We start from the raw sequence: 72,089 nt of genomic DNA, 5'->3' as shown, positions 1-72,089 counted from the left end.
TGTTTCTGAGGTTACGCTGAACAGATAATTATTGAAATGTCGAGTTAAAATTGAGGGACGTATAATCAAGCATTACTAAGTGGAACTTAAATCTAAAAATTGTGTATTTTCGTTCCTTTTTTTGACCAGCCATGTAACTTAAACATTTGAAATCTTGTTCCAGATTTTTCGGTATGACTTGATATGTGCACGAGCATCATTCTCTCAACAGATAAAATTTCACAGTCACGAAAAACGAAATTGACGTTTAACGTAAAATTTTGTCAGAATTAGTAGGAATTTATTCACATGTACCATCCCATTTGTTTTTATGTACATTAAGATTGAGAGTAACATTTAAAATTGTAGCGATCATTGTTCATAATCATAGTGGTCAGGATGACGTTACATTTGTAATAAATCATCTACCGTTGATTTGTATTTGAAGATTCGTTATTTGCCGATATCTGCCCATTTCCTTTGATCCACACCATCTTTTTGGAACATGTCAATTCCTTACTGATCACCCCTAAGGGTGTCTTGTGTTTCTGATGTAGTTAGTCGCGGCATAAACGGGCAGAATACATACATACAAACAGACAGAAAAAACGGAAAAGGAAAAGTGCATTTGGTACCGTAGACACGACCGATACAGATATACCATTCTTTTTAAATTCTGAGCAATGTACAGACAAAACTCTTATTTCATGTATATGGATGAGCTCTGTGTTTAATAGAAAAATTGTTAATGTAAATTGTATAGTACTGTATTTTAGGAAAAATGTCTTCTTTTCTTTTTCATTTTAAGTTTAGTTGTTGAAAACAATGTATTTTATGTATAATTTGCCACCGAAGTAGACACCTCATTTGCAAATAAAGTGCTTTGATTTGATTTGATTTGATTTGATTTGATTTGATTTGATTTGATTTGATTTGATTTGATTTGATTTGATTTGATTTGATTTGATTTGATTTGATTTGATTTGATTTGATTTGATTTGATTTGATTTGATTTGATTTGATTTGATTTGATTTGATTTGATTTGATTTGATTTGATTTGATTTGATTTGATTTGATTTGATTTGATTTGATTTGATTTGATTTGATTTGATTTGATTTGATTTGATTTGATTTGATTTGATTTGATTTGATTTGATTTGATTTGATTTGATTTGATTTGATTTGATTTGATTTGATTTGATTTGATTTGATTTGATTTGATTTGATTTGATTTGATTTGATTTGATTTGATTTGATTTGATTTGATTTGAAGCCGACACAAGTTTTTCGACCAGCGCTTTACACAAGGGGGCATACTACTATGTGGTAATATGGTGCTGCAAACAAAGTTGCATCTCATACCACGAGCAAATAATGGTGGCACTGTGATTTTAGTCAGAAGTGCTCCATGTGGTAAGAACATCGAAGTTGATGTCCAGTATATTACAAAACGAAGTAGCGTGTTCTACGACACGTATCCTGATGCCTTCCACGCAGAGCTAAGTATAGGCCGGTACTATGGTGAGTCCTTGCTAGTATCAGGGCCGAATTTAATTCAATGCAATTTGACTCATTCAAAATTTGCTACTTCAGACAGAGTGCGATTGGCGTTACAGCAGACATAGCCAAAGCTTTCTGTAGAATAGAGTAGAACAAGAGGACCGGAAATTTTGAAATGTATCTGGTGGAAAAGTTCTGATTCACGAAAAGTGATTCTATTCAGACATTGCAGGCTAGTGTTCGGGTTAGCTCATAGGCCGTTCTTATTTAGCGTTACTTTGTGCAATCACTTTGACTTGGAACCAGAGGAAATCACAGGTACAGTTCAGAAGGTATTATTATTCCTGTCAGAGGTACCGATTTATACAAGAAAGAGATACTGAATATGAAAAATATACATGAACAAATTAATCGTATATAGTTATAAATGAAGCACTCGAAAAACTTGCATATGAAGTATAACACATGGAAGATCATACATACAAATCAAAAAGGAGAAATCAATTATTACATGAAAATATCTACACTGTGTATATAGGCATGCAATATTTGCACAAGTTGTGACCAGTATGTGGCTACAATGATGGCATTGTTTCCAGCCAGTGCCAGTTCCAATCCTGTATATGAATCTGGGCATAGACGACAGTCCAAGAGATGCCTAGAAGCCTGTTCCTCTCCACATTCACACAATGAGTTCACACCATGCACGATGCTACATTTCATAAGATTAGCCTTAGATGTTGCAACGCCGGTGCGAAGTCTGTTTAAGGACTTCCATATACACTTTCCCTCTTCGTGACCAGGTGGCAATTTTTCTTCAGTTTCAACACGTTCCGGGTGATTTGAGTACCTTTGTTTCCATAGATTAACCCTGGCCTTTTTTGGTTCAGAATCAAGTGCCGCAGAAGACTATAGAAAAATTTCTTGGACTTCAGTCGAGTTGGTGGCGGCTGACGTTCATGAAGGGGATGGCTGAGATGCTGCAAACCTTTTGTCTCTCGATATTAGCGGCCACCACAAGTCTAATATCAGGTGGCGCTATACCTGCAAGTGAATACAACTTCCGTGTGGGTGTTGGTTTTAAACAGCCTGTGCAGGTTTCATTCAAAGAAATGTCGACTTTCATTGCCTGAGCTGATTTGTACCACACGGGATTAGCATATTCAACAGCAGAGTAGCAGAGTACTAGGGCAGTTGTACTTACTGTCTGAAGATGGGCACCCCATCCAGTACCAGTTACCTTACGCAGTAGGCAGTTTCGTGATGAAACTTTTGCATTGAGTTTGGTGCAGTGTGTGGTGAAGGTCAGCGAACGATCCAGGGTAACACCAAGGTAAACTGGGGTATTGCTGTGTTCCAGCTCCATTCCTTTCCAATTAACACGCAGCTTCCGCGAGGCTTCTTTGTTCTTTAAATGAAAGGCGCACACATTAGTTTTCGATGTGTTTGGCTTGAGATGTTTTTCCTCATAATAATCTGAGAGCATCTTCAAAGCAGCAGTAAGGTTTTGTTCCCCTGGCTCGAAGTTTTTACTCTGAGTTGCCAGGGCCAGGTCATCTGCGTACAGGAAGCTCCTTGTGTGAGGTGGAAGAGGTTGGTCGTTGGTATATATGTTAAATAGCATTGGTGTAAGGACACTGCCTTGTGGGAGACCTTTCTTCTGTATTCACCATCAACTCCGCTGTCCTTGGAATTCAACAAATAAACGTCGGTTCTGCAACAGCGTGGCAATAATCGTTGTGAGCCTGAAATTCATTGTAAGATGGTAAAACTTCCTTAGAACTATCTGGTGTTGTACACTGTCATATACTGAAGAGAGATCAACAAAAGCCACTCCAGTATTATCATCAAGCTGAAATCCGTCTTCTGTGTGCTGTGTCAGATTAAGGATCTGTGTACAGAAGTTCCTTCCTGGTTTAAGTCCAGCCTGCTTTGGATTAGAAGAGGTTCGACCACTGGCATTATACGCTTCAGAATCATTCTTTGAAAAATGTTATATAGATGGCACAAGAGTGATATCGATCTGAAATTCTTTGGATCCGTGGGCTGCTCACCAGGTTTCAGGACTGCAACCACCTTAGTCTTCCTCCAGATTTTAGGGATTTGACATCGTTCCAGACAATTATTGAAAAGCTGCAGGGTCCATTGTTTGGTAGCATTCCCAAAGTGTTGAATCTGCTTCATACGCATGTCATCTAGACCGGCTGCCTTGCCAGTTTTTCTCACTTTAATGGCGTTTTCCAGCTCGTCCATGGCGAAGGGATTGGAGAGACTGCATGCCCCTTGTTCGATATTTCTTTGAAGTTTTTATGGTCTTTTTCGCTTATCTGTTTTGAGATTTATTAGGAGTTAATGAGCAATCTGGTTAGGAGTAATATTGCTATGTAGAGGACTTTTTGTGGCGTCATTGTCCAGATATCTAAGTAGTTTCCAAGCTTATCTGGTGTTTTTTGCCATATATAGTTCTTCCATCAACTTAACCCAATGTTCTCTCTTTATTTCACCCATGGACCGGATTTGTTGTTGACGAGCCTGAATAGTGTCCTCACTGAAGGGATTCTCTTCATATAGCAGCAGGTATTCATTTAATTTATCTACTGTACTGGCGTCCAGACCTTGTACTTATTGAGACCTGTAGCCTCTTGGGATTGATGTGCGAGAGCATTCTTGCACGGCATCGATGAATACATCATGTACAGTACTTCTGGAACAGGTTCGATGTCTGCTACCATTTCATCTAAGCACTTTGTGTACTTCATCCAGTAAGCTTTCATAAAGTTGTACCGCCTTCTGAATGGCATATATTGTGGATGAATTGCTGAGAAAACTTGGCACATAATGGGTCTATGCTGTGTGTTGGTTATAGGTTCGCAAACAGACTTCACACATTGTTGTGATATAGCATCGCTGACAAAAATGAGGTATGAATTGTATCCACGTCTCCACCAACGATTGTTGAAAGAAACGGGAAGTTCACTGTCATGTATTAAGGACAGTTAGCTAGATACTGACCACGCAATCACAGCTTCACCGTCCTCATTGTCTTCTATATATCCCCAGCTATGGCAGCTCATTCGGTGAAGAAGTCGTTATATGTAGACAACTGTGTGACAAGCGTCGAATCCGAGGCAGAGTTAAAAAAATCGTAAAAGAGGTGAACAAGCTTATCGTCCATGAAACGGCAATACGTTGTATCCCACAATAGTCCAATTTTACTGGGGACAAAAAAAACATTGCAGGATTTCAATAATACATCCTAAATATATTATGAAAGAGTTATATTGATTTATTATAGTCTAGTTTGAATGCTACAATGCCCGAATGGAATTTTATAATTTTTCTTGAATGTACGTGGGTTATGACATTTTGAATCAAACAATTTATACAGAATGTGGGTTACGACGTTTAGCATGTTGCGCTTTACTAGAGATTTGCTGTTTTTATACAAAATATAAAATGTAATAAGGGAAAATAATCGAATATTCCACACAAGTACTGCAAACAATAAAGTGGATAAATAATAAATGTTTCTTTAATGAACATGAACTAATGTACTCTATCCTAGATCCTCTCAAGGTTACTATCTGAATATAATATTACTGTATTTAACTACAATCAATAATTAGAGTTCCTTTCAAATAAGAGAAATAGTGTTTAAGTAGACTATTCATTGATTAACTAAGTAACAAAAAAGTACAAATACACTTACAATCTCAGGAATTACAGATAACTTCGCACTGCTGCTTAAGGAAAGTGTTCATTCTAAGAATTTTCTCTGTACATCAGGGGCAGAAATATTTTTAAACTTTTTAAAATACCAAGAGTCCGCCTCTATGGTGTTGTGGTTAGTATGATTAGCTGCCATTCCCGGAGGCCCGGGTTCGATTCCCGGCTCTGCCACGAAATTTGAAAAGTTGTACGAGGACTGGAACGGGGTCCACTCAGCCTCGGGAGGTCAAATGGGTAGAGGTGGGTTCGATTTCCACTTCAGCCATCCTAGAAATGTTTTTTTGTGGTTTCCCACTTCTCCTTCAGGTAAATGCCGGGATGGTACCTAACTTAAGGCCACGGCCACTTCCTTCCCTCTTTCTTGTCTATCCCTTCCAAACATCCCATCCCCCACAACGCCCCTGTTCAGCATAGCAGGTGAGGCAGCCTGGGCGAGGTACTGGCCATTCTTCCCAGCTGTATCCCCCGACCCAACGTCTCACGCTCCAGGACACTGCCCTTGAGGCGGTAAAGGTCGGATCCCTCACTGAGTCCGAGGGAAAGACCAACCCTGGAGGGTAAACAGATTAAGAAGAAGAAATACCAATAGAACATACATTACGAGACTAGCAGCAATCTTTTGTACCAGTACTTTTAAGTCAATCACGACACTTAAACATGAGCGAGGGAATTGTAGAAGGCATGGCAGTCTTTTAGAAGTGATTTCAACTTCTGCAGGTGGTAATATTTCTGGGAAGAAATTTTCCGTTATTATCATTTAGTTACACGGGCCGTGAAAGTCTAAATGATAATATTAGAAACCTTTAAGGGGAGGATATTTTTCGATCAATGTCCAAATTTAGTAGATTACGACGCAAGAAGGTGTGTCTTATTTCCTCTCTCACTTTTCTCCTAAGATGCCGGGACCACGATATACTACCAAATTTTGTTATGTTTAAGCATACCTTGAGAACACCAAAAGCTATGCGAATCTATCGTCGTACAAGCAAGGCGTTATTGGTAGAGAGGATACAGCAAACGCGTAAAAAGTTGGATTTAATCTCGAAGGAGTTGCTTCAGCTGCATCTACGCCTCTCAAACTTCGTAAATGAGGAATTATGGAAGGTTTTTGACCGTATTACTGCAGTGCAAGCTAACAGCACACTAGATCAGGTAAGGGGCAGGCATATTTCCAAATATGAAAGGATATGTTAGATGCAGAAACCACATGCCATTAGACTTGATGCCAACAAAGTTGTCGTAAATTTGTCCAGTATGCCTTTGAATGAAACCCAACAGGCAGTTCTCGCTAAAGGTCTAAACTTTGCTGTAGCACCTAGAAGAATTCCAATTGAGGAACTTATTACATCTATAGAATCCTCGGTACATAACCTCACACCTGAAGAAGCTGAGGAAGTTAGACAAGAATGTTCCAGAGTTCTCAAGACCGCTAATCCACCTAAGTCCAACTTAAAACAAAGGGAAATCCATGCGCTAAAAGATCTAAGGGACAATTCTGATATACTCGTTCTCCCCGCTAACGAGGGTAACGCGACAGTGGTGATGGATAAGGATGATTATGACAACAAGATCTTATCTTTGTTAGCTGATCCCATATACAGGATTAACAGTCGTGATCCCACAACTCGCTACTCAAATGCGACCCTCAAATTGGTCAAGCAATCTTCTATTCCAGAAGATACAGCGAAGAGTCTCCTCCCAGGGGATGCTATTCCTCCGAGACTATATGGGCTTCCTAAAATACATAAGGAATGTGTTCCTCTTAGGCCTATTGTGAGTATGATTGGTTCCCCGACATATGCCCTTTCTAAATATTTAGGTAGTCTACTTCAACCACACCAGGGTAACACCCCTTCCTATATTAAGGATTCCACACATTTCATTGAGAAGTTAAAAACTACATCACTTCAGCCAGGCGATATCTTGGTGAGTCTCGACGTGGTGTCTCTGTTTACGAAAGTACCTGTTGATGGTGTTGTGTCTCTCATTAATGATATTTTCACTGAAGAGATCGCAAGGCTTTTCTACCACTGCATGACCTCCTCCTACTTTCTATGGAATGGGAAATATTATGAACAGACAGATGGCATGGCCATGGTAAGTCCTCTCTCTCCTGTTGTGGCTAATTTCTTCATGGAAACCTTCGAAGAGAAAGCTTTATCGTCGGCACCTTGCAAACCGAAGATCTGGTGGCGTTATGTGGATGATACGTTCGTCGTACGGACTGAAGGTGAAGACAATCTTAGTCACTTTCTGGATCACCTTAATCGCCAGCACCTTTCCATTTGTTTCACCATGGAAATGGAATCTGACGGCAAAATACCATTTTTAGATGTTCTCATCACCAAGAAAGAGGATGGATCTTTAGGACACAGCGTTTATCGTAAGCCTACACACACCAATAGATATCTCCAAGCAGATTGTCACCATCACCCTGCCCAGAAACATGATACCCTTAAAACTCTGACTACCAGGGCGAGGAGGATTTGTGAAGTGTCAGCTCTACAAGAGGAAATTAACACCTTGAGAACCACCTTTGAGAGCAACGGTTACAGCAGAGCTTTGATCTCAACGGCTCTTAAATCGACACATAATCGGACGTCTGTTAAGAAAAAAGATGTAAAAGGAACTGCTTACCTACCTTACATACAAAACACGACGGATTGTATTGCTGAAATCTTACGTAGGTACTATGTACGAACTGTTTTTGGAACATCAATTAAGATTAAGCAACTCTTGCGACCAACTAAGGATAGTTTGCCTAAATTGCAACAACCTGGTATCTAAAGAGTTCCCTGTACTTGTGGCAAGGCTTATATTGGGCAGACTTCAAGAACGGTATGTACTCGCATCAAAGAACATACCAGATGTATCAGACTCAACCAACCTGATAAATCAGCTGTTGCTGATCATGCCTTAAAACCTGGCAATGATGTCTTGTTCCAAGAAGTGGATGTTCTTGCCCGTATAAAGCAATATCGCCCAAGAATTATCAGGGAGGCGGTTTAAATACGTAAACACCCAAATAATTTCAACCGCGATACAGGCTACAACCTCAGTGAATCATGGCTACCTATAATCAGAACGACTAGAGAGTAATGTTTTACTGTTGCCATTCGTTGTCTCTATCTGGGGCTAAAATGGCGTCCCGTTTACATCTTTGGGCACCATTCATGGCCAGACTACACTAAAGGCCGTGACACTGAAACTTGGCAACACTGTACTGTTACTCCTTGTAGTCTTACTTGTAACATATGGGAAGCTAACCTTCAATGATGTTTTCTGAAATAAAACGTTGCTGGAAGAGCAGTTTTCATTGGATACATATAAAACAAGGTGAACATTTAAATAAATACGTCAAGGTAAAGATGAGAATAAACAAACATATGGCTACAACTAGAAAAAACAATACAATCCTATGTCCATCAAAATACATTTCTAACATTGGGAATCAAATTACTCCAGGGCCATCAGCTACCTTTTCTTGCCAGAACTCTTAACCATGGCATCAGTATCATCAACATGTTTCGTGAAGTTGTTGATCAAATTATTTGCAAAATAGGGCAAAGATAGGCTGATAAGTTAATTTAGAGGTTTTCACAATATGAGCAGCACTCCCTTGTATCACTTACACTTTGCCTAGCAAGCTGAATTAATTCACATTTCTGATTCTTACTCTGAAAGAATGCTACTTCATATTCCTCTGAGATTAAAATCTGCATGATCTCATATATACTTGTACACACATTTAAGAGCAATTCTGATGAGACCGATAACGCACCTCTGTTTAAGCTATTAAACATGCCATTTTCCACTGTTTCATTTGATATGTTCGAGATACAGTACCTGCAATTAAGTTTACTGGCTACCTTAAAAGCTGCATAACCTGAAATTTAAATGACAGGAAACATGTTTTCAAAGTCCACTTCTATTTCATTTACTTTCACTAGCACACTGGAAAATTCACTGCATATATCGGTTTCGTCAGTTATGTTCAATGAATTGGAATCTAATTCAAAAGCGCCCTTGCTTAAATATATTTCTTTATATTTTGCAGAGCTTAATCCTAGCAAACACTGCACTCTTATCTTCTTCTCAGCTTCAAAAAGTTGTAAAACAGATACATTATAATTGGCACCACAAAACTGTCTATAAGAATCATAGTTGCTGGAGCACGAAGGAACACAGCAATGCCTTGGCATCTGAAATTAAGCCTAGCTTTGGTTGTTATTATCATATTTGTGCAACGTAAAATAAAATAACACAATCATTCTGCTCTTTCTAACTACACGATTTTAAAAATACAAACACAGAATGGCTTAAAAACGGTGTGGATTGTCACTCTTATACATACTGCAACATGAGAAAGCTCATCTTTGCCGTAAATTAATGCCGTTCCAGGATGCCAAATAGCGTGTAGTTTAATTTTTTAAACTATAACACATAAAATATCTTCAGTATACTTTGAATTTTAAACAATGCCATCAAGTAAATTCACGCTCAACACAAAATATAATGATACACCACGTTAGACTTGTTTACAAATTACGAACTCAGAAGTCATATGCTTGACTCCAAGCGACGTTGTCGGATCTCCAATGTCACGGCCTAAGTAAAGTCCGGCCATGCACCATTTCAAGTTCCTTGTTGCTTTCTCCTAGCAACCTGTTATGCGTCGTTTCATTTTCTCTGTGTCTCTTGATGAAGAAAGGCAAGGCTCCTTTCGAAACGCGTTCAGTGTGTTTTTATAATGAATTACACGGCATAAGCCCAAAAATGTACCTCATGAATAAATTTTCCGTTGTTCGGTGTGGAGTGAAGGCCATTGCACTGGCGTTTTCACTTCTTTATGCCGTTGGGGTAGTAGTTGCCAGTCTTCGTCAAAATTAACTTTGTACTCAATATCTCCATTTGGACTATACTTGAGACATCTGTTGTCTGTTACCTTTCTCTGCCCGGGCCTTATTCTAAGAAACTTATAAAAAAATTAAAAATTGCCAATATTAGATATTTATTGGTAAGTGTTCAATCCATACATTCACAATAGTTTAAATTTGCTTTTTGTTTACCTATGCAGGGGCTTCTGTGAATAATCAGAGAAGGCATCAAAGTTTATCCATTTGGCTCATAAGGGAAAGGTTTCTTCCTTGCTTCTTGCGTGATGATAATGTAATTGCTGGGTAGATGGATTAGTCTTTTCTTCAGTTTTCGTTGTATTCTGCTGTGGACCCAAGTAACATTATTATATATCAAATAATAATAATATTATATCAAGTAATATTATTTACTTGATATATTGTATTGAAAAGGCGGACCATATTGTCAATTTATAGCTTATAAATCGATAATCATAGGTGCAAACATTGATGCTGACAAATCGGAATTGATTTCTCTGAACCAATAGCACACAGTGATGTGTAGTTGGTTGAAAACTGTGAAGTTATGGCATGTTAATTCGGTTTAATTATAGAAAGCCCTAGCCAGGATACATGGTGAAACCTTCACTGCCAGTAAGTCCATGGTACAGTGCATTGTTTCTGTGCAACAAGAGTTTTATCATCTTTCTTTCCTTTCTATGCTCCATCTTTTCTAATTTTGGGCAGGATCCAGTCTTCTTCAGAAAGGTTACCTGCTTCATGTTCAGCACACATGTCACATTGGCCCTTTTTCGGTTTATGTAAGGACAGATCCTTTGCATGGAATATGGATGAAAATTTAGTTCTGCTTACTGGGGTTCCATTACCATGTTGCATTTTCTCACAGTACAAATCATACAGCTGGGCCAAGGAATCTACACTCTGTTCGATAAATAATTTCGATGTATTACTCCTATCGTAATGCGTAGGAAGTTTCGGCAAATCGTTCAAGAATTTATTTAAATGCTCCAGTTGCTCTGTATGAGCTGTAGGTCTGTCAATTTCCCTGTTCTCAACCGAGACTTCATTTGAAGCGTACATTCCTGCTGAACTTTTGTTCACTCAATCTCTGACAAAACGTTCTCCTAACCCCAATGTAGAAAGGAAGATCTTGTTGCAAACAGGTTCCTGAGTATCATTCTGTAATTTCAAATAATAAAGGAAGGTAACACTTCTCCGAGAATCTTCTTCAGATATGTATCGCCGCTTTGGTACTAATGTCGTAACATTGTTTGCAACAAATAACTTTCGCTGCTCCCATGGCATTATTGACCAAAATTCTTGAAATACTCCCTGCTTCGAGATTCATATTGGCAACCTCGGACCAAGACCGACTACAATACATCAGACCGTAATATCAAAACCAAGATGGTGGACGTCATGGGCGCAGTAGCTGCCGACTGATGAAGGTTAGGGTAACACGCAATAACTTCATTTCGACGATAAACCAACTCACGGTTTTCGGAGATTCCGACATTTAGTCCCGCAGGAGTTATTTTACCTGCCAGTAAATCTACCGACACGAGGCTGACGTATTTGAGCACCTTCAAATACTACCGGACCGAGCCGGGATCAAACCCGCCAACTTGGGGTCAGAAGGCCAGAGCTTCAACCGTCTGAGCCACTCAGCCCGGCGTCACATTAAATTACTTGTGTTAATACCACTGAAAGAGCTACACAATATCTGGTTCAATCCGCCAGAAATTACGAAAAGATCCCGTACATATTTTGCCAACGGTGGTAATTTAACATGATAAATGTAACATCATAGTGAAAATCACTGTTGCACTTATGAAAACGCTTCGCCAACAAACACTCATCACATATAATCAACTAGAATCACACATATTCTGCTAGAATAGATTAACAACCCCACAGCAAAAGAGAACAACACGCTGATTATTTAGAAATCTCACTTTGTCAAATAACGTTTTCTCTTAGATTTAACTTCGCTGGATAGATGGAAATACACTATAAAACTGTTAAAATGATATTTATAACACCATTTTGAATGTTTAAAAATAATTTAAGGAGCTGTATTCTTCAATTTCTTCACTCTCATGAGAACTATGAAACATAACGTGTTGCCTTAGTTTCAAAGTGGTGGACACTTCCTAACGTTCAGCACTCAATGAAAGGGAAGTACACCCGAAATGATTATGCCAGCCCAATGAACGGCCCTAGAGATGTTAAGCCTTCCTTACTGGAAAATCTTAAAACATATTTTGACATATGGTATAGCACAACTTCCAACAATGATGGTAAACTTAGTAATGAAACGTTCAGACACTAAAGATATAATAGGATTTTCCCCATTGAAGAACATGAGTATAAAAAATCTATTGACTCTAAACAATGATGCCTTTAACCTACATGGAAGAGCATCAATTTGGTGTAGACTGCTTGATAATAGATATCCACAGCATGAATCGGAATGTATTGGTACAATAAAACCCCTGCGTTACGAACTAAGCTAATCCCTGCAAGTCACTATTTATTCTGTGTAAGTGTACAGATTGCTCCATCTGTCACACTATAAGTTTTGTTATACTCCAAGATCCAGCCAAATTAATGTTTCGGCAGACAAGCACAGATTCTTGCAAAATACAATTGCATCTAAACCACGCAACACTTTGAAGCACGTAAGACACTGATGGAACATCACCGTATCACTTATCATCTATCTAAATTAATTATTTTCGAAGAATACGAATAGGTGCACCATTTAGAATTAGAAATAAAGTCTTCCCTAACCTCATACTTACTCTCAGATGACATATGTACACTACTGGTTTGTAAAAATATTCACGATGTATGTTCTTAATCCACTTCTCTCTTAATGTTTTATTCCTTAGAAAACTAAAGAATAGTTGTATGAGAGGCATTGCCATAGTTCGATTTAAATGCGGTTCACAACACGATCAAAACAAACACATTCTCACATGACTGCGCATAATTACAAATTCTAAGTGATCACTGACCCATATGAATACACTCGCACACTTACATTCTGCAAAGAAACTAATATGTATTGTCAAATTTCATGAAATTACACCGACTGAATAAGAAAACAAAAACGAATAGGCTCACCATTTTCGGTTGGAAAGAGATTTCCCTAACCACAAATTTTGATTACAAACATACGACAGTTTGGTCTTTGACTATACGAGGGGTGTAGAAGCAAAACTCACATTCTCCATTTTTTTCAATGTTGAGTTCTGTGTGAAGGCATGTTCTCTACCTTAATGGGCATCATTTCCAATGAAACCTTGTAGCGAAACTACCATTTTACTTGTATAAAATCATTCTGAAATTCAGGGTTAGTTGCAAAACTCACATTATCCACTTCCCAGCACGAAGCAAAGGTCACACTTTCCGGTTACACCAATCATGTTGCTACGCTTGTTTCCGAGTGCATTGTGGGTATCCCATGTTCACATTAGGTTACAGGTTATGTCATATTGTTATGTGAAGGCTTCAGCAGTACATAAGTTGTTGAATTAAAATAAATAATTCCTCAAAATAAGGGTTATAAATGGAATAAAGTGTGAAACCATGTTCTCCATAGGAAAGAGGTCGGAAGAGGAGTAGAAAAAAATGAAATGTCGTATGGCTTTTACTGCCGGGAGTGTCCGAGGACAAGTTCGGCTCGCCAGGTACAGGTCATTTGATTTGACTCCCGTAGGCGACCTGCGCGTCGTGATGAGGATGAAATGATGATAAAGACGACATATACACCCAGTCCCCGTGTCAGAAGAAGTAACCAATTATGGTTAAAATTCCCGACCCTGCCGGGTGGAGATAAACTGGAAAAGAAGCAAGGCTAAACAAATGAGGTGAGTTGGATGTGCACTTTCTTGCTCTGGAGGTGGAGTATTAAGAGAAGGTTTCACCATTCCAAGTTTTCGTATTTACATGTTTTGTATTTATTTTCTTCCAGACAGCCAGCCAGCCACAGGAAGAAGCTCCGCATCTGTTCATTTAAATAGTTTAAGAACTATCAGTGTATCTCTTCCGAACTGATTTGATTTGTGGGAATGTAGGTCATTCATGTTAACATCTTCAGGTACAGCACAGTCTTAATAAACATGTATTATCACTATGCATTACTGTTTAATAAACTGTAATTTTATTATTATTCTCCTCCAAGTGTCCGTTTTTCTTTTATTTATTTGCTTCTGTTTACTGTTTGAATCCTGTTTCTTAGCTTCATATAGCCTACTAAACATAAGAATATTTATACCAAATCTTACATTATCCGTAGCCTTGTGATGCATAACTCACATTATCCAAAAACGTGGAGCAAAACTCACACTCTCCAAATTTTAAATGTAATTTGCCGTCTTCACGTTTACTTTCCACAAGAAAAGATGCTCTCCGGCATTTATTAACACATTCAAGATGTAAATAGAAACGTATATAGCAAGATTCGTCCAGGTGTGCACATTTTAGAGTTTTTCCGCTTTATCATAAATCATGAAAAATGGACAATGTGAGTTTTGCTTCTGCACCCCTCATACACTAAAAATACCATCATATACACTCCTAAGAACACAACGTACTAATAAACCGTTATAGATTACTATTTTACCAAATATATACTTTATACTTCAATAACTCCATCAAAATAACACCCTTTAACAGAATGTAAACACAGATATGTACCAACCACATGTCTCAAACGCTCGCCCTCGAAGGCGCCATTTTCCCCCCAATCGATAGTAGCATTAAGGTCTGATATATTGTAGTCGGTTTTGCTCTGACACAAAAAAGTATGAATCGATTATGCATCGGCGTGAAACATCTGGCGGTATAATTGAAACACTTTAAATACTGTTGCTATTTACACAGCAAAGTCAATACATAGGTGAAACTTGAACATGACTGAAGAAAATCAAAGTACATCAGAAGAACTCCTACTCGGAAACGACGGTGTAGGAAAAATTAATATCGATCAATCATACTATCGATTCAATTCAGATTTCTTTTCCATTCAGTTAGCAGTGTTACTGGAACCGTTGTAGCTCCCTCCCTACTGCTCATATCCGTAAAACGAAGTGTCGCTAAAAGTTTTACGGAATGACTGACTGACTGACTGACTGACTGACTGACTGATTGACTGGTTATCAGACTTGAACACAACAGCTTATATCAGTACATTCAAAAATAATTAATTTCCGACTTCAGTTTGATTTGGATTGTAATAATAATTTGCAGTTTATTGTTTGTCCGCACTTTTAGTTATGAATAAAGAAGTCGCCTCAAATTAGAAAATAGCATAACCAGCATTATGGGCTTCAGCGGGCCGCTAAGTTTCTACATCATGTTTTGGAGAGTACGTACATACAGGCGTAAGCTAATTATTCGACGGCTACGAAGGCACTGGGTAGCCCAATGTCAGTCAGCACTACGGCTAGCACAAAAATATATATGCATGTAATATGTACACTGAGCTATTCTTACCGGGCGAGTTGGCCATGCGCGTAGAGGCGCGCGGCTGTGAGCTTGCATCCGGGAGATAGTAGGTTCGAGCCCCACTATCGGCAGCCCTGAAGATGGTTTTCCGTGGTTTCCCATTTTCACACCAGGCAAAAGCTGGGGCTATACCTTAATTAAGGCCACGGCCGCTTCCTTCCAACTCCTAGGCCTTTCCTATCCCATCGTCGCCATAAGACCTATCTGTGTCGGTGCGACGTAAAGCCCCTAGCAAAAAAATGAGCTATTCTTAACAGGTGGAGATCGTGGTGATTATTGTCTTAACAGGAAGTACAACCGGGCAAACATACTCTATTAACACTAATCAGAGGGGAAATTGGAAGGGGTCCAACACTTCGAAAAATGAAGGTATCGCCAAAGAACGACAAGTGCCACGAAGGGCGTGAAAGTGAAATACCGGCGGGGTCGGAAAAGAAAAAGAGTTCACCAAGTGAGGTGAGATATGATAGATGAATGTGAGGAGGCTGACACAAACAAGGAAGTTTTGTGAGGTCATCGGGAGATAGCAGAACTGAAGGATCGACGCCATAAACCTATCCGTGTCGGTGCGACGTAAAACCAATAGAAGAAGAAGACAAACTAAAGGATGAAAAGGGATGTCCAAATTTTACATCATTAAGGCACATTCCATGCTCCCGCTGGATCAGTGGTGAGTCAGGCACCATGACTAGGTGATCATAGCTAGTTTCGTTGTTGCTACCACATCATACAAGAAGGGGAACATAGCGAGAGAGAGAGTAAGTCTTCGTTCATGCTGGGGGATCCACAACGCCACATCACATGATCACGTTGGATGAAATAAGCTAGATTTAGTGAATAGAATAGAATAGAATAGATTTATTTATTTATCATCAACAGGTTATTTTCCCAATTAAAGATGATTCAATAAAACATACAACAAATACACCTTAAGTAAATAACACTAATTTCCTAGAATAATAACTAAATTCAAACTAAATCTAGAGATCATTTTATATGCATAGTTACAAAAACTTAAATAAATTAAATAAATAAAACTCAATCTCCTTAAATAATTGACATTATTAAACTACATCTAGTAACATTTACATATTTACATATCTTACATATAGGGACTTACATTCATGAGGTCATTAGGGCATGTCTGATTTTAGACGGGGGTGAGTGAAAAAGGTCCACTGATTCACCCACCTCATTCAGTGATGTTAGTGCCCTCACAAGCCAAGAGTTAGCCCAAGCCACAGTTCTCACTTTAGGCAGATGAAAAATATACTTTTGCCTAGTATTGCGACGAGGAACATGTAATGGAATCAGCTCCAGTAATGTTGAGCAGTCCACTCTGTTCGTCAGACACTTATAAAGAAAGAGGGCATTGGCACATCTGCAGCGTGAGTGCAATGTTCTCATACTCATAGTCTCATAAAAAGACTCGTAATCGGACGAAGAGAGAGAAATACCAAAACCCTTGCAACTGATCCATTTCATGAACCTTATTTGGACTCTTTCCAAGTTTTGTATTAAATACTGCTGAGAAGGCAGCCACACCTCACAACAGTGTTCTAACGATGGTCTGATTAGAGTGCAAAACAAAGTTATTAGAATTCTAGGAGAAACAAATTCGGCACAATTTCTTTTCAGAAAGCCAAGTAATTTAATCCCTTTCCTAGAAATCTTGTCTAAATGTTTCTCGAAAGAAAGACCGTAGCAGTTTGAAAGTGTCACACCAAGATCATTTATTTCATTCACAAGAGCTATTTGGTTATTGCATAAATGGTAAGGGTAATTTACTGGTTCCAACTTGCGTGAAAATGTAATTGCGTTGCATTTTGAAGTATTCAAACCAAGCAGCCACTTTTTACACCAGTTACTTAGTAGGTTTAAGTCAGACTGTAACAACTTACAGTCCAACTCACTATTGATTACCTTAAAGATCTTTAGATCGTCATCATAGAGAAGGCAATTACTGTATTGTATAACTGATGTTACAACATTTATGAATATGACAAAGAAAAGAGGGCCCAGTAAAGAGCCTTCGGGGACACCTGAAGTAGGGTAGTACGGCTTTGACATAATACCATCAGCTTTTACTACGCAAATTCTATTAGTGAGATAGCTTCTAATCCACTCCAAAGCACTTCCTCCTATCCTATATGCTGACAATTTGGTGTGTAGAGCATCATGTTGAACTGAATCAAAGGCTTTGGAGAAGTCCGTATAAACAACATCCACTTGTTGCCTCCTACCGAGAGATTCAGAAATGAAATTGGTATACACCGCCATATTGGACACAGTAGAGCGTTTCTGTACAAAACCGTGCTGCGCTATATTAATATACTGTGAAACTGAACTGTTCAATATCTTATACACGATCTTCTCTGCTACCTTTGAAATTAGGGACAATAACACAACAGGCCTATAGTTATCAAACAACATTTTGTCTCCTTTCTTGAACACTGGTATGACGTAACCATTCTTCCACTCACACGGAAAATACCCTGACGAGAATGACATATTTATTATGATGCTAAGTGGCCTACCTAGCTCAGATGCACTTTATTTCAATACTACTGCGGGTACGTCATCTGGACCACATGATTTGGAGGTATCCAAACAAGCAAGAATTGAAGATACCTCTGCTGGGGAGGTCACTATTGAAGTTAAGTCTATATCACACACGGACGATTACATTGTTGGATGCGCTTGTGAACGGTTGGCTGTTGAGAGAGCTCTTACATTATTGTAGTGAAAAAGTAGTAAAAACCCATTGAAATTATTTGTGCGTTCCATTTAGTGCTATTTGTATATTGTGTTTATTGCTTGTTGGTAGAAATTGGGAGTAGTGTTATTTATTTGAATTTTATAACAAGTAATTCATTCGGTGTTCAGTAGATTACGTTTTCTAGGTTAAGTAGGCTAGCTAGGTGTACTTTGTTTCGAATTTAGGCTTAGGAATTACTTTAGGGGTTAATATTAACTTTTAAAACAATATTTTTAAATATCTGTGGGTTCGTTGGTATTATACTTACAAAGGCAGATTATCATAAGGAGTTGTAACTCATTGTAATTTCCGCCGCTACTTTTTCGATATTTCGTACAGATATCCGTTCCAACTATCACGAAGGTAATAATTTATTACATTAAATAACATGATAAGCCTGTAAACATCAATTTAAAGAGAAGTTAAAGAGAATTCACGGTAATTTCGCTGGATAATTACGGTAATTAACAGTTTCTTGGATTGTTGACGATTGTTGCTACAAGCACATGATAGTAGTATAAATAAATACAAAGTCAGCTGATTCATTATTCCGATAATTTGTAGTCTTTGTTCCCTGCATACTTTGTACTTTCCACCTTCGTTTATTCATCGAGTAAAAGTTAATAATCAAATTCCTATATCCCAATAATATTGCACTTCAAGACCCCGGCGTGGTTTTGACAGAAATTATAGTAGGTAACCTCTTATTCTCAGCATTTAAGGACAGTTTTATTCTCCGCCCCGCGTAGTAGGGAAAATAATACTAATCCACCAGCGGTAAAAGTTCATATAACCACACTTCAGCTGAAAATTGTAGTGTAGATACACTGTAGTATAGATACAGTAGCCTACATTTAGACAGTGCCGTATCTTGCCTGCTATATTCGTGTCTTATCTTTCGTATGTATCTATTAGAGCGTAGTACTAATATAATTTGTCTAAGCATTTAGCTTTGTTGGTAATCTCTGAGTACAGTAGTTCTTGCAAATTTCATTTCTGTTTGTGCTTAGTAGTGACATACGGTACCGATATCGTAATTAGGATACGTCTGAAAGTAGTTTAAAATTACTGTAGTGTACTGTACAGTAGTATGCGAGTAATTTAGAATTTAGTGTGCTTATTTTATCATTGTAAACTATTTGTGTAGTACTGGTGTAGTAGAGGTATCCGTAGAAACTCTTACTAAAATTCTGTTGTTGTAATTAGGATAGGCTTAATTGCAGTTTGGAATTGTGTAGTTCTTGTGTATTACTTTCGATATTCAGTAATTAACATCGGTTTTTATCCTGGTAGGAGTTGTAGGATAAAAATAGAGTACGACTAAGTAGTATTGTAGTGTAGTCGTATATTAATTACCGTAATGTTGTGTGATCTTTGAGTACTATCCCAGGCAATATATACCTCCGTTCTTTTATTTTTTGCAAATAAGTTATTTTTATTTTCATTTTTTCCATAAGAATGGCTAAGGAGCGCGAGTGTACGGACTGTGGGTTGGCGAGGCATTGAGGGGTATGAGGGAGGAGTTGGAGAGTTTGAGGGAGATAATTAGGATTCTCACAGAAGGCAGGAAGGAAGATGGACTCCCTCAAACAATGTACAGGTTACAGTATTATCCGCACACTTTATCTTGGTGCATTTGTGTACCGGGGTGAGGAGCAAGGAGGGAGCTGTCCCGGTATCGATAGTGCTGCCTGGTGCTGCCAACTGAATGAAAATGAAATCTGAATTGAATCGAGAATATGATCGATCGATATGAAATTTCTAAACCGTTATCATCTTAAGCCAACAACTACGTCACATACACATTATATAACATTATAAAACATTTCTCGATGCGAATCTTGTTCCTAGCATGAATTCTATAGTTTGGCTTTGTTGTGTAAACAACAACAGTACTAGTACGTAAAGTGTACGCCAGATGTCGCACAACGATGCTTAAGCGATTCATAGTTTGTGTTTCAAAGGTTGCCAGTACGAATCTCGAAGATCGCCGAGGTCGACCGATTCAGCACTAGGGTGTAAATGCACCAAGATAAAGTGTGCGGATAATAGGTGTACAAGAGGGAGGGGAAGGAAAGGGGGGAGTTGTAGAAGACAGGTGGTCTAATGTTCTAAGTGGAAGGAGATTGCAGGCCAAGGGCTCTATTCAGGATCAGAATTCAGGACAGGTGTCTGTGCGAAATCGGTACGAGTCACTCCAGGTAGAACAACAGAGGGAAGATGAGGGACAGGGAACTGTTGCTGAGATGTGTGGAAGTAGGAGGAAGGGAAAAGGTAGGAAAGGGAAATGTAGAGTAGAGGATAGGAAAAGACAGGTGGAACAGGGTCATGGGAAGGAGAAAAGGGAGGAGGAAGTACCTTCTGCAGCTATCAGGAAAGATAGGGCTGACGAGGAGGGGAGGGGATCAAATGAGGTGGGTAGGGTTGAGGCTCTGGTCATGGGGGACTCCATCGTTAGACACGTGGGGAAAGTGTGAGGAGGAAAGGGAACCAGGGTAGGATGTTATCCAGGAATTAGGTTGAGGCAGATGTTGAGGAAAGTAGAAGAGAGGGAGCAGGGGAAGGAGAAGGTGGTAGTGTTTCACGTTGGTACCAACAACGTAAGGCAAGCTGATATAAGTACCAACATAGTTGGAGATGTGTGGGATCTGGTAAATGCAGCACGGATGAAGTTTAAGAAAGCACAAAAGCGTTTTCCCAACGGTTTTCATATTTCACGTCGAAGTCTAGCACATTATCATCCCGGAGGCAAACTCGAACGGACGTGATACTACATTTGAACACTACTAATGGACAAAAGACACGGAGCGATACCGACACACGACTACTCCCGGACGCCATCTTAAAGTGCTAAGTTGGGAACATTGTTGACAATGATTTGGACAACGAGCACAGAATAACATAGAGATGGCAATGTGGTGTCTGAGTTGAAGTCAGTGGACATAAGCGGCCGCCATGTTGTTTGTACCAAAACATTGGAGACCAGTTAGTGTAAGTAAGTGAACAGTGCGCCACGTGTGAAGTAAGGAAGTTTGTGTTATGATTTTAAAATGCCGACTTGTGTAGCGTATGGATGTGCAAACAGAGCTTCAAAGAAAATACCAGGGATAACTTTTCACAGGTAAGCAATATGTTTTTGCGAATATTCAGTGCCGAATTGTTTTCCCCTTGCACATGCAGTATAGGTTAAGAAGCCCCTTAATCATTTACAGTTTTCCTAAAGATAATGAACGACGGAAGAAATGGATAAGAGCTATACGAAGGGAAAATTGGTACCCCACACCTTTCAGTACCATATGTTCAGCTCACTTTACTGAACGTGATTTTGATCGTACTTCATGGGAATGGACTGTGACATCTATGTTTGCTGCTTTCCCAAAGTACCTACAAATACAATCAAAGGTTAGTTTCTCTTCATTTTAGCCTCTGATGTGAGAAATATGTCGAAATACATATTTTTTAGTGTAAGCCTACTATTTCTTAAATTTATTTTACAGGAGAGGAGGGTCCATAAAATCATAAAGACTGTGGAAATGCCTTCATTAGATTCCTCTACAGCAGTCCAGGAAGTACCTGTTGTGGAAAAATCTATCTGTAATAAAAGTGCAGAAACATGTTTTAGTGCTCAAATAGATCACATGAAAACCAAAGAAATTGCGAAAACCAAAGAAATTGCGTACAGAAAGAATGGCAGGAAGGTACTCGGAATGAGGAGATAAAGGCTAATTTAGGAATGAACTCGATGGATGAAGCTGTACGTATAAACCAGCTTCGGTGGTGGGGTCATGTGAGGCGAATGGAGGAGGATAGGTTACCTAGGAGATTAATGGACTCTGGTATGGAGGGTAAGAGAAGTAGAGGGAGACCAAGACGACGATAGTTAGACTCAGTTTGGATTTAAAGATAAGAGATATAGAACTAAATGAGGCCACAGCACTAGTTGCAAATAGAGGATTTTGACGACATTTGGTAAATTCACAGAGGCTTGCAGACTGAACGCTGAAAGGCATAAGTCTATAATGATTATGTATGTATACATTACAAAATAATCCTTGAGATGAATTAATTAATTTCATCAAGTGTACTAATGTAAAAATATTTCTCTATTTTTATATGATTTACTTGGCTCAACAATTCTATAATAATTAGGCCTATTTACCTCATACTTACTGGTCTTCCAGGATATCTTTATTATTGACCGTGTACTATTTTATTTATAGGCCTACAGACTGTGTATATTTTTATTGTGTATGATATTTTGTGTGGATGTGTACTGTATATGGTATCTATATAAATATTCATGGTCCATAACCTGTCTTATTCTTTCTCTAAAATAGGTCTTTATGAAAATGTTCCATTATTTTTAGCTGCACCTTGCAAATCGGCAATTCGATTGGGCTAAATACGATCTGATATAATAACAGGCTATTTGAGCTCATATTTCCGAATTTTAAACTACCGGTATTGCGATTAAAACAGTGTTCTGGACTGCCCCGTGCTTATCATTGTGACTAAGGCACTTTTCTATTGCGTTACATACGTTCACCAATGAAATAATTTTACAGAAAGCTTTTAAAATGACTGACTCTGATAGGAATTAACGTGACTCGGATAGGAATTAACTAGCACTGCTGGTAATGCCAACATGGCGATGCGCGCAAAACTCGGCTTCAGCGAGCCAATGCATTGCGGTAGGCATTGCCATCTCTATGTTATTCTGTGCTCGGTGGATTTGGAGCGTGGCATAGCATGGAGTACAGAATTATTTAGTCTCTTTACTCCCTGGCAAGGAGTCTTTACTCCCAGGCAGGGAGTCTTTACTCCCTGTGGTATAGGAAACTACCATACGCCAAATACTGAAAACTAGAATTCTCCTTCACAGAATTACATTTCTCTCCACGTTCCGAAATGGCATCACTTTTAAGCCACTGGACGGAATTTCATGAAACATTGCACAAATTTTCTCACGTAGGAATTCTAACAGTAAACGAAAAAATTAATCGTAAGACACTGATAGCCAGCGCACCTAGCGGGGCGGCCTTGAAACTGAGTGTAGTAGTAATACTGATCAGCTGATATAGTGTGAAATTTTGGTCTTGGATTTGCGTCCAGAAGAAGATTTTCGTGAAAATGTAATTTACCCGGTGACAAACGTTTTTTGGAATTTCAATCATACAAGCAACGAACCATGTTTCGTAAAGTTTGTGCTGTTTTTTGCTGCAACAACTTTGAACTTGTTCAGGTACTGAAATCTTTCTTCCACTTTCCTCGAGAAAATTATTGTAAATTCCAATATTGTAAAGTATTAGTATACAAGTCACATTAAGTTTAACATTTAGTTGTCAATAATCTTACATTAATTACATGAAGAAAATTAAAACAAAATACATAAAACAAAAATTCCTGTTCTTCTGTCGCTTATCCCAGATCTGTTGATTCACGAGTGCGAGCTGTTTCGCACATTTGGATTTAACCCTATTTTACGGTCGGATACCCTTCCTGACGCCAACCCGATATGGAGGGATGTAATCACTAGAGCTCGGAGTTTAGAGAAAGGCCTAGTTTGTTCTTGAAGAGAGAACTTAAAATGAAGCTGTATTTATAAATTTAGAAACGGTGATCATATAGTGCCTAAGAATGCCTGAATTGACGTCAGAACCTATGTAACAATAATTCCTATTTTTAATAGATTCCGAGAAAATAAACTACTTGCTGACTCGTTTTCAGTGTCTTAAAGAAAATATTTAGATCGGAAACTTGTAAACCACACTCCCCGTAAAGCCATAAGAATCTTCCGCAGCAAACACTCCCTAGCCCGTCACTAGGCTGGCAAAAAGGAAAAAAAAAAAACTCCATTTCGTTCTGTGAGGACATTTCGGTATTCCCGTTTGTCCAGTGTGTGAACTATGCTGAAAGTGTCAGGTTCCAATTAAAAGTGATTACATGAGTTTCTCCATTTCACATTGAATGGTAAAACGATATTCTGTGACGTTAGCAGCAAAGAGGTGAGTGAAACTTGTTTTTTCCCCCATGAGTTATTATCATTTTAGCAAAATAAACATGGCATTTAAATTGATGCCTATTTAGTTAGTAATATTTTATTTTACCTGACAAGATTAAGGCCTTCAGGCCTTCTCTTCCATCTAACCAGGCACTGAAATATATACATATATTACATTGTATCACTTTACAATAATAGATTGAATACTAATTAAATGAATAGTAATACGAGAACGATGAGTGATAAGGTTAAATGAAGATGAAATAAATTAAGTATAATAAAAGGATAAATTCTTAAAACTAATATCCAACATGCCTATTAAAATACGTAAAATTGAAGCTGCCTAAAAATATTTAGACCTATTTGAGAGCTTATTTTAAGCAACTAAATAACATTTCAGCACCTAAAAATCCTAGGTCTATTAATAACTATTTCATGTTTCTGTGGTGGCTGGAAGTGGAAGTGGGTGTAATATGTTACAATATTATACCAGCCCTGTTATATTTCAGTTTCATATCAGTACGGTATTCTGAACAAACTGCCTGCTTTCAGTGAGTAACCACATGATACATTTTCAAATTGGGGCAAATATTCGTTTATAGGAAGGGGAGTTAGGAATTGGAATAACTTACCAAGGAGATATTCAGTAAATTTCCAATTTCTTTGCAAGCATTTAAGAACAGTCTAGGAAAACAACAGATAGAGAATCTGCCACCTGGACGACTGCCCTAAATGCAGGTGAGTAGTGATTGATAGACTGATGTTATCTGAATCTACAAACACCCATTCCTCGAGCCAGAAGAATTAATTAGATGTGATTAAAATCCCCGATCCCGTCGGGAATCTAATCCGTGACCTTCTGAGCGCCTCAGCGCTGATCATTCATCCAAGGATTCAGACAAAACGAAATTATTATTACTATTGTTTTTATTAAGTTTCATTGTTTCTATCAGTACCTAATGTAGCAGAACAAAGAGTAACTCATTCCCTACCCGATGAGCAGTGCTATAAATATTTGGCTTTTTTTTTTAATTTTTCTAGTTCTCATTTAGCTTTTTCTAGCATATATTGGATGATGATCTAGCTTATTAAATGAAAATTGGATTGGCAACACTGAATTTATCAATTCATCACGTGATGTGAAGTCTCCTTGACTGTGAAAATCTTTGCATTTCTCTATAGCAAAAGTGCCGGAAAGCATTAATTGGCTTGGTGACACTTTAGTGATCTTGCATCAAACTTTTCTTAAGTATCGATAGTCTTTATATCGTATTTGCATACTTCGTACTCTTCTGCTATCACCTATGAAAGGAGATCCATGTAAACGAGTGGCTTGTAAGATTCAGCAGTGTCTAAGAGGTGAGAATGATTGGGGTTTTTTTAAGGTTATGTTGTATGCTAAAGATTGAGACCGTGATAAACTGAAATAAGGTATGATCTTTCGAGCAAATACTGTCAGTTACAATTAAACATTGTGAAATATTAGTGTCTTGTTCAGATACCAATCGTATTTCTTTAAATTACCTTGGGTACACTTCCAGAGCACAAATATCAGGAATCTGCATGTCAGGACGTTATTGAAGAGATGAAAGAGTGCTGTCGTCTTTGGGGAGATGTCTCACTTTGCTGCTCAGGATTTGATACTAGGCCAGCTGGTAGACCATCTTCAACTGTGAGTTTCAAAATTGTAAAGATCTGTTCGTAATCCTTAGCATCTGATTTATCAGTAGGAGCTAGATTCACAATTCGTAGCATTAAGGTTACAGAAGGTAACGTTATTATGCTGTTTGAAATCCTTTAAAGGACATTGGTACTGGATGATGAGTAGAATCTCCTTGTGTTAAAGCCCAATCAACATCAAGGAAGAAAAGAAAAAGAATCTCCTTGTGATGATGGTGATGCGATCATTAGATCTTTCCTGTGTGAGTTTAGAAGATACTTTCTATGATTTCTTGATGCAGTTATGTAGCTTTCCATCTAATTTTCAATAATTAATATTGGTTTTAGGTCCCATTAACTACTCTTTTTAGTTTTGGGATAATGTTCAATTAATGTCTTGCTTAATTTCTCATCATGTCTGATCAGAAATCTGTTTATTAGTTGACCAATCATGTTTTCTGATAAGTGATCATATTCTGAATTTAAGCCTAGTGTTCTGTTTGTCAACTTGTCTTTCCAAATTTCTTCTTTGCTTGTGTTTCAATGGTATCTGCAGAGATATAAATTGGTTCTAGAGGATTATCCTGATATTGTTTAGGCTTTCAAGGCTTTCCACTTTCACTCCTAAACTTCTTTACTGTACAGGTTGTGATCCTTTTCTATCTGATCTTTAGTTTATACGATTCTGCTTTCAGTGAGTAACCACATGATACATTTTCAAATTAATTGGTCATATGTGATTTTTTTTAAAATGTAGAAGCACGTGTAGGTTGAAGTAAAACCTTAATCACTCAATTTATTTAGGCCTATTGTGATATAGGCCTGTTATTGATATTGGTTTTGTATCCCACCAATTACTTTTATCGTTTCTAGAGACACTGCAATGCCAGAACTCATCACGCAGGTGTTCTTTCACATGGCAGTAAATCTGCCAATGTGCCATAAGGTTGTATTTGAGCACTTATAAATAATACTGGACTGAGCCAGATTGAACTTGCTGTCTTGGGGCTGAGAAAGACAGCGCTCTATTGTCTGAACTCACTCAGTCAGGTAGTTTGTTTAGAATACTGATATGAAACTGAAATAGGCAAAAGTTCAGAACACCTTACATTTTCCAGCGCCACACATCCAGGCGCGATTGCACTGTCATTTGTTTCTCTCTCGCTTGCTTCTCGCAAAGGACTTGATCGTACGGTGGACAGAGCTGCCAACTGTTCATATAAAGAACTAGTCCTAGTGCAGCGGCGCTACTTTTGAATTTACGAATCTCGTGACAAAGCCATTTGTCTGGATTGGTTAGGCCATTGGCCTGGATCAAGCAAAGGGGGTCAGGTTAGAAGCCGCGAAGCGGCCCTAGGCCTCTAGTATCCCTCGTGACAAAGCCATTGGTCTGGATTGGTTAGACCATTGGTCAGTGACAAAGTGAAATCTGTCTGCAAACGAATAAGGGTAGAAAATCTCCAGGACGAGGAAAATAGACGGAAGTACATGGATATTATTAGTGAGAAGTTTCGAACAGTAGACAGTAAGCAGGTTCAGGATATAGAAAGTGAATGGGTGGCATACAGGGATGCTGTAGTAGAAACAGCAAGGGAATGCCTAGGAACAACTGTGTGTAAAGGTGGGAAAAGGCGAACATCTTGGTGGAATGATGAAGTGAGAGCAGCTTGTAAACGTAAAAAGAAGGCTTATCAGAAATGGCTCCAAACAAGGGCAGAGGCAGACAGGGATTTGTACGTAAATGAAAGAAACAGAGTGAAACAAATAGTTGTTGAATCCAAAAAGAAGTCGTGGGAAGATTTTGGTAATAACCTGGAAAGGGTAGGTCAAGCAGCAGGGAAACCTTTCTGGACAGTAATAAAGAATCTTAGGAAGGGAGGGAAAAAGGAAATTAAGTGTTTTGAGTAATTCAGGTGAACTTATAATAGATCCCAGGGAATAACTGGAGAGGTGGGGGGAATATTCTGAACATCTTCTCAATGTAAAAGGAAATCATCCTGGTGGTGTTGCGAACAGCCAAGCTCATGAGGAGGAGGAAAATGATGTTGGTGAAATTACGCTTGAGGAAGTGGAAAGGATGGTAAATAAACCCCGTTGTCATAAAGCAGCAGGAATAGATGAAATTAGACCTGAAATGGTTAAGTATAGTGGGAAGGCAGGGATGAAATGGGCTTCATAGAGTAGTAAGATTAGCATGGAGTGTTGGTAAGGTACCTTCAGATTGGACAAAAGCAGTAATTGCACCTATCTATAAACAAGGGAACAGGAAGGATTGCAACAACTATCGAGGTATCCCATTGATTAGTATACCAGGCAAAGTATTCACTGGATCTTGAAAGGGAGGGTGCGATCAGTCGTTGAAAGGAAGTTGGATGAAAACCAGTGTGGTTTCAGATCACAGAGAGGCTGTCAGGATCAGATTTTCAGTATGTGCCAGATAATTGAAAAATGCTACGAGAGGAATAGACAGTTGTGTTGATGTTTCATAGATCTAGAGGGAACCAAGGGAAAAGATGTTCGCTATACTGGGGGACTGTGGAATTAAAGGTAGATTATTAAAATCAATCAAAGGCATTTATGTCGACAATTGGGCCTCGGTGAGAATTAATGGTAGAATGAGTTCTTGGTTCAGGGTACTTTCAGGGGTTAGACAAGGGTACAGTCTTTCACCTTTGCTGTTCGTAGTTTACATGGATCGTCTGCTAAAAGATATAAAATGGCAGGGAGGGATTCAGTTAGGTGGAAATGTAGTAAGCAGTCTGGCTTATGCTGACGACTTGGTCTTAATGGCAGATTGTGCCGAAAGCCGGCAGTCTAATATCTTGGAACTTGAAAATAGGTGTAATGAGTATGGTATGAAAATTAGCCTCTCGAAGACTAAATTGATGTCAGTAGGTAAGAAATTCAACAGACTTGAATGTCAGATTGGTGATACAAAGCTAGAACAGGTCGATAATTTCAAGTATTTAGGTTGTGTGTTCTCCCAGGATGGTAATATAGTAAGTGAGATTGAATCAAGGTGTCGTAAAGCTAATGCAGTGAGCTCGCAGTTGCGATCAACAGTATTCTGTAAGAAGGAAGTCAGCTCCCAGACCAAACTATCTTTACATTGGTCTGTTTTCAGACCAACTTTGCTTTACGGCAGTGAAAGCTGGGTGGACTCAGGCTATCTTATTCATAAGTTAGAAGTAACAGACATGAAAGTAGCAAAAATGATTGCTGGTACAAACAGGTGGGAACAGTGGCAGGAGGGTACTCGGAATGAGGATATAAAGGCTAATTTAGGAATGAACTCGATGGATGAAGCTATACGCATAAACCGTGGTGGGGTCATGTGAGGCGAATGGAGGAGGATAGGTTGCCTAGGAGAATAATGGACTCTGCTATGGAGGGTAAGAGAAGTAGAGGTAGACCAAGGCGATGATGGTTAGACTCAATTTCTAAGGATTTAAAGATAAGAAGTATAGAAATAAATGAGGCCACAACACTAGTTGCAAATCGAGGTTTGTGGCGACGTTTAGTAAATTCACAGAGGCTTGCAGACTGAATGCTGAAAGGCATAACAGTCTATAATGGTAAGGTATGTATGTATGAAAAACTAATTCAGAACTGTGTTTTACTTTTATTAGGCCTATTATGTGTCATTCATCATCATCATTTCCCTTTATCCATCTATAGCCGGGTAGGGGCAAATATGGTTCCTCTCCACTTTCTTTGGTCTTTCCACCACTCCTCCTCCAACACTGTGTCCCAGTCCAGGTTTCTTCCTCTAATACTGCTTTGAATTGCGTCATTCCATCTCAATTGTGGTCGTCCATGGCCTCTCCTTCCTTGCATTTGCATTTCCATCACCTTTTTTTGGCATTCTTTGATCACTTATTCACTTTATGTGCCCAAACCATCTTAGTTGGCTCTTCTCTATTCTATCATTCATTTTTCCCACTCCAATTTCTTCCCGGATTTTCTCATTCCTTATTTTGTCTCTTCTACCCTACTGTATCATACTTCTCAAGAGCTTAATTTCAGCTGCCTGTATTCGACTCTCATTCTTCTTTGTCATTATTCAAGTTTCTGCTCCGTAAGTTGTTATGGGTACGTAATACATCTTATGCATAGTTTCCCTTGCATAGGATAAAGCAGATATGGTGCCTCCTATGTGTCATTAATGTAAGTTAAATCAGATGCAGAATTGTTTCATCTACACAGTACCAGAGTAGTTTTTTTTTTTTTTTTTTTTTTTTTTTCCCTGTGCATCACATCGTCTTTAGCATCTGGTTTATCGGTTGGAGCTAGATTCACAATTCATAGCATTAAGGTTACAGAAGTAAACATTGTTTTTTTGCAGTCTGAGAAACATGGCCAATGTACATATGGTTTGCCAAGTCACCAAGTCATCAACAGTCACTCGTCCTGTTATTCAGGATCATATTACGTACTTGTTCAATATTGGCATCAGTTACAGCTGCAGATGGATGCCCGGATCTTTCCTCATCTTTCACACTCGTGCAACTCCTTTTGAACTGTTCATTCCACTGGTATAAACACTTTGCTGTGGCAAAACATGGTCCACGTATTGTGCTGAAAGTCTTCTATGAATTTCTATTTCTGGTACACCCTCAGATCAAAAAAACAAAACAAAAAAACAGATTACAGAACGCTGTTCTTCCTTGTTGTGTGGTGTGGCAGTTTTTACATCATAACACAAGCTGTACAGATCTGATAATGCTGAAACCTACCACAGACGTAGACAACGGTGCCATTTAACAGCTGGTGAGCACACAACGCCATAGAGCCAACCTAAAGACAATTAGAGCAAAATTGCAGATACTTATTGATTTGCCCTCATAGAACATTATTTAGTAACTTCTCAGTATTCTTAGGCCACTTCCAGAAATTAGTTCCTCTTGATTGTACCATTATCGGCACTTCAGATTCATTGTGGATTCTTCCTGCAACTTCGCAACTTCTTCCAGATACTTTTTTTCATCGTACAGTACTATTACTACTACCTGCTACTAATACAATCCAGTAACCTATGGTGAAGCTTACCTTTATTTTTTGTCAGGTTAATTTGTACTTCAGAGGACATGTTCTCCTGAATAACGGACCCTTTAGCTGGGATGACCTTAGTTATATGAATAGTCGCGTTCTCTCTCTAGGGATATCTGGTCCATTTATTAGCAGAACATTAGTTTTAGGCATTAACATCTTAACATTGGCAAAATCTTCTGAACTCTGGGCAGTTGTCCTGATAATTTACTTATGACCCGAGTTTATACAAGGGATTTAGCTTGTACACAAACTTAATCAACTATACCCTTCCCATTCAAATGCCTCAAGATACTTTCACATAAATGTCTTATTAAATTTACTACGAAGTTTTTTTAAGAATTCAGCTAGGTACAATATGTTCTGTGCACCATGTTACAATGTCCTGTGAATCACAGAATTGAAAAGACACATAAAGTCTAATTATTTGAAATGAACAGAGATATTTATTGTAATAAGAAATAAATGCAATGTACAAAATCATGCCCTAAAAATAATTTGTGGCATTTTAGAATTCACAGAAAAAATAGATTAAAGAGTTAATACAATTGAAAGTAATATTTCTGAATCACAGGGATGTTTTGCGTATTTTGTACGTGGGATTGTAGCAAGCTGGATCTTTCTTCTTGGTACCCATTAAATAAAAACTGAATAGTAAAGAATTATTACAGATGGCTGGAAGCAATTACCCTTATGCACTAATAAAATTATTGCAGCTTGAATGTGTGTGAATGTCTCATGCATCTCTCAGAATTGCCCAATAACTTGTGTTTTTTTCAGATTATTATTTTGTATTATTGAATTGATTTCTCTCATCTTGTTATGTCTTTCATATGTTTCATATTACTGTTCTAAACAATTGATGATACTAATTTTTATCAAGTGAGTTAGCTGTGCAATATTGGCCAAGTAGCCATAAGCTTACATTTGGCACTTCTGAAAATGGTTTTCTGTGGTTTCTCACTCTTCACACAAGGCAAATGCAGTTAAGTATGCAGCTGCTTTCTTCCCAGTCCTAGTCTCATCATCACCAAAAACGTAACTCTCTTAGTGCGGCTTTAAAAGGCTAGGAAAAGGGAATTGTTTTTCTTCTATCTGAAGTCCAGTCACAGAATTTGTGAAGTATCAGCACTCAGCAGAGGGCAGAGCCTGATGGCACATGCTCCTGTTACTTTCTCCCAGCTAGTCTCTAGAAGGAAGCTAGTGAGTTAAGATCACCCTGAGTCTCCTACATACTGTTTTGTGCGTAATGCTGATCTGCAGCATGCATACCAAAACTGATGTGATGCACCTGACTTTTCTGAGGTTACCGTTATTTAAAAATATTAGTGTGCAGCTTTAAGTTTCATTTGCACATTTTGAATCTGCTTCAAGACCAACTGCCAAATGTATAGCATCAACGTGTTCAGTCCCTTTCCCACTCTGTTTCTTGGGCCATTGACCTAGATATTAGGCCCCTAGGCCACAACATTCATAATCACAACTCTGTTCATTTCACTGGACTAGCCATCTATGACGCCACCTGTCTAGGCGGCTTGTTTTTCTCTACCAGTTCACAGGTTTCTTGTAAGGATTTTATGTGCTTTTACAACATTTGTCAATTGACCACTCACCCAATTAATTTGAAACTTTTATCACATGTTAAATGACTGAAGTTGTTATATTATCTCAAACTAGGTAACTCCTCATGAAATCCAGCTTATTTCAGAATCGATGGTCATTTTCTTCCATTACGAACCCCTTCACCTTCATGCATTCTGCATGTCCATTTTAAAGATACATGAGAAACTTGATCATCTGCCAGGGGAGAGGCCAATGCCATGTCGGATACAAGAATAGATGAATAATAATTAAAAAATAATGGAATCAAATGAGATGATGATCACTAGGGTTCGGAAGTTTATGACCTAAAGAAGTACAAAATATGGAAGCAAATATGCCCTAAAAACTAGATAAATATGACCTAAAAAAGTAAAACATGACGTAAGCATTTTAGGGATAGGTAGCAAGTATCAGAGTTACTAACATTAAACGTGTCAAAAAGTGGTAAGCGATGATGCAGTAGACACATTTATCATGCAAACTGACAGATCTCTACTGTTGATAAACTTAACCATGATAGGTTAATATGATTGGTTGATCTGTATTGACTAGTCTGAATGTATTACAGAACTATTTAAAATAGTTTTGTCTGAATCTGCCCTATCAATTCTCTTATTAATGAAAGAAAACTATTTATTTAACCATACATGTTTCGGGAAGTCAACCATTCCCTTCATCAGTGGTCAGTTCAAAGAATGGTTTTCTTCGCTCCAGCAAGCCGGGTGCAGTTATGTACGAGCCTCCTCCAGTTTGTTCTATCCATCCACAGATGCTGCTCATATATGCAACACCAGTTCGCATCTCTAATTTCAAGGTCCTTCATTATTTGTTTTTCCCAAATATCACGGGGTCTTCCCCTTGGTCTCTTCCCAGGAACATTGTGGTCAAAGTATGTTCGAGGAGTCCTGAGAGGGTTCATTCTTTTCATGTGACCATACCATTGCAATCTCATCACTTCTAGAGTCTCCAGCAAGCTTCTTTCCAATCCAAGCTGTTGTCGGATATCCACATTCCTTATTTTATCTATTTTTGTTTTTTGTAGACATGAACGGAGAAACTTCATTTCTGTTGCCTGAAGATGACTCTTTGTTGGTCCAGTAAGTGTTGCTGCTTCCAGGCCATACGTCAGTATAGGTACTAGATATATTTTGTACAAGCTGATCTTGGAAACTAACGGAAATGTTTCATCCCAAACTATTTGGCGTACAGCGTGATAGAATTTGGAAGCTTTCTGTATTCTGTTACTAATATCTTGATGTATGGTATTGTCTGATGACAGAACACTACCTAAATACTGGAAGTTGTCTACAATATCCATCTCCTTATCTCCAATTCTTAGATGAACAGTTGGAGAGTTTTTACTCATCACCAAGCCAACTGTCTTCGTTTTGCTGATTTTGAGACCAAAGGTTGTAAAAGCTTCATGCCAGAGATAGTCTAGTTTGTACTTCTGCTTCTGTCTCACCCCATACCATTAAATCATCAGCAAAAACCAGGGCATTAGTTGTTGGATCCTTTCTGTTAACTGCTTTTAAAACTTCATCCATTATGATTATGAAGAGAAATGGTGAAAGACAACTTCCTTGCTGGACTCCACTCTTCGTTTCAAACCAACCTGACCTTCCATCCTGGACCTGGACACAACACTTGGTTTCATCATATAATCATTGTACTTGTGCTATGATGCCATCGGGCACTTTCTTATGTCTCAAACATTCCCATATATATGACTGCGTGGTACATGGTCATATGCTTTCTTGATGTCCAGAAAAACAGTTATAAGTGTTTTACCTTTCTCCCAATACTACTCATAGAGCATTCTGGTGGCGAAAATGAGGTCTATAGTTGATCTATGAGGTCTAAATCCATGTTGTTCCTCCTCAAGTGTAGGTTCAACGATATTTTCTAATCCTCCTCTCAAGGATTTATTCATAGATTTTGAGGCCATGTGACAGAGTTATACCTCTGTAGTTGGTACATTTCTTTCTATCACCTTTTTTCAACAATGGGATGATGACTCCTTGCTTCCAGTCATTGGTTATTACATTCTCTTTCCTGATTCTATTTAGTACCTTGTACATCCACTGTTGTCCTACCTTTCCTAGTGCTTTGATCATCTCAACACTTAATTCATCTGATCCAGTTGATGTGTTGTTTTTCAGCTTAGATATTGCTGTCTCTACTTCCAACCATGTCAGATTAGTGGTATTTGTGCTGCCAAAATCATAAGATTCATCGTCTAATGGGGTGACATTTTCATAACAGTTCAGCAAAGTTTCAAAGTGCCTTTGGAACTCCTGGAATATTTTGGTCTTATCCCTAGTCACCTCACCATTAGGAAGTTCTACAGATTGGATAGATTCATTTTGAGTTCTTCTATTCTTAACAATACTGTATAACAGTTTTTTATTTCCATCCTGCGTTATTTTGGTAGCCAGATCTTCCTTGCATTTCTGCTTTTCAGCTACAACCAACTGTTTGATGTAATTTTTTCTTTCTGTAAAGCGACAGCTTCTCCTCTATTTCATGTTGATCTCCCTGCGTTCTTGCTTGATAAAACAATAATAAAGCAATATAACACCAAATATGACCGTATATCACTCAAATAAGCAAAATATGACCAATGCAAAAAAATTGCCTAAATATGCATTTATGTGCAACATAAAATTGCTTTAAACAAGGTCAAGGACCCGTCATTCAGTTGTTTTTCATATTTAGGATAAAATGAGCTCAGGAACAAAATGACTTTTCCTGAACATCCGAACCTTAATGATTACTGTGCTATCCACACTCCATTTTTCATCTATTATGTCCAATTGTGTAATAGGCTACCATGCTGAATCTGAAATTTATCTTCCCTGCCTCTGCTTGCTCGAAAGATGGACCTCCACCAAGTGTACTGTTCATATCAACAGCTTTTGCAGATTAGTCCCAGAAAGGTATCCTTGGCTGTGGACTTCAACGAACCACTTTGTGAAATTTTGTATTTAAGTTCAAGATAAAAAGCGGGAGAAACTAAGCTAAGGTTTACAGGGGCTATTTTTGGTTTGTACAGAATCAGGTAAACTACGGCACATAAAAAACTTCAGCATTGAAGTGTAAGGCAAATTGGGGGAGAAAATAGACAATTCTTTGAACTGACTGCTGATGAAGGGAATGGTTGACTTCTCTAAACATGTATGGTTAAATAGTTTTCTTTCATTGATAAGTGTATTGACAAGGCGGATTCAGATAAAACTATTTTAAATAGTTCTGTAATACATACAGACAGACCTCCAATCGGTACGTTAAAACGTTATACATTCATTCAGTAGCACAGGTCATGTCAAACTGGGGGCTGCACAGTTTAAGAAATAACATGAAAGTGGTAATATGCACAAACAGAGGTTGTCAAATGAATAGTCACTCACTGCATTATAGTTCATTCCATGTTACAGTAAGAAAACAGTATTGCTGTTATGACAACAGCATTGCCATATCGAACGGCTCTGCTCAACACCATCGCAGGAAAACGGCGGCACATAAATTTGTGAAATTCAGTATTTAAGTTCAAGATAAAAAGTGGAAGAAACTAAGCTAAGGTTTACAGGGGCTATTTTTGGTTTGTACAGAATCAGTGGTAAACTACGGCACAGAAAAAACTTCAGCATTGAAGTGTAAGGCAAATTGGGGGAGAAAATAGACAATTGTTGTGGGCTTGAGGGCTGAGGGATCCATTTAATCAATTTCTTCAGGCAGTACAGGCTAGAAAACACACACAACAAATACTGTAGATGACTCTACAAAAGATCACAGTATTAATATTTTAAAAAGAAATACGTAGGATTATCGCATAACTCTCACTCAACACAAGACAATTACGTACTGATTTAAAGCCTAAAACATACACACAACAAATAAATATTGTAGGTGACTTTACTACAGAAATGAGTTGCCGGCAGTTCACAGAGTGAGGGACTACTCAAGGCTTGTACCAGAGCAACACAGAGGAAGGAAAATGAAGGAAGGCAATGAATTGATGGCTGTATTTGCCAATGTGCTTTCTCCCTACAAATGTATTTATGAAAAAGAAAATGTGATGTAGTTATTAAAATAACTCGTGGGCAAAAATGCCTCATCCTTTTTATATATCTTTCATAAAACATTACAAAGTACAGTATAATATCCCTTAATCGTGTGGAATTATGGGTGTCTCAGAGGATGTGTGTTCACTCCTTGTAGATCCATAAGTGCAATACTGTTTTCTTATTGTGGAATTAGGTATAGTAAACAATGACGAAAGTCCAAAACATCATTGGGAGTGGGGGGGAAGGAAGGTAGTGTAAAGGTTTTAAGAACATGACAATTACCAGAAACTGATGGTTAAAAGATAATGGATACTTAGTTTATTCATATGACAGTGGATTTCTATGGTAATATAGATTTCATTGAAGTATTTCTCTTAAATAGGTTATGAAACAGTATAGTTGTGCATATTTAGTGGAGAGGAGTTGAAGCCTTAACCATCAACGAAGACTGGTTTCCACCTTGCGCCTTAACTCTGTGTGGATTTTGTGTTGCCTGTAATTGGTAGCTTACTCTAAGACAGTGTTTCTCATCTCAGGGTTCTTGCAGACGATTGAAAGAGTACAATTTTTTGCCAATGATATTGTTAAAGGTATAAGTATATAAGATTACACAGTGCCAAAAACTTGTCTGAAAATTACTGTGTATTGCCAGTGTATGATAAGGTATTAAGCAGTGCTTTTAAGCTCATATTATTATTATTATTATTTATCACAGGAACAGGCTGATTCGTTATTAAATCAACTTTTTATAACTACCATTACATTTTCTTAATACTTCAATTTTTAATAAGCAAGGCTCCAAACTTTTATGAACTCTGGTAGTTTTAAGGTATTTTTCTATTTCTTTTTTGAATTAATGCTATAAGTTTGTCAATTTCACATTATGTATGTTGGTGTTCATGCATGGCTAAATGAAATACAAAAATATGTCAATGACTGCATAATAGTAACTTTAATAATGGTTGTTACACCTCATAATTAGCTTCTTATAATATGATGATATTTATTATTTATTACTCCACAAATATTAGAAGCTTTAGGAGATATACTTATGGGAGAGATTGAGAAACACTGCTCTAAGACCTTGATTTGGAATCCATAGTAAAATCTTTGGAGGACACAGAGACACTGTGGACTTGCGGCTTTCATCCCAGAGTTGAATCTCAATGATTTTGGTCCCCTTTAACTGCCATTAAATGTCAGTTCTTCAGTAAGTATGTTTCTTTGTGCATTTTTTCTTCTTAAAGTTAAGTGCAATAAATATGAATATTTCATCAGGAAGAAGTCATTACCTTTAGCTGTTAAATAATGATAAACTTCTGAGTTGCCATAATTACATAATAGCTTTGGGCTTATTTCATGCATATCACAAATGTTTATTGCTGGCTTCCTTACGGAACTTTTGACAACAGTTTCAGTGCGCTGCTAGCTCCTGCAGCCCCTCTGCAGCTTGATACTGTTTTGTTGCTAGCATGTTATTTAGTTGCTTACTTATGATACGAACTGTCTACTCACTTTGTCTGGACAGTACTGGTTGTAGTGACACTGTTGGTCTAAATCAACAAGAGTTGTATAGTGAAAAGCCTCCATGGCAATTGAAGATGTCGTTTGAACAGGCGTCTTTGGGCTTTATTGTGCTGCAGTTGGTAACCACATCTATTTTGTGTTGAATTCTGGGAGTGATGCCATAGTTTATAAATTTCAGCCAGAGGCTGTTCATATATGTGGCATGGAAAAGTTGCATAGTTCCTATTTTCTTACAGAGGTAAATGTACAGGGTCTGTTTTTAGCTCGTTCCACAGCACAACTCAGAGTACTGCACGGCTGGCGCAGTGACACTCTGTCGCTAGCCGGTATGATGCGCGCTTTTCCTCCCCACTACTCACGGCAATTCACACTTACAGAAATCCATTTCTAGTTAAACTATTAGTCCAAAAAGAATGGTGTGGCAGGATGTTTGAAGCGGAGAAAATAGTAATATCATCTTCGTAGGCTGCTCTTGTAACCTGATTAATCTTGCTGCAGAGAAGGGTGCAGCGCGCTTGCCTGTAAATGTAGATGAAAGTATAATTGATATATGTATTTAATTATCTGGAAAGGAATTCACAGAGGAAAGACAAATTCAGAGAATTGCAGACTTGACACAACAGAGGGGTCAGGAAAATTCTGAGCATGTGCCTACTTCATGGTTATCACTAAGAAGGTGTTTAGGATTTGGGTTCAGCGGGACCCTTTTGTTACTTTATTCAGGAGCGAAATTGTGAATAAGGATTCTCAGATGGGAACTTTGAAGACTTACAAAATTCCTAAGCACAGTTTAAGGGCAGATGTGTCTTGTTTGAAAAGGTGAAGCATTGTCATAACATTTCACCACACTCCTCAGTTAAAAGGAAAACCCAGTCATCGGTTTCACCCAAAAAAAAAAAAAAAAAAAGAAATAATGAAACTGCTGATGACACTAAGCGCCATGCTTTGTCACCAAATTTACATAAATCTTTTCGCCTTTTTCTCTCAAGTTTTATGGATATTTTTGAGAATCCAAATGTAACTCTTCAGTCAAGTATGCCGCACATCCACTTATTGAAGTCACTTCTGGAGGAACTATTGAAGAATGTGAGGGCAAGGTTTGTGAAAGCACATGTTATTAAAAGCTCCTCCTCTCTCCTTGATGTAGATTATCATACTCCAGCAAATCAAAAGGATGATTGTGATCTGAAGATAGGGAACTCTGCGTTTGTTTTGGTGAACAATTTGAAGTCTGAGAAAATGTGCATATTCTTTAAGTCTGTTAGAAAGTGTTTCTCTTCATCATGTGACTACATGGTAACATGGTCTACTTTGAGCAGAATAGCGAATCTTCGTAACTTACAGTATACTTGGCGATGACATTTAAGTTATACATCGTTGTAATCAGCACTTCAAACATATTCATACAAACCACAAATCACCTGCAATTGCAATCGCAAGTTGTGCTAACTCCCTTGTTAGATTTTTCATTAACAAGTTTCTGAACATTCTGACTAGTGAAATGGAACATTTAGATAAAGAAACTGATATTCTGCACTCCCAGTTCTGTAACTTTCAGCTCGAAGAAACAGACCTGGCAAAAGGAAGAATTGATGTTCAGTGGGCATTGGTAGGTCACATGATATCAGCTGATGGTATACTTAAATATGACGTACTCTCTAAGGTGATGCTTGATATTTTATCATTTTCACATAGCAATGCAGAATGTGAAAGGATTTTTAACAGAATCACAAACATAAAACTGTTGAGATCCTTGCTATCTGAACAAATTTTGGAGAAACTTTTAATCCTAAAATCAGTTCAGCAAGCCAAGTGCTTTAAGCAAAAATTTAGTTCTGAGTTTCTGAAGAGGGCTGAGTCAGCTACAGGTGTGTTGAACAACAGTTAGTCATAATGTGATCAGCATGTTGAAGGATGAGAAGTCACATATTCCTAACGTTAAGGTACGTCCAGTATTTAGTATTCACATATAAATAATGAAATATATATGTATGTAGGCCAAATACAGTTCTTAATGTACTGAATTACAATGAATTAGTACATGTTCTGCCATCAGTGATGTATCGTAATATTCAAGTTTAAAAACTTCATATTAAATCTGTATTGAACCGAGAATCTAATGGGGGGGAAAAGTGGGGGAGGACATTTACATAAAGCTTTAAGATAATTGGTGCTATATATTTTTTAGAAGAGTGTACTTTTAGGTTAATGTTACAAGCTAATGTTCACAGCTCATGTTTTTAATCAAGTTATTCCTCCTATCATAAGATTTGTGTACACTTTTATGCATTGTTTTTGCAACCTTAAGTTGTTATTGTATGTTTCTGTAATTTTGTAGCTGAAGATGATGCACACCAGCATCGAAACCGGTCCCATGAACAATAAAATATTATAATTCATTTTATAACATTGTATTGTATTGAATAGGTGGACCCCACTTTTTTAATTCCCATTAGTATGGTAATATGTCGTGATTCGCTGCAAAATTTCTCCTGACTTTTTACTTTCAAAGGTTGGCATGACTGTACACTTTGGTGAATCTAGCAGAGGACTTGTAGAACAACCATAAACTCACATTTTAGGAACTATTCGACAGAACAAGCATGTCCCAAAGGAACTGGAAGTACTTGCCTTCTCTGATACAAGTACTAGCAATGTTCCTGTGACATTTGTGTCATATGTTGCTCGTCAGAAGCCGCAGAGGAACCTTCTACTGCTTTCTACCCAACATGCTGTTACAGCTATTAGTGCCCCATCTGATCAAAAAAAGAAAACTATGATAAATGTGTGTTACATCGAAATGAAAGGTGGAGTAGATACAGTAGACCAGATGGTACGAAAATATTCTACAAAAAGGGGATCTCGGAGAAAGCCACAGTCTGTTTTTTACTCTCGTGTAAATATTGCAGCTTTGAATGGTTATACATTATTTTTACTATATTTTCTGGACTGGAAGAAGAAAAAAAGCAATGAGTGAAAGCTGTGCTTACAAGAACTGCCAGTCAACTAATAAAACCTCATATTCAAAAACATGCTAAAAAATACCGTAGAGCTCCACAAGTCAACAGTTTTGGCCATGGAGGGTGTACTGATGTGTAAAATAGAACAGAAGGGCACAGCCAAAGAAGCATGGAGTGGAAGAGGACGTTGCTACTTATGCACCAAAGTGTCACATCAGAAAACAGAAATACAACAAAGTGAACAAAACAACAGTGATCTGTGCTTCTTGCAAGAGATACACGTGTGCACAGCATAGCAACAAGACATTAATTTTTGCAAAATGCAATGAAGATTCAGAAAAAAGTTATCCATGAAGTCCATTGTTTTATGCAATTATTTTCGGTGAAGCATACCAAAATGGGCAAATCTGTGTGTGAATATGATTTAATCTATATTACTCTTGTTGCTGTTTGTGGTCCATATGATAACTTTTCTCATAATAAAGCTATAATGTTGAACAGAATAAATTATTTTTGGGTCACAAAGTACCCCAACCCCTCCCCCCATTGATAGTTTGCGTTTCGAAAAAATGGCTAGTTGCTGCTAGGGTCAGTATGCTTGAAACTCTAAAAAATGCCCAGATGGTACTTGTCGCGGTTTATAACCTTCCCTTATGGAGCAGCATGTGAAAAAGGAAAAAGCAGGAAATCAAACTTACTCTGAAGCTTTCTTGGAAACTTGTAGGCAGTTAGGGCAAGAACTTATGAGTGCAGCTACACTGAAGTCTGAAGCCAGCTTTAAACTTTTTCCAGGCATTTTATGTCTTATTCTGTTATACAGGAACCTTTCCAGGAGTTTATAGCATACACTTAACAGTGCAATTGGTCAGGTTAGCTTTCTGCTCTGTTACTGGGCTCTCCTATTCTCAAGATTGCAATAATTTTGGCTCTTTTGCATTCAGATGGAAGTTTGCTTGTGATGAGGATATCTGTGAAGAACTGTACTAGCTAATTTCTATTCTCCTTGTCACAGTTAAGTAAGACCTCCGGGTGGATACCATAAAAACCAGAAACTTCCCAGCCTTGATTTCTTTTAATGCCAAGATCGATGTCTTCTCTAGTAAAGGATGTTACAGACAAAATGGTAGATGAAGCTGTTGCCTTCAAGCACTTAAGTTCAGTAGAGAACAATTTCCAGTCGACCTTGGTAAAGTTCCAGCGAGGTTGCAAGAGGAATCTCGATGCCAGTTTCTAGGAGGACTGACCTATGTTCACTGTGAGGAAAGTCGGGCAGTTTTTCTTGATGTGGAAAGCTGATGTCCATATTCATCTTCCATTACAAAGCAGAGATCAGTATTGTAATTTTTTTTCCAAGTAACATATTTGAAAGTTTTTGCAGAGAAATGTAGATGCATGTCGTGTTCATCCACCCATTCAGCAAGTTGCTCTCTGCACACATCATTTCTTTCATATCTCCAAAGGGCATGGTGGCTATTGAAGTCTCCTGTGAAGGTTGCAGGATGCCTATACAGGTTCAAAATTGAGGCAGGCCAAGGAACTACAGGTGATTTGTAGATATTTGTGATCTTGATATTAACAGCATCAGTAATTAGTGACCATCTGTACGTCGTCCGAGTAGCATTGATCAGTTCATAGTTCTGTTCATTTCAGACATAATATTGCAGTCTGTATGAATGGTGGTAAATAGCAGCAATACAAGTGTATCTCAGGATTTTCCTCTGGTCTATAGCTGGCTGTCATCTGCAGTGTATGTTTCTTATTGTAGAGCCATATTGATTAATTGGTCTCCCAGGATTTTCAAAAGGAGTTGGCATTTTGATGAATTCATGTCTGTTAAGTGTCATTTCTCTTAGCGTGTTTGCCAGGAGATCTTGAAGGATAGTCTGCATGTTGGATGCTGATGTTCAGTACTGGTATTTGATTCCAAGTACCTGTGCAGGGGCACCAGGTGCAGGAATCTGCTTCACACCCTATTGTGTACAAGGAAGCTTTAACATGTAACTGAAGCTGGAATAGTTGCTGGTTTTTCAAATAGTATTCCAAATCCTTCAACCCATGGGGTAGGAGTGGAGTGCAGTGTAGTGTTTCTATAACTTATTTATACCCTGATTGGCTATATAGATTGTCTACATCGCAGCTTGTCATCTGCACAAGCTGATCTATAAAGTCCAGGGAGAGCTGGACTTCCTAACCAAGAGATCTATAGCCAGCAGGAATGCAAAACCCAGAACTGTTCTGGAATTGTGGAATGACTGTTCTGCCTGTAAAAGGAAAGTGTGTTGTGTTAATAAAATGTTCCTCACTGCTGTTTGTACCCTATAATATTGATAATAGAAAAGTCTGAGGTGCTAAATAATAATTAAATGTTTGGAAAGGTAAATGCTGAGGGAGAAGGAGAAGAAGAGGAGGAGGAGTTTCGGCCATACGTTTAAGATTTTAACAGCCGTGCTGTTTAAAAATAAAGCTACAGAATTTATGCCTGGTATGTTATTTCTTGTTATTTTGGTTGATAGATTTATTGAAATAATATTGTTCCCCTGTGACTGGGTTTTGTATTAAGGGAATATTCAATATCTTATAATACAGTAATGAGTTCTGCTTTTATTGTTACATGAAACTTTGATAAATTATGCAAAAAGGGAGGAATGGATTAAATTACTTTATATTGCACCTTTGATACAGAAATGGGGTGTATTCTGTTACAGAGATTGTTTGATTAAATGCTGTTGTATTATGTTTAATTTTTCCTAGTTCCATCTCAATGCATCCAAGATATGTATGTTGCAGAAATCTGAGCCATGAAACGTCCACCTTTGCAACGAGTGAGACAGAAAGTTTTAAAGGATCTCCCGTGGTATCGAAGAAATCCTCGTCTCTTTATTGGTCTCAGTACTGCTGGCCTTTTACTCATGTTCTACAGTCGTCCACTGTACGATATTTTCATTCGTGACTATCCTGAAGCTCCACCTCTTCCTAGTCGTTCAGCGAAATAGTTCCTGCTCCTGCTAAGAGATACATTGTGAGTATTGCTTAATTAATTGGTTCCTTTTACAGTCAACTTCTCTCTCTCTCTCTCTCTCTCTCTCTCTCACTATTAATGTGAGGGACTAACGATACATTATTACAGGCAATCAAAGGAACTTATGAGGGGGTACTGAAAAAACTGAATTATTTTTTAAAAGCTATATATTTTCAAATTTTTTACAAAACAACCTTATCCTCTTCAAAATTCTCTCCATTTCAACTAATACATTTGTCCCACCGGTGCTTCCACTGTTCGAAACTTTTTTTGTAGTCATCTTTAGAAATGGCTGACAGCTCCTCCCTCTTTTTTTTTTTCTTGACCTCTTCAATGTTGTCAAATCGGTGTCCTTTCATGCCCCTTTTCATGCATGGAAATAAGAAAAAGTCGCATGAAGCCAGGTGGGGCAGTGGAACCATATCATTTTTAACCAAAAACTGTCTAATAGACATGGCTGTATGTGCAGGTGTGTTGTCGTGGTGGACGAACCAGTCTCCTGTCTGCCACAATTTGGGTCTTTTTTGACGAACACTGTTGCGCAGTCTTCTTAAAACTTCTCAATAAAAGGTTTGCATATTGTTCACCAACTTGCCATCATAAAAAAGAAACAAGAACAAAACAGCACTAGCAAAAATAATCACTGCAGATAAATAAAACAAGCAAGGTCAACAACACAGGCGGCACTGGACTAGCAAGGAGTTGTGCTATACACCCCTAGCAGCAGAATTGCATACTACACAAGATTCCCCCAAGGCAGTTTTATTCCGGTTATTTTTGGGTACCCTCTCGTATATTGACAGTTGAAACACAGTAGGAATTCCTGGTTCAGAGTAGCTCCAAGAGTTAAACAGGGCTGTAATATTTTCCCTTTGTTGTTTATAGTTCACATATTCACTGATAGGTACAATATGGCAGGGAGGGATTCAGTTGGGTGGAAATATAGTAAGCTGTCTAGTCTATGCTGATTTGGTTTTAATGGCACTGTGTGCTGAAAGCCTGCAATCCAAAATAGGTGCAGTGAGTATGATATGAAAATAAGCATTTCTGAGACTATAGTGATGTCAGGAGGGGGGGGGGGGGGCTAAGAGGATTGTATGCGAGGGTGGGAAAACAAAATTGTTACAGGTAGATCATTTCAAGTAATTAGGGTGTGTATTCTCCCAGGATCGTAGTATAGTGAGAGGGATTGGATCGAGGTGCAGCAAAGCTAATGCAGAGAGCTCACAATTGCGATCAACAGTATTCTGTAAGAAAGAAGTCAGCTCCCAGACAAAACTATCTTTACACTGTTCTGTTTTTAGACCAACTTTGCTTTACGGGAGTGAAAGCTGAGTCGACTCAGGATATCTTATGCATAAGCTGGAAGTAAGACATGAAAGTAGCAATAATGATTGCTGGTACAAACAGGTGGGAGTAATGACAGGAGGATACTCAGAATGTGGAGATAAAGGCTAAGGAATGAACTTGACACTATATACATAAAAGGTCATGTGAGATGAATGGAGGTAGATAGGATGTTTATGACAATAATGGACTTGGCCATGAAGGGTGAGAAGTAGAGAGACCAAGGCGATTTTGGGTAGACTCAGTTTTTAACTATTATGAAATTAAGAGACCACTGAGCCAGTTACTAATAGAGGAATTATGGAAGTGTTTAGTTAATTCACAGAGGCTTGTCGACTGATGCATAAGTCTATAATTACCTAATATGTATATTTGCACACTAGTGTCAAAAAGTTTTAATTCACTGTAAGAAAACTCCAGTTCTTGTTATTTAATTCAGCAACAGATTAGTATTATTTTATCTTATATATTAAAACAAAAGGCAAACACTCATCCATTATACACATACTGCCACACTATAAAGGAATATATGCGTCAGTTAATGGAGAACATTGTCTTTTAGAGCTACACTGTTCAAACTCTGCTCATCTGTGTGTCCTTGTTTTGGTCTGATAACTTCTGAAGCAATACGTGGCATTCTTCCTGGGTAGTTTTTCCAACATTTCTGTGGTTATAGTTATCTCCTCCTTCTGTTACTTTTTTCATACTAACCTCTCCTAGTGTTAATCCTTTTATGTGTTCCTGCTCCCTTCCCATCTTTCTGTATATGACTTGATTTGTCGGTTATTTCTTCCTTAGCATTACTTAAGAGAGAGAAATGATACACACTTGGTGGTTTGATGCTCTCCTCCTGTGCTGAAGGTTGTAGAGTACATCCCAACATCTTATCATGGCATTCAAAACTCCTTAAATGTTGGAGACTCAGTAGATTTACTAGCACATGAAAGAACTCTTAAAGCCTATTTTGAGGCAAAAATTCTGGTGACAGTAGTTACAAATGACAATCCTCTGCTTTGTTTGAAGGACAGTAATAGTTTTGGAACATGTTATACAGGATGTAATGAAATATCTCAGCTAAACTTCAGGAATGAATTCCTCACATAAAGAGAAGAAAATAATGTTCTCAACAGTATAGGTCCAGGAACATAATTGCCGAGCTATCCTTTTCTGTATTACTGGAATTGCACTCCAACATGTCTTAATTGCTGCAATGAAATCAGAGATGCTTTATACATTTTATTACATGTGTAACCATGTCACAGATAAATAATTTATCTGTTGACCTGAATACGTCTTTAACATCCACAAATAGTCTTCATGACTGTGGGCATCTTAATACATGTTACCATTAGCGCTGGATAGTTAGTACTGGTCCAATTGCTGGGCCGCTATGCTCTTCTGATTTGAATCCACTCGAATTTGCCCTGTGAGGGTACTTAGTCTTTGTGGTAATAGACTGCTGAACATGGTGCAGTAACTCTCCAGGCCCGAAACGCTGGTTAAGAGTAAACGCCTGAAAAGCCTTACATCTGATATGTTTTTGAAATTTGTGGTTGCCTGTCAGATAGTATTCACCACTCCAGGCATTTCCGAGCATGTTTCGATTGCATTTTGAAGATGAGCCAAGGCCTGCTTTCTGGCAGAAGGTTGACATTTTTAACATTTCAAGCAGCATGTTAACACAGTAGTCTAGCAGGTGTTGAAGATTTTATTGAAACATCTTTTATGATGCATGTTAAGAAATGTAATTGCAACATTAAGATGTGCTCAAGTGCACTACGAATAACGTTTGATAACTCCAGATGAGAAAGAGAAGGAATTGATAATAATAATAATAATAATAATAATAATAATGTTATTTGTTTTATGTCCCAGTAACTCCTTTGAAAGTTTTCAGAGACGCCAAGGTGCCAGAATTTATTCTGGCAGGAGCTTTTTTACGTGCCAGTAAATGTACCGGCACGATGCTGACGTATTTGAGCACCTTCAAATACCACCAGACTGAGCTAAGATCAAACCTGCCAGGTTGGGGTCAGAAGGCTAGCGCCTCAACCATCTGAGCCACTCAGCCCAGGGTACAAAACCTTGAGGTTGTTAGGAATGTTTCAGATATTTGGGAAATGAAATAATGCAAGATTGGATAGGGAGATCAGCAGAAGGGTACAAGTGGGAAATACATTCTACCAAAGTGTAAGGAACCTGGTGTGGAACAGAGAAGTTCCTATGAAATGTATAAGAATACTATACCTCTATATTAACGTATGCGTCTGAGACTTGGACTGTGACAGCAAGAGATGAGAGTAAAATTCAGGCCAGTGAGATGAAGTTCATGTGGAGTGTGGTATGAGAGAGAGAGAGAGTAAGAAATGTTGATCAGAAAAAAGATAAGGGCACAAAAACTGAGTGATAGGAATGAGAAGAATAAATTGAAATGGTTTGGGATGTTATGAGAATGGAGGAAGGATACCAAACAAGTATTGGAGGCTAAGATAAAAGGAAAGAGGGCAAGAGAGTTCCAGAGCAAGATGGATAGACTGTGTAAAAACAGTATAAGAAAAAGAGACTGGACTGGAATTGTTGAAGAGGAGTGGTGGAAGGATAGGCAATGGTGGAGAAGTTCAATGATTGTGATGGACTATGTAATTGTACATTTCCAGACCATGTTCTTCTTTTATTCTTCTCCGTATATTCCATTCATGAAGTTTTGCCTGCAGATTTTGTTACATCCTGTACAAGACCTTTATTTTCATCATACGCCATCCAATTCCCATTTTTATCCGAGCTTCCTGAATCACTCTGTGTGATTTAGTATATGCCCAAAAGGAATTTAACTATGAATTACAGTAAAATATTGTCTCATTAGTTTAAGGAAGTGTTAAATGTTAAACTATGTTGTACAGGTGCCATGGATGCTCTACGCTGTGCCCAGAAAAGACTGAGGATTTTCCCTGAACTTGTGGCAGAATGTGGTTCTGAAGCACAAGCTTATGCTGCCTGTGTTGTGGCTAAAGAGAATATCAAAAAGGGAGACTGTGAAGAGGAATTCCTGAATTTAATTCAGTGCATTCGTAAGGCTGCAAAAAAAAGGAACATACGGCCGTAGATGGTAGCACAAGCTAGTTGGTTTGCTTGTAGTTTAGGAAATTGATATGAAAAATTTAGACACATTTTAGTATGGGAGTATTAAAGATGGGCAACATTTCTGCTCATTTAATTTTAGGAGTTGTTATTAGACTTATATTAATTGTGTATGGTGAAATTCAAGATAGACTGTCTCTTGTGCAGTACACTGACATTGATTATCGTGTATTCACTGATGCAGCTCGACACATTTGGAATGGAAATTCTCCATACCAGAGACATACTTACAGATACAGCCCATTGATAGCAGCCATCTTGGTACCTAATATAATTTTGCATCCATGCTGGGGCAAGTTACTTTTCTCTCTGCTGGATATACTTGCAGGGTACTTGGTGTATCGTTTGGTTTTGGTTCAAGGGTTCCCTGAAGTTGCTGCTAAGTGGAGTGCTATGTTCTGGTTGTACAATCCACTAGCTATCGTTATAGCTACTCGAGGAAATGCAGACGCTGTCTCCGCTGTCTTGGTTTTGGCGACCTTATTGTATGTTTTGAGACAGGACAAAATGCTGCTGGCTGGTGCATTGTATGCTTTAGCAGTCCATATACGGCTGTATCCAATTGCCTTCAGTCTGCCCATATACTTATCACTTCAGACAGTGTTCTCCATTTGGCCCAATAGACGTCAGTTGCAGTTGGTGACTTCCTGCATCCTTACATTGGCTGTGCTTACCAGTGTCTGCTATTGGTTGTATGGTTACAAGTTCCTACATGAGAGTATCCTGTACCATCTTAGTCGCCATGACACTAGACATAACTTCTCTGTCTATTTTTATATGCAGTATTTAAATTCCATCAGTACAGCTGGCCTCTGGCAGAGATTCTTTACCTTTGTTCCTCAAGCTATTCTTCTCCTTGTGTTTTCTTTCTTGTATGGATCACATCGTGATCTCCCATTTTGCCTTTTGATTCAGGCTATAATAATGGTTACTTACAATCCAGTTGTGACTTCCCAGTATTTTGTTTGGTTCTTATCTCTACTTGCTCCATGTTTGCCTCTCATCAGACTCTCCAAAGCTCAAATCGGTGCTTTAACTTCTCTTTGGTTTGCATCTCAGATATCCTGGTTATTGCCAGCTTACCTACTTGAGTTCCGAGGACATGAAACTTTCATCTACATTTGGCTTCAAGGAATTGGGTTTTTCTGTGCCAATGTGGCTATTCTATCAAAGCTTATTAAAGCATATCGGACAGTTAAAGTGAAAAGTGCATAGCTCAGCTTTCATGAAATTGAATCCAATGATACAACACATTAAATAATTAATGAAGAGGAAATCAATCTTTAAGAGTGTATCGATACCAACATTGCATACTTTGTATTTAAAAATCTTGATTGTAAAATGATTATATTTGTACGTGTACATTGAAACAAGTATTTGTGATTCTGTAGAAATAAATGGAATTTATTACAATTTTATTATGCTCCCTGCTTAATCTATTTCACCCTTACTTTATAACTGCTACATAGTAATAGATATAGATCAAGAGATGCAGTTGTCTTGTATGAACCTTTGTGGTCCAACAGACTTCAGTCTTTTCAATTTGTATCTATCTGTGCTAAAGGTTAAAAAGAAATAAATGCTCTGGTAAGAAAGATAACATATAACTAGAGAAAAAAAACTGTATGCAAATTAGTGTCATACTTGTTTGACACGTTCCTAACAACAAAACATTTAACAAATTCTTATCTCCCTTGGTCCAGCGTCAAAATCATTCATCCCAAATATTGGTGATTGACTGAGAAAGTTCTTGCACAAAGTTATTGCCAGTTGGGATATTTTTCATTATAAAGTTAATTATTTTGTTCTTGATGCATTTCCATATGAGAAACCATAGATGAAGTGGGTGTCTGTCATTTTGCTCACTAAATACATTTTTGTTACTGTGGAAATACCAGAACAAAAGACTATCAAACACAGGAAAGCAAATCTCATGGCCTGCTCTTAAGAAAGAATTGCTACAATATGAAAGCAGTTTGATTTAATTGCTCATCAAGGGTCCATACAACAATAAACTTCTTGATAACTTGGAAACCATTTTGGGAGCCACATTCATGTGAGTTTTTTCAGTGTTTTGTTATTAGGAATACAGTAAAACCTTACAAAAGCCATGCAAAAAAAATATATTCAAAATGTATCCAACAAGGTGCATTTACAGTATTCAAATAATGCACTAGGATAACTCATTGACAAACATAACCTCACGCAACGAAAGACAACCAAAAAAAGCATGATTCAGAGACGAGAAATTTATGCTGGCTCCCCTGTGCAAGTCCTTTATTCATTCGATTACTGTAATGTATGCATTTTGGATGGCTTTACTTGCACGGAAAGTACCCGATGCCCTTAAAAGCATCGTGGCTTATCAAACTTTCCTGTGCCAAGGGGAGAAAGTCTCTCGCTTCAGTCTGCATTACATCACAATACAGTGACTATCCTCATACGATTTTCCGTCATGACACTTCTCTCGTAATTCAGAAATGCCAACCCTTGCCACGTCACAAAGTATTCTAAAATCCATTCATGCATGTAATTGCCTTGACGCACAGCTTAAACCTTTCAAATGCCATGAAAAAAGCTATTTCTGAAATGTATCCAACAAGTGGATTTACATTATTCAAATAATGCACTTGGATAAATCACTGGCAAACATAACCTCACGCAACGAAAGGAAAAAACCCACGATTAAAAATGAGGACAAATTATGCTGGCTCATCTGTGTAAACACTTTATTTTTTTGGATTATTGTACTGTTTGTATTTTTTTAGATGAGTGGTACTTGCACAGAAGAGCGCAACGCCCTTTAAAAGATAGTGGCTTATCAAACTTTTCCTATGCCGAGCGGAGGAAGTCTCTCGCTTCAGTGTCCATTGGAACACAGTACAATGACCCCACCCTTGTACGATTTCCCGGGTGGCACTACTATCCTTTAAAACCATTAAGTCCGTTGGCTCGGCATTAAAAAAATCCAGTTTCATTGGCATTGACAATATTGTTTGGTGCGTGTGAATTTATTGTATGAGCCATGCTTTTTCGCCAACTGTCGGCATCACCAGTATTTGGGGATTCTGCTTCTCTGCACAATACCTGCTACATGATATTGTGGCATTCCTTAAAGTGCTGAATACAAAAGAATTAAGATTTTACTCATACTTAGCAAATATGAAGCACACTGTATACATACCGAAGTGAGTGAAAGTACAGAAAGATACCCCGGCACGTTCCAGAAGACGTGGACAAATATTGAATTTACCCATTTATGCCCGGAACTTTTCATTTCAATTTTTTAAATGAAAATTATTTTATTGAGGCAAAATGTGATATATTTACTATATGAGGCGTCTAGTATCAAAACCGGCCAAGTCACTCAAGGCATATTTTTCAGTATGGATGAAAAACCTGTAGAGACAAAGCAATGATGGTCAGAAAAGATTTTTTTTCACAGTTATATCCTTAATGGTTTAATATTTAAGTTCCGCTGTTTTGAGAAATCTAACTCATAATTGACCCATCTTTTTTTGTTAATTTAAATTTTGACTTGGCCGTTATTGTTGCAATTTTGTACAATTTCAGTCTGTTTTTGTAAAACTGTATTCTTTTTAAATTCCAAACGCTTGTGAAAAAGGGCAGTTAAATCAAAATAAATTGACATTTTTATTACTTTTCTTTATTGCAATTAAAAAGAGCACTTCACCATAAATGAGATAATAATAAACGAAGAAAATCATAAAGCTGAGAACACAAAATAGGATTTCTCTCACTAAAAGTTTATAGTTTACTTAGATCTTGAACACAACCAAACCAAACCCCATGGCACTACAGCCCTTGAAAGGGCCTTGGCCTACCAAGCGACTGCTGCTCAGCCCGAAGGCCTGCAGATTACGAGGTGTCGTGTGGTCAGCACGACTATTCCTCTCGGCCGTTATTCTTGGCTTTCTAGACCAGGAGATCTTGAACACAGTAAAATAAAATGATCATCAATAATAGTCACTTATGTTAATAGAATCGTTATTAAGAAGGTACTGTTCAAACATACTAAGTAATATTGTTGAAAGTCTTCAATTTGCTCTCATTTATAATACAATATCAGGCATTTCTCGTGGACTATTGATGCAGACTTCAGAGACGGTGTTGGAACTCTCATGACCAACGAAAGCTGTTTCACTTGCTAATATTACAGTTTTATAAAACTGCAGTGCTGGAAGATGTCTGACGCTATATTATTATTATTATTATTATTATTATTGCTATGGTTTTTAATGTGAGTTAGAACACACATTCACACAAACGTGCATAGTTAGATCATCCTATTTTCTTCTCAAATGTGCTCATTTGAATTCTTTTTTAATCTCAAAAAATGAAATATAGAAACCCATATTTTACGTTTGACAGTTCTGTGAGGCTAATTTCTGAAAAGACATCAACCTAACTGCTTCAAGAATCGAACGAGAAACTTTGATAATCTGTAGTAAAATAAAATGAAATATTATTCTTACCGCTCTCGTTTTCGTTGTGATTTCCACTATGACGTATCTCTTGTTCTCTTTCTGGGGGTTTCATTTGATGTTTCCATTATGTGGCACAAGGTATGAAAGTAAATTTTTCAGTTCACCACTCGGAACAATATCCACGTTACAGCACACAATAATGACAAAATACAAGCACACCGGAAATAGGATTGCTTTGGCGCCAGTGATGGTAAGAAGTCCGCAAATACGTAAATCAGTGTTGCAAATGAACAAAAAACAAAATGTTATGACTTCAAAGAATATACATTACAAGGAACGATTTTGCCTACTGATATCACATTGTTGCTTAATGTAACAACACAAGGTTCCAGATAATAATGCTGCATCATAAAGATTGTCGCTCGTTCCTTGACTTGGCTGGTTTTGAATTCACTGGCTGCATGACTTGGCCGATTCTGTTGCACGACCGAGAATTCAGTGCTCTATAACATGAAGACACGGACGATTTTAAAGCATGTTCTTGTTTCACCTGATAGTGCTATACTTCTACTTCAAATTGATAACCTGAACTCATTTTCGTAAATTTTGTGACTTCGCCGGTTTTGATACTAGACGCCTCATATTTAGAGTAATTTTCGCATATATAGTTTTTTTCACGCAATAGGGGAATGGGTACAAAAGTACCCATCGGTCATGAGTCATATAAGATTACCACAGAAGGATATTTTGATTATAAATATAGTTAATAATGATAAATTACATTTCTTTACAGTTAAATAACTATTTTATTTCACTGCAGACACTATTTTACAAAATTTTGTTAAATCACCTATTTCAACTAACGTTGGAATATAGTCTCAAAGCTAACAAATCTGAATCTTTTCACTATATTGAGTATATGATACAAAAGTTTTCTTTGCGACATTCAGCAAAGCAATATCTGGTAAAGTGGAACTAGGCATCTCCCACAGGCCATTGTGACAAAGGGCATATCTCATAGCTTGCCCCTCTATGATGAGATGACCTTCATGGGTCTCATGAGCAAATTTGCTTATTCTGTCAAAATATCACATTGGCCTTAGCGTCTTCAGAAGGGTGTCATACTTCTGGAGAAGTGTCACCCAAATCTTCATCTAAGCTACACCTTCGGGGGGTCCAATACAAAAATTAGCACCAAGAACTCTGGCGAATCGAGAGTCCCAAGCTTCTCAATTATATATGCCACAGTAAATGAGATGTGAGATAAAATGGTGATATTCTGTGCACAAACGTAACAGAAACAAAACCAAAGGTGCTTCCTATACAGACTACTGCAGTTATCCTTTGAAATTCAACAGAACTTACAAACATTACACTTAATATCAAAATTATTTTTTGAATCTGCTTTTGATAATTGGATTTTTCTTGAATACATTTTGTTTCAGGTTCTAGATAATTGACATAAAACCATATCTTCAAGCATTGTGTCAGAAATATTGTAACACTTTCATGCCCACTTAAAATTGTTCATATCACAGAATCACACTAAGTGCATTATGAACACAATCTAGTGACAATGACATCATTGCACATCTTGGTATGATCTTTCTCAGCTAACAATTAAAATGTGAGATGATAGTGTATATGAAGCTTACCTCCTCTTTGGAGCTTGTGATGGCATTTCAAACATCCTTCCTTCCTTCCTTCCTTCCTTCCTTCCTTCCTTCCTTCCTTCCTTCCTTGTAACTCTCAATAAGTGATTAAACATACTATTTGATAGGTGTACATGCTCATTGTTGTTTATTTGTTGCTGACAATGCCTAGACATATTTAAAACATCGTAGATTCCTCTAATAATTACATTTCCAAGAGGGCACAAGTGGGTTAAATTAGTCTGTGAAACACTTTTTTTTTAAACATAAAGGAAGTTTTGAATTAAAGGTCTGAATTTCGATAATGGGACAGACGTTGTGGTGTAAATAATGCTGTGTTCATGTCACAAGTCTTGCTGCAATTGTGTTCTTACAGGAAAGAGAGAAACAGAATGAGGATCAATGTGGTTCATTGCTGGCAAGAATGTTTTTGAGGTTAGGTGGGCACACAGAGATAAGGGAAATATCATACCTACTGTTTTTAGGTTCAATGCTAGTTAACATTTGGTACAATTATTAGACTTTTAACACTTAACTAACACATTTCAATGAAACTATTACAGTTTTGTTTACAGTATTAACACAGGTGAGTGATTAGACGAAATTAGAAATATGTCTTTTGTTTAATCTTAGGGTGGCAGTATTTATCATTGACATTAAGTCATCGTTAACATATATCAAATCAGCCTGCATTGAACTTCAACCCCTTAATTCAGACCATCCACTGTAAATAGATTCTAATTTTCTCCTAATTAACCTGATACAAAATTTCTATGCTCTTGAGTCCTCAAATTACGTGATATAGAGGCTGATACCCATAGGGAACATGAAATATTTGTCCTGAATGAGTAAATTTATAATACCAATATAAATGGTCCGTTATTGGACATTATAAATTTTTCAGCTAACTCATTGCTGGTTGCCAGCTAGTGCATACTGTGGAGGCCACTGCATTGGCTACTTGGAACCACCAGCAGTGCCAATGCGCTATGAGAGACTTGTGTAAGTGATAGTGTAAGCCATTGCAAATTTGAAACTTCAACTTACTGCAACTTAGGAAATGATCACTGCAAGTATAAGGCAACATGTGCAAGCTGTTCGTAATTGTTCAAGTAGAAATAGCTGCTATGATCAAAAAGTTGCAGTTTTAATGCCTGAGAGACACGCTGTCTTTCAGTATGTAAATAGGCAACAAAACCATTCGAGACCAGCTTAAAAGAAGTCAAAATCTTAAATCCTTATGATGTCATCTAGAATGGAGCCGTTTTTGCACTATGATTCAGATCATGAAAGGAGACATCAATATTCATGACTAATGAGGCTTTGTGAGGCTGCTGTATCTGAACCCACCTATGCTAAACGGTACCTTCCTTGTTTTACTAACTTTACATGGTATCATCCGTGAACAAATATATCCATTTGTATATTGCTTATGCAGGAGAGAAACCTAGATCTAAAAATTTTACACACCGATAATAAAAGTAAAACTTTGAACATTAAAGAAGCTGTCGAAATTTACCTTCCCAAAAACTCGAACCATACCAACCTCATTGATCACGGGCATTTAAAAAATTCTCCACTCTTTACTGTGTTTTAATTTTCTGTACATCATTTCACACTTATTGCATCAGCGCTTAATAAATCTCACAGAAGGCTAATCTGAATAAAATGTCTTGAATGTGGGTTAAGATATTCTTATCTGTACTAAATTCTATGAATTTATGCAGTGTCTTTGCCAGTCGAGATATTTTAGTAGGTTATTATTTATCACTAAAAATAATGTCTTTGAAGATACTCTTTAATTCAATTCATTACTTTTATTTCATCAAAATCATTAACTTACATACCCCCTAAAACACAAAAATGCATTTAGATAAAGAAGCAGCACTTACCCTCCCCTATTCACAGAACTGAGTCTACACATCATCATTTCACACTTTGTGAGTTATATGTCTGAAATGTGGCTTAGGATATTCTTATCTGTTATAAATTATATGAATTTACTCAGCATTTTTGCTAGATTTAGTTTGAACTTAGTCATTATTTTAGGAAATTAGCATCATCTATTTAAGGTGTATTTGTTGTATATCATGTTGTATTGAATCATCTTTAATTGGGAAAATAACCTGTTGATGATAAATAAGTTAAATCTATCTATCCATCAAGGGTACTCTGCAGTGCAGTAGAAAACATAATGATGTTATTTTCTGTGTTATTTGCAGAAAGCCTATTTTCTTCTAACCTGTGTATCATACGTCTATAATGGCTAGACCATTGTGAACTTCTTGCACATTTTTAGCCAAATGTGGCAAGTTTCTCCACTTCTCGGCTGCAATGTTTCCTTTTGTTCCTCCAGTATCATTTGGTAGTTTACTACCAGACAAGTGCTTAGGGGTAGCAAGTACCTTTCTTTTTACAGTGTTTGAAATAAATTCTCAATTGATCATACAGCATGGTTCATTATTCTGAGACCTCACATAACAGAACGTTTGTAAATAAATGGACTGAAAATGTCTGCCTTGAATACCTCCACTTCTGGCCATGTGGTGTTTAATCATACTCAAAATGTATATTTACCTATAGCTCTCAATTCTGTATCTCTTTAGTACATGGGTAACATTTTAACTGCACTGATCATTTCTACAGAATCTCCAGGGAGTCCAGGTACAGTATATGTAGCTGTCAGTCAACTCTGGTCACCTGTCAACTCATGGCTCAATCAAAGTTTCAAGGGAAGCACCCCAACTCTCTTACCAAACCCATTAGCAAGAGCTCCCTGGACTCTGGGTTTACCCCCGTCAGTGCATCTCAACCCATCTCACAACAGACCTGAGAGAACCAAATTTGGAACTTCCTTTTTTCAATCTTATTACACTGTAATTCACTCTATCCAATAATTCAAAACAATTTACACGAGAGTAGAGTAATTCATAAATTAAAACTAATATCAAAAGTCTTTTGTGAAGAGATTATAATTCCAGATAGTTTTCCAGTTTTTTATATTCTATGCAGTCGCATGGGAATGGTAGACCCACTACATATATTATAACAGAAGTAAAGAGAGTAAGAAGGAGGTATAGGCTGGGAAGAAATAGAAGTGGTTGTGAAAGTAAGGAGAAATTAAAGCAAGGAACAGAACATACTCATTCTGGCATTACAAGAAACCAAAAGTTTAGAATATACAAGGATAAACCTGAATTTAGGATCATAGGAGGACTACCAATCCTAGGAACAGCCTTTGTGGTTAAAAAAATTATAGTAAACTCTATTACCAACTTTACCTCACTGTCAGGGAGAATTTCATTTTTGTCGTTCAGATCAGGAAACAAAGCTTACATGATCATTAATGCCAATGCCTCTATAAACCAAGGCAATAAAATGGTCCATTGAAAAATTATGGGAAACACACAGAAATGAAACATCTACAATCCCTCAGCCAAATAAGTTTTTGTTTGGTGATTTCAAAAGAGTTGCAGGTGAACACCCTCCACACAAGAGAACAGTCTGATAGAAATGGGAAACAATCAACTTTTGCAAGCAGTTCTATCTAAACCTCATGTCTACACATTTCAGAGCCCTCTCAAAGAAAAAACAAGGCAATTGAAAACTTAAGAGGAATGAAAAAAGAGAAAGTACAGAAGTGTGATGACACTGGATGAGTTTCATCAGCAAAGGAAAATATCTGCAAATCTCTTGATAGCAGAAATATATGATAAAATCCAGTTGGAAGGTATAGAAGACGACTTAAGGAAAGATAATGTAAGGGACTTCTATAAAACTTTTAATTCTTAGAGGGTGGAATGTAATATGTTAAATGGTCAGGCATCCAGCATTAACGGCACACATAGTAATAAAAATAACTCAACAGATGGCAGTAAACAACACTTACGAGGTCTGGCTGAAAGGGGAACCTTCAAATAGAGTTGCTTTATCTCTGTGCTAGCTTTTTACAGGCTGTGATAGACTACTATGTTCAATCAAGCTTGCATCACTAGTTTTGAGACCAGCGTTTTGTGGTTTATGGAGCTATTTTGTGACATGGTTAGTAAGAAGAGAGTTGGTGAGCAAGAGATTGCTTCAATTTTGGACTCCACAGATGTAGATGAAAGTGATTTTTCATTTGAGGAGTCTGAAGATTGAAATCGAGTTTGCTCAGTGCAAGAGCGACTCAGCCAATTTTACATTCTTATTTCGATGTGACTGAGCCTTCAGAGTACTTTTCACTATGGAAACAACAGGCAACACCTCCAACTAGAAAATGTAGAATCACTAGTCATCTCCAACAATATCTGATATAAGGCCTTTGATTTGCATAATAACTTACTTGTGGAATGACTTTTATGCCTTTCATGCGCTAACATGGTGCCGTAAAAAAATCTATAATGTCCTACGCACGTTTATTGCTTGTGTTCGATAATTCTGGATGATTTTTAATTTGCCATATTATTGGTCTGCGTACAGAAGTAAAACACTTCCGTCCGTGTAGGGTTAAGAAACAATTGCAACAATACCAACACCGCAAATCTTTGTTTTAAAAGAATGGATCGAACTTTAGCTTTGAATAATAAGGATAAATTATGAACTGTTGGCCAGTTATTTTGAAACCCTTCTAAACAGCAAGGAACTGCTGGAGAGATAAAGATTTCAAAAACCATGTAAAACAAATGCAGTGTCAAAACCTCCAGGCCTTAAAGAAATAAAGCATCAATGAACTCAAGAACAACAAAGCACCAGGAGAAGACTGGACAAGTATTAGAAATGAGGAAAATTTGAGGGGATAAAGCAGAGTGCAGCCGGGCTGGCCTGATGTAAATGCAGGCTGCTTACATAGCAAGCATACGTCACAGTGAAGCGAGAGAGCAAACACACTTTGCAGGGAAGGGAGCAATGACGTTCGATTATGACTACGAAGCTCTCTTCAACCACTCTGCGAAATACTGATTGGGGTATAGGTTATTTTTAGATGCTGTAATAGCAAGAAAACCAACCTTTTCAAGATATTTCAGTTTGATTTATACTGTACTTGATATAAACAGTCAGTTTTATTTTCTTAAATTTATATGTTATAATTTTTGTGTAACAATTCACAAAGATACAAGGTTTAAGCATACAAGCTATGATTTACAATTCCTTGGATAGGAATGGCAGTATTTCCATTTTAAAAATAACATTTCTGTTATTCATTCAGTAAAACATAATATATTCACAATAAATGAGCAAGTTTACTACTTGATTTTGCACAATGCTGCAGTGTTATGTGATTTTCCCTGTTCACTAACTTCCTGAAAACAGTACCTATTTAAAACTTATCAGGCATCCGATGATAATAGCTAGCCTCTAATGGCGAGTGATTTTCGTCACGAGTGAGGGTACAGATATTTACTTTCCAAGATTGAAGTGCAACAACAATGTAAATGCATCTGCCAAATAGATATACAGTATGCCTACAAATAAATAACCTAACTGATATTATTCCTGATAAGCATGATTGGATTGTTGGTGAGTTTATCAGATAATTTAAACCCAAGCAACTACAAGCCACAGCTTATCCACCTTAACTCCATATTATATTAGAAATGTTTTTAAAGCTCCTTTTAAAAGATAATAGTGAAACTTGTAATCCATTACGTACAGTGTACAAATATTTGAGGTTGTAGGTCGAACTCTTTATTGTATCCAGTCAAAATATATCAACTGCATTGAACATAAATAACTTATTTTCCTACAACATAAAGTAAAAAGGACGTGGATTTCTCCCCTGTTTCGTTATTTTCTGCCTCTATTTCAAACTCAGGTATCGCTTGCAGTGACTGGGAAAACTTGGCCCAACCTTCATGATCTGTGACATAACCACAATGTCACTGGCTGAATAGCATACGCTCGTCACCTGCCTGCCCGTCCACTGACAGTGCTGTGTGCCCGCAGGACGAAATGCCCAACATGAACACCTATGGGATAAAGCAATACAAAAATTTCATCATATGATCTGTGAAATCTGAAAAAAAAAGAAGAAGAAATCCCTACACTAGAAGTATGCCCTTACACATGATCTTAAAAAAAAAGGGAGATCGAACTGACCCAAACAGTTGGAGAGATATTGTTGTTACCCAGTGCTCACTTTCTAGAAATAGAGGCGCCAGAACTGTAATTTTCTGGGGGGGGGGGGGGTTTCTAAATTATTGGCCTAAAAAAAAATCTTTGGTAATACAAAAACTTCATTATTTTATTTTATTCCGTTCCGGGGTATTCTGCGGAACTCAGAGGTGAAAGAAGGTGCTAGTGGAAATAGGTCTATGTACGATATTGTACGTTATAAATTTCATGTTTCACGAGTGTAATATAATGTAATCTTTGTAATAAAGACAATTACAGTATTGTAAAGGTGGAATTATAAAATCTAAATTTTCACAAGTTGATACTTTGACAATACGGGCTCTAATATGAAATTTATAACGTGCAAAGTTGATGCCAACCAGGCAGGTAGAGCTAACAAATATTTAAATCTTAAGACCAAAATTGCAAAATAAGGTAAGGACATTCTATTCCTGAAAAACTGTCTCAAGGAGGGACTCGTCCCTAATTTTTTGAAATCGGTTCAAAACAAGAATGTATTGTCGTACTGGCATAGAAAGACACAAGATAAATCCAACATTCTATGGATCAGGAACGAAATTAAATTTCTTTATAGGAAAAAAAGCATTACTTAACACTCAGTTATACGAGGCCCATCTCATCGCGTCTGCCTCCATTGCCCCATTAGAATGGAGTTCGTTTCAAAATTATGTAAATGATAAAATCGCATACCTACTTTTAGATAAACAGAACAAGTTAGTCAACAAAACTAATACACTTAGGCGCAATAGTAAGAGAACTGAGACTGATTCTCCCTCATCTAAGGATCATAATAATCAGACTCATTCAACCATTCCTGTATTTCAAGAGCCAGTTATTAATCTTTCAGAGACTTGTTTTGATAAGTCCGAAATAAGTGTTATGGAGAAAGGTCCCAAATTCAATTGGCCCATTCAATTTAAACTTAAAGACATGATCACGATCACGGCGGAAGCCGAAAGTGCAGTACAAAAATTACCAATAGAGAACCAAACAGAGACAAGATTTAATATAAAGAAAAAACTTTCTAATTTAATAAATAATAACAAAGAGTTTCTACACATCATAACCAAACAATAGCTTCATTGAAACAGAAAATTAAGGAGAATGGCTTGATTGCGACTAAGGCGGACAAGGGGAATGCAACGGTCATTATGAATAAAGAATCATACATACAGAAAACCGAAACCTTTTTCGCAGAGAATTCATTCAAAATTATAAAAAAAGACCCGACGAATATCATTCAGAGAAACTTAAAGAAACTTCTTAAACAATCTTCTTTCATCCTTAATGAAAGGGAGTCTCAAAAACTTATTAATATGAACTCGGGTATTCCGACGGCTAAGGCACTACCGAAGGTGCATAAAGAGAATATACCTATAAGACCCATCATTAATTTCAGAAATAGCCCTATATATATAAGATGTCTAGATTTATACACAATTTCTTTTAAAAAATTATAGATTTGAGGGTAATAGGTCTATTAAGAATTCCAAAGAATTTTGCGATCATATTAAAGATTTAAACATACAATCGAACCATAAGATGTATTCATTCGACGTCAAAAATATGTTCTCGAATATTCCAGTATCAAAAACGATAAATCTTGTAAAGAATAATCTACTTAAATACAGTAATTTGAGTAGGCAAGAGATAGCCGATTTTATTAATATTTTGGAGTTCGTCGTCACTAATAATTACTTTACTTTCAACGGTCAAATATATAAACAGGAAGGTCTTCCTATGGGAGCCCCAGCTTCGGGAATTATGGCGGAAATTTATATGGATTTTCTTGAAAATAGCAAAAGTAACAACATTAAAGGAATAATAACCTGGTTGAGATACGTAGATGATACGTTTACAATAATTGACCATAGCATTACTAATGGACAGGAGGTATTAGAACAATTAAACAATATGGATTCACAGATTAAATTTTCTTTCGAGAGTGAAAATAATGATGCATTAAACTTTCTTGACATTACAATTATTAATGACTCTAATAAACTTGGGTTTAAAATATTTAGGAAACCTACTCAAACGGCAAATGTAATTAAACATAATTCCGTACACCCGGCAGCACATAAGAGGGCCTCCTTTTACAGTATGATTTATAGAGCTTAAAATATACCCATGTCAGAAGCAGATCGTAAAAATGAATTGGATACTATTTATTTTATAGCAAAAGGAAACGGGTTCAACAGGCAATTTGTAGATAAAATTATTAGCAAAATTGAGAAAAAATAATTTTCCACATTAACTAAGGATACCAAGAAGTAAGAAGATAGTTACACCCTTTTTACTTATAGTCACAGTAAAATATATGAAATCACGAATGTTTTCAAGAAACTTAATGTGAAAGTTTCTTTTAAAACAACCAATAACAACACTCATCTTTTCTTCAATCAGCACACTATCAATAACGGCAATATCAAATTTCAGAAATCGGGTGTTTACAGATTAAAGTGCCAGCAGTGTCCCGCCAGTTATATTGGACAGACAGGCCGCAATTTTAACGTAAGGTATAATGAACATGTTAATGCGTCAAAGTACGGCAGATTCTTAGCATTCGGTTCTCATATGAACGATACCAATCATACATTCACGGGCATACAACAAGACCTTCAAATTCTCCATTTATGTAAGAAAGGAAATCTATTGAATATTTTAGAAAACATCTTTATAAATATTGATCAAAAATGCAACCCGATTTATAATCTTAATGAGATATCGGAGGATATCAATATACTTTTCGAGGAGTTAATCAATAAATTCTTATGACAAAGGCGCGTGAGTAATACGTCCCCTTACGTCAAACTCCTCTCAACCTCCCATCACAGTCAGTCCGCAACGACCTTCGAGGACGTCACTCAGTTAGCCTTAGCACTTGAGGTGGAGTGGTCGGTGTAGGACGGGCAAGGAGGCGAGTGACTGGATGGGCACTTAGTTCACATTTTAACGGCATTTTATTCTTCAGTTCATTCATTTTTTTCTTTTTAGGCCCCTATTGTCAACACACAATCAGGTTCAACTTGCATCATTATAACTCCACCTCCTAATCAAAAAATCTGTTATAATGTGGCACCACCACAACACTGTTTCATGTACAATATGCACATAATTTTATTTGCGTAGCCACTTACGGTGTTTTATAATTGACAATTCGTTGTTTTTAACAACAGTTTTAACATATGATTTTAATTGGACTTCATGCTTCATATCATGTTCACACCGCACCATTTTAACATTGAAGATTGACAAGATGCTATCACGCCGCGTCATAGGATACAAAGACTTAGCATTTACTTATTTTAATATGTCCTCGCCTTATTTTTAATGTTATGTATTTGTATTTGTGACTGAAGATGTCCTATAAGAGGACGAAACATGTTTCACGAGTGTAATTTAATGTAGTCTTTGTAATAAAGACAATTACAGTATTGTAAAGGTGGAATTATAAAATCTAAATTTTCACAAGTTGGTATGTACGATAGTCAAAGATTAATTTAAAACTTTAAAATAAAGGATATATTTCTTTTCAGATATTACATTTTAACAAACAACAAGATTTTAGGTACAGAGTTAGTTTGTACGAAACAGAAAAGCAGAAAAACCAAGAAGTGATAAGTTACGATTTGAGCTTCAAGCTCATAATTTACAAAGGTTCCAACATCTCTAATGTTGCACTTAGGTAGATGGGCAAGGAGACGAATCTCCCAATTTGTTTCACAGGAAATTCTAAATTACAATTTTCAAGAGCACTTTGCTCCAAAGGTTACAAAGTTATGGCCTTCCAAAGGCCACACAAATATCTATTACAGTACAAAGAGGCTCTATGCTCTATAAATTCTACCAAGGAGACTGCGCTCCCAAACTCTTACAGCCTTCTCAAGGCAACCTTTAACTTTTACATTTGCTCAATAAACTTTACAATTGCTGGCCCCTCTAGACACAACCTACATTTAACAAGATTGTAGCAGTTGTATTTTAAGAAATAATACAGGGGTATCGAGTACCCATAGTACCGGGCCTTCGTGAAAAAGAACACGTTAAATTACTGGCCCAGACTCAAAAATATATGGAGGCGTACACTTGGCCTCCTTGAAATCAAAGGTTAAAACCCTACTTGGGCTTGTGGCCCAACAATGCAGAGGCTAATCCCACACTACTGAGGTGACTAGATGGACAAGTTAAGTTGCAATTTACAAGCAAAAATGGTTACAAAATCATATGGAAAATTCTTTCACCAATAAAGCATGTCAAAAATGTCAAAAACATATCAGATGTAAGGCTTTTCAGGCGTTTGCTCTATTAACCAGCGTTTCATCTTAGGTCTGACACTAGACTCATCAGAGTGGGATGTGTGTGGGTAGGGTCTGATATGTTTTTGATATTTTTGACATGCTCTGTTGGTGAAAAATATCTCATTCCCTCCATGGGAATTTAGAATTTTCCATTCAGAATTGCTAGGTGGGCAAGAATTCCATTGTGGAGATTTATCTCCCATATGCAGTTATCAGACTGTGCCTCTTATAAGGGCTTCTGATAAGTTCACATGCATACACCCCAGCGTCAGTGGGTAGGGTCTGACACATCCCACTCTGATGAGTCTATTGTCAGACCTAAGACGAAACGCTGGTTAATAGAGCAAACACCTGAAAAGCCTTACATTTGATATGTTTTTTACAAAATCATAGTTGTCTCAAGATTAATTGAAAGGGAATTTGAGAGGGTAACGCACTCTCTATCCCCGGTTTTCAGTTTAAGTACTTATGACTTGCTTGAACTTTTACATGAGAAGAAAAAGAAGTTTACATTTTAGGAAATGGACTGTTACATAGTCAAAGATTGGAACCTTCCCCTTGAATCAGCTTGCGGAGATAACTACTGAGATAGAAATATGGTGGCCATTACCTTAGCTGATGTTCTGCTCGCCGACGGATGAGGCTTCCACCTCCTCTCTTAACACACACACACACTCAATAGCACGACGACCAATAAGACAAGTTAGCTCGAAAAGGCGTCAGCTTTTATACCCGAGAGGAAGGTTCAAGAAGGCTCTGGACTAAAACCAGACACACCCTCTCATTTTTATTGGACAGTCAAAAAGTTACAAGAAGCCTATGATTGGCAGAAAAATAAATACACAAAATTTTCTATTCGTTGAGATCCCAAGTTGGCGGGATAACTAAAAAGTGTTATAAACCTTGAAGTATCAAAAACATGGAGAGTCAATTCAGTTCAGAAAACCTACGAACACAAAATTTCTTTAAATTTCTAGTTATTCCACTTTGCAACAGAGTGCATGACATAAGTTCTTTAATAGAGACATCTATGGAGAAAAGTCCAAACTTCTTGAAATAGTTCTTGTAAACAGAGATACACTCAAAAAAAAAAAAAAAAAAAAAAGAAATCCAGTCATTTTAGGAAACCTTAAAATAACACATTACTCTATCACTTTAGTAGTGTTTCAATTTCTATGTGCTAGATAGCGTTCTCGAAGGCGCTTCATTTAAATTCACGGGGTTGAGGTGTACCTCCCGGTACAAATTCCGAATGTTATTTTGTGAAACAAGTAATTAAAAAAATGTGTTACAGTAAAGTAATAAACGCAGTTCTGGGGTTTAAGTTGTCTGCCCATCCTAAAGAATTGTTTAAAACTTCAACATGTTTTGATCATACTTCTTGTCTCTTGACCTCTCCTTGCTCTTGTGGCTAATTTTGAATATTGTCCAGACACAAACCAAGAGTCAACGTACTTAGATGGGTTAAAGAGCCAAAGAGCAGGTCCATTGATCTTTATAAACCTTTACAAGAACTATTTCAAGAAGTTTGGACTTTTCTCCATAGATGTCTCTATTAAAGAACTTATGTCATGCACTCTGTTGCAAAGTGGAATAACTAGAAATTTAAAGAAATTTTGTGTTCGTAGGTTTTCTGAACTGAATTGACTCTCCATGTTTTTGATACTTCAAGGTTTATCAACATGGCCGAGTAGTGGGTGTGTGACGGTAGTGCTCCTCAATATCTTGTGATTTTGGTTGTACGTAGTTTGAATAACAAAGTGAAACCGTGTGCCTCTGGATTATTAAGGTTTGAAGAATTGATGTACGTATTGCATTTTTATTAGATCTTAATTAGTGATGTATTACGAGCCAAGTTTAAGTTATTTGAGGAAGAATCTGTTAATGTAAACATTGAGGTGAAGTGCTACCAACTTGAACATATTTCCAAAGAGTAGTGAAGAGCAGTTACCGTCAACTTACACAATCGATTCTTATATCGATCGTGATACCATTCTTCGCCACCATGAGCTCTTGTGTAGCATGTCAGAAGGCTGTTTCTAGGCAGGATATAAATTCTAAGATTCAGTGCGGTAACTGTCAAGGTTGGTTCCATTGCAAATGTGTTAATATAGGAGACGTTGAATTAAATTTCTTAAAATCTGAAAATCAAGTTTGGAGGTGTGCTCGTTGTGAAAAGGAAAGACGAAATAGTGTACATGGCTTGGAACTAGCAACAGCACCATCTATTGGCGACGTCTATCAGCTCTTACTTGAGTTGAAGAAAGAAATTGCAGAGGTTAAGAAATCAAGTATAGAGGCGGAGCGAGAGTTAGGCAAAAGTTTGGAGTTAGCTCACGTAAAATTGGATGAGAATGCAACATTCATTAAAAAGCAGTCGGAAGTAATAAATCAGTGCATGGAGAAAATGGAAAAATTGAGAGAAGAAAATTTAAATCTTAAGAAGCAACTAAAAGACACACAAATACAGTTAGATGAACTTGATCAGTATGGTCGTCGTAACACGGTTGAAATTTTAGGCGTACCTGAACGAGTTAATGAGGATGTTTATGAAATTGTTAAGCATGTTGGTCGAGTATTAAATGTGGAGATCAAGAATGAATCGATTGATGCATGTCATAGGTTGAAGAGGCAATTGCATCAAGCTTCAGGTGCCATTGTAGTGAAGTTTGTACACCGTAGTGTCAAGAATGAACTCATTCAAAAACGCAAGGTTAAAAGGGATTTAAATGCGTCTCATCTCGGATTTTCTGAGTATGAGACGGTGTATATAAACCACAGTTTGACGTCCCTATGAAGAAAGGTTCTTGGCCAAGCTCGAAAAATTAAGAAGGAGAGAAATTATGCTTTTCTATGGGTAGATCATGGAGGTAACATTAAACTCCGAAAAAGAGAGGGTGATCGGCAGGTGTTTAATCTAAAAACCCTGGACGATGTGTATGGATTAAATGAGACTGTGTAACTTTTTGTTTTTAGAAAAATGATTTTTAATGCAATTAATATTTACTACCAGAATGTAAGAGGGTTAAACACTAAAATTTCGGAGTTTTATATTAACAGTAGTGAATCAGAATACGATATTCTGTTGATTACGGAAACATGGTTACAATCTCATGTTGCTAACAGTGAACTGTTTAGTAGGGATTTTAATGTGTATAGAAAAGATCGTGGAGGTACAAGAAAAGGAGGAGGCGCATTGATAGCTGTTAAAGGTTCTATAGTATCAAGACAAATAACGTTAGATTTTGGTGATACTGAAGCAGTTTGTGTAAAAATTATAGTTAATGGTCACAGTTATGTAATAATGTCAGTGTATTTTCCACCTGCAACCAAATTGGAAGCATATTTGGACTTCTATAGATTGTTTGAAGTTAATAAGGACCTTTCCAATTTAGATCTTATTATAGCTGGTGACTTTAATTTGCCATTAATTACTGGTGAGCAAAGTAATATTGTAAATTTTGGACCTGCATATAGAACCTTAGCTGAGTTTATGTCACTCTATCAGTTGCACTTGGTCAATAATATTCTTAATGCAAATGGAAATACACTTGATCTTATTATTACGAATGTTAACACATTAACAGTATATAGAGATGAGTGCCCCTTAATTAAGGAGGATAGTTATCATCCTGCAATTTGCAGTCACGCTACTATTAAACAGACAGCGTAGCCATGTTTCACAACAACCTGAACAACCTAAGCAGTTATTTGACTTTAGAAGGGCTAATTTCTTTCAAATGTATAAAAGGTTCGAGCGAATGGATTGGTCTAGGTTTGTAGAATTTACAGACGCTGACCAGGCTGTTGAGTATTTTTATGCTCAGGTACACTCTGTATTTTGTGAAACGGTACCTATGAAGAATTTTCACACAAAGAAAAAGTATCCTCAATGGTTTACTAAAGACATAATAAATAACTTGAAACTGAAGGAAATCCACAGAAAGCGAAGGAAATATTCAGAGTATAGTAGGGTAATATTTAACCAGTTAAGGAGAGAAACGAAACATATGATCAGTAAAGCGTATAAGAATTATATTTCTAAACTTGAAGAGAATATCAAAAGTGATGTTAATCAGTTCTGGAGCTATATGAAATGCAAAAGAAATACCAAGGAGGGTCTGCAACAGGGCATGAAATTTAACAATATCTTACTTAATAATAATAAAAGTATAGCTGATGGCTTTGCAACCTTTTTTGGATCGGTATATTCGAAACCTCCACCAACCTATGATATTCCTGATTCATCTGATGTATATGTTAATTATCCGTTATCTTTAGAATTAGTGGACGAAAAGGAATATAAGTTAGCTATTAAAAAATTAAAACCTAAAAGGTCATGTGGTGTTGATGGAATACCGCCGTACGTACTGAAAGCATGTTCGAATTTGTTGGATTTTCCCTTACGAGCCTTATATAACATTGTGGTAAAAACGCAAACCTTTCCAAAAGTATGGAAGATAGCGAAAGTGTGTCCAGTTTTTAAATGTGGGGACAGTAAAAATATTGAAAACTATCGCCCTGTTTGTATTTTGTGTGCACCGGCTAAAGTATTTGAGCAAATAATGTACACGCGTATATTTAATCATGTGAGGGTCGGTATACATATCAATCAGCATGGTTTTATGCCAGGTAGATCAACTACGACTAATTTATTAAAATTTATACAATATGCTTATACCGTTTTGAATAATCAAGGACAGGTCGACGTAATATACACAGATTTTTCCAAAGCCTTCGACAAATTAGATCACGGCATTTTAATGAAAAAATTGTCATGCTTTGGTCTGACCCCTCCTTGGTTAAAACTGCTTGCATCTTATCTTAGTGCACGGAAACAATATGTTTACTATCATCAACATGAGTCTTTCACATACAATGTTACTTCTTGTGTACCACAAGGGTCTAACCTTGGCCCTTTATTCTTTATTTTATATATTAATGATTTGCCCACTAGAATTAGGTTTTTTCAGTGTTTATTATATGCTGATGATGTCAAACTTTATAAAGAGATAAAAAATGTTGATGATGTGTTGAAATTACAATATGATTTGGATTACTTATACGCATGGAGTATTGAAAATTGTTTGCAACTTAATATAAATAAATGCTGTTTCCTTCAGATTTCAAATAAGATAAATACATTGAATTATAAATATAAAATTAATAATGAAGAACTCAAAGTTGTCCACTCTGTTAATGACTTAGGGGTAATTGTTACAAGAAATTTATCTTTCAAGGAGCATATTAATACAATGGTTAATGATTCCTATAAGAAATTGGGTTTTATAATTAGAAATTCAAGAGATTTTTCTAACACGTACGCACTCACCTTATTATTCAATAGTATTGTCCGATCAAAACTTGAGTATTCATGTATAATTTGGTCTCCATGTTATAAATCTTACCAAAATCAAATTGAAAGGGTTCAGAAACGCTTTTTAAGATATATTTATTATAAAAAATATAAGATATTCCCCTTTAGAAATTATGTTTCACATGAATTTTTGTTGAATGAATTTAAATATGTATCGCTAGCCAGTAGGCGTGTAATAGCCCAACAAATTTATCTCTATAAGATGGTTAATACATTAATTGACGATAATAGTTCGCTTCACGAGTTGTGTTTTAATGTTAGAAAAGGAAATTTAAGATTTCGGCAATTGTTTATTACTCCAGTCTCCAAAACTGTATTTTTTAAGAACTCTCCGTTTATCAATATGTGTGAAACATACAATAATTTAGTTAATAAGTATCATATAGATCTTGACTTTGCTTATGAATATGACACATATGTAAATATATTAAAAGAATTTTTCTCGTCGAAGTGATTTGTTTATATGTATAATATTTACATGATTTTGTTACAATTTTTTGTTTGATTTATTAACAGGCTTCTGTATACGATATATTGTTTCATCCATTTCATACAGAGCATTATCATCTCATTTACATAGCGTTTTCACATTTTCTTTTTGGTATTTCTATGTTATTTGTTCAAATAATTTGTAAAAGCCACCTATAATTGGAGCGTGTCTCTGTTGGTGGCACATGTATTAAATAAATAAATAAACAATAGACCAGAAATGTTTCAGTATTCATTGATGATCTCAATGGTGTGATGATGAAGTTCAAGTGTAAGAAACCACTCACATTCGCTCAATGATATGACTATCAAATTTATTGGCTGTTGCAATGGGGCGAGACTTTCCAGCAACACTGGAGTGGAGATACTCTTGGAATCCTGTAGTTAGTTGCCTTTCAATGAGTTTGAACTTAAAGGCAAGTTTCCTCTTTTCATTTTTCCCAAACCTTTTTGGGTTATTTTGTGGCCGGATTGGTGTTTGTTTTTTTTTGCATCCATTACTTTGATCGTGTCAGCAAGCTCAAAGTCCTTTTCACTGAGCAGACTTGTTTCAAGAGACCTTTTAATTGCTTTGTAAAACTTTTCAGAGTGCAGAGGCTAGTTGTCTTTTCTACCTTCTTTTTCATGGAGCAGAACTCCGAAAAAAGACAAGTTGTTTACTGCTTCTTGAACCATCGATGAGTAAAATCCTGGAACTGATTTTCTTTCCTCAAGGAAAGCAGCTGTAATTTATAACTTTTGTTAGCATAGCTTAGATCAACATTGCGATGTTGCAAAGCTTCAGTTAACTCTGAGAGCTCTTGCAATGCATCAGCCATCAAACCCATGTCGGGAATGAAATTACATTCAGTAATTCAGTACCTGCTACAGTGAAGTGAGGCAGATGTTGAGGAAAGTAGAAGAGGAGGAGGAGGGAAAGGAGTAAATGGTAGTATTTCATGTTGGTACCAACGACATAAGGCAAGCAGGTATAAATACCAA

The 72,089-nt window shown here is 37.2% G+C and overlaps 1 protein-coding gene across 2 annotated transcripts; it reads left to right on the top strand.

Moving 5' to 3' along the window:
* Positions 1–25,507: 25,507 nt before the first annotated feature.
* On the top strand, positions 25,508–50,143 carry PIG-M (Phosphatidylinositol glycan anchor biosynthesis class M). Of its 2 annotated transcripts, XM_067151117.2 has the most exons (4): positions 25,508–25,718; positions 43,599–43,705; positions 44,011–44,242; positions 48,490–50,143. In XM_067151117.2, exon 4 carries the CDS (start codon positions 48,764–48,766, stop codon positions 49,940–49,942), a length of 1,179 nt encoding a protein of 392 aa, XP_067007218.2. In that variant the 5' UTR covers positions 25,508–25,718; positions 43,599–43,705; positions 44,011–44,242; positions 48,490–48,763; the 3' UTR covers positions 49,943–50,143. The 2 variants fall into 2 exon arrangements, with proteins under 2 accessions (XP_067007218.2, XP_067007217.2); XM_067151116.2 differs by lacking the exon at positions 43,599–43,705.
* The last annotated feature ends 21,946 nt before the right edge of the window (positions 50,144–72,089 follow it).

This window comes from Anabrus simplex, chromosome 7 (assembly GCF_040414725.1).
Source record: "Anabrus simplex isolate iqAnaSimp1 chromosome 7, ASM4041472v1, whole genome shotgun sequence".
Taxonomy (NCBI): Eukaryota; Metazoa; Arthropoda; class Insecta; order Orthoptera; family Tettigoniidae; genus Anabrus; species Anabrus simplex.
This window is presented reverse-complemented; position numbering and strand designations above follow the sequence as displayed.

Excerpts from the sequence above, each read along its gene's own strand:
- PIG-M (XM_067151116.2), top strand. The coding sequence starts at position 48,764 with ATGGGAGTATTAAAGATGGGCAACATTTCTGCTCATTTAATTTTAGGA.